Source organism: Brassica napus, unplaced genomic scaffold (genome assembly GCF_020379485.1).
Source record: "Brassica napus cultivar Da-Ae unplaced genomic scaffold, Da-Ae ScsIHWf_773;HRSCAF=1112, whole genome shotgun sequence".
In the NCBI taxonomy this organism is placed as follows: domain Eukaryota; kingdom Viridiplantae; phylum Streptophyta; class Magnoliopsida; order Brassicales; family Brassicaceae; genus Brassica; species Brassica napus.
Window position 1 is genome coordinate 37,714 of NW_026016819.1, and position 58,724 is coordinate 96,437.

The window sequence follows — 58,724 nt, forward strand, 5'->3', positions numbered from 1 at the left end:
ACCCATTCCTCCTAAATTCTGAATCCCCAAAATATCTCGCAATTCCTGACGGCTTGATTCCTCAATCTTATGTCCAAATTGAATTGAAGATTTTTGAAAATTAATTTGTTGTCCTGACACAGCCTCATAATCCTTTAGTATCCTAAGAATAGTATGACACTCTTCTTTATTGGCCTTGCAAAAGAACAAACTATCATCCGCAAATAGCAGATGAGAAACAGCTGGACACGCTCGGGCTACCTTCATACCGGTTAATTGTTTCATCCGCTCTGCCTTTTTGATATTCATAATTAGAGCCTCTGTGCACATAATAAATAAATAAGGAGATAATGGATCTCCCTGCCGTAAACCCCTCTTAGGGATAATGAGACCTCGGGGCTGCCCATTGAGTAAAACTCTATATTGAACTGAAGATATACATTCTTGCATTAATTTAACCAATGCGGGTCAAATCCCATTTTAGTAAGTAAGGCCTCGATAAAACTCCACTCTATCCGATCATATGCCTTACTCATATCCGTTTTAATTGCCATAAACTTATTTTGACAGGATTTGTTGGTTCGCAACCCATGAAACATTTCCTGCGCAATAAGAATATTGTCCGATATTAACCTTCCTGCCACAAAAGCCGATTGCGTCTCCGAAATTAAATGGGGAAGGCAAATCTTCAATCTCTGACACAAAACTTTCGAAATGATCTTATAACCAACGTTACATAGGCTTATCGGTCTTAGTTCCGCCATCCTGGTAGGTCTCTCGACTTTTGGGATCATACAGATGTTTGTTATGTTTAAACGTGAATCCATATCTCCTGAGACCAAAAAATTATTAACCAAATCAACCACATCCTTCTTAACAACACTCCAGGAATGTTGGAAAAAGAGGGCCGTCATTCCATCTGGGCCAGGCGCTTTCTCTGGATGCATCATGAATAGTGCTTGTCTAACTTCTTCCTCCGTAGCTCTTCGTAATAACAATTGATTCATCTGGGGGGAAATTGAAGGACCTATTTCCTCCAAGAAACTATCAAACTCCCGTGGGTTGGATGAACTAAACAAGCCAGTAAAATAATCCACTGCCACTTTCTCAACACCATTTTCTTCTGAGATCCAATTACCTTCTTCATCATGGAGACCCACTATTTTGTTTCGGATCCGTCGTTTCTTTGTCAAAGCATGATAAAACTTAGTATTTAGGTCCCCAGATGAATACCACATATTCCTACTCTTTTGGTGCCAATATTCCTCTTCATCCCTATATGCCTCTTGTAATTTCCTGGAAATCTCAATAATTTTCTCTTGTGACCTATTGTTATCAGTTTGTACTTCTTCCAACTCATTTTGAAGATTAAGAATTTTGTCCTTCCCATATGGTTGATTATTCTTCCGCCATGTTGATATTTCATGACGACAATTATTGATCTTTGTCGTAAAATCATCAGAAATGCCTTCCTGATTTTCTGTCCATCCCGATACAATTGATTCCATGAGTCCTTCTTGGCCAATCCATCGCTTGTCAAACCTAAATTGTCCTCTTTTCCGTCCTGGGACCTTATCGTCCAAAAAAGCTACCACTGGTCTATGATCCGATCCCACCATTCTCAAATATTCTGTATAAGAATATGGGAAAAGTGTATGCCATTCCTCGTTAGCCAAGGCTCTATCCAGACGACATCTAACCGTAAATGCTCCTTTCCCTTTACCCCTTCGTCCTTGCCATGACATTTTATTACCTCGAGCCGGAAATTCAAGCAAACCACTATTTCTAATCATATTATTAAAGGGAATAAAAGAAGCTGCATTGCGTAAAGCCCCCCCCATCCTTTTCATGATTCCCAGTAATTTCATTTAGATCCCCAATAATAAACCAAGGTTCCGATCGTGCTAGCCCATACCGAGTTAATCTTTCCCATACTTGTTCTCTAAGCTGTTGAACCGGATCTCCATAAACAAAAGTAAGAAAGACTTGTTTCCCCTTACTCACCGCTTCAACATCAATCATTCGATTACTAGAATATAAGATCTTTACTTGGTACTCGTTGTTATAAAAGAGAGTTAAACCACCACTCCTCCCGTTCGGATCCACCGTGACCAGATTATCATACCCATAATGAGATTGAAATTTTTGAACAAAATCAAACTCCTGTTTAGTCTCAGAAAGAAATAAAAAGTCTGGTTTATGTTTATGCCGTATTTCCTTAAGATAACTTATGGTCCAATGACTTCCAAGTCCTCTGCAATTCCAACTTAATATTTTCATAAATAAAAACGTTTGTATTGCTCATACGAGCGAGAAGATTCAGGTCCAATGCCACCCAAAAACCCATCCAGTCCAGAATTCCATGAAAACCACCTCCTGATGATTAAAACACATGCCGTACCCATAAATAAATCCGTCACACCTTTACCGAAGACCACACTCCGAGAGTATTTAATAAAGCACTGTTTCCACCGCTCACGAAACCAAACCTGTGGCATTTGTATCGTTGTTAAACCGGCTAGATGAATTCTACAACCCGAAAACCATAATCTCCCAAACAACCAAAAGAATCGACAATTAAAAACTAATGCCCTAATATTACTTTGAACTTGCAAACGAAAAATATTCACACTTCCAAACCAGCACAAAATAATATGTTTTCTTTTACATGTCCCCCAACCAAGCCATTCCTCGCCATTCTGATAATAACTCTCCAATACAAACGTCACTTTATCCAACAGAACCAGCAAAACTAGCATTTGTACAAACCACTCTATTACCAACATCTTATTATCCATCGGCAATATTATCACCATGAAAACAATCCTGTGAAGCCCCTTCTTCCTTTCATTCCCACTGATACCACCAGACAAGATACTTAACATTATGATGCATAAAAGGATCCGTAAAAAACCTGTTAGATACCTTAGCAGAGAAACTAAATACCCAAACCATAAAAGAGTCTTTTTATTCCCTTGAATCACCATGATATCAAACCAAAAAGACCACCTTTGAAACAAACCACAAACTGACACCAAACTAACAATTAGACCAGAATACCAATACTTGCTCAACGAGCTTATTTGAAAAGAAGAAAAAACAGAACAAGAATAAAAGACCCTCAAACGTAACTCAATAAAAGACACTTGATTCATAAAACTAGGGCTTTGGCATTCCACTCTTCGGGTTTGAAGGACCCTTGCTTTCCTGCTGCTTGCCAGTATCGCCATTACGTGCTCCATGCTTAGCCGGGACCCGTTTGCGGGGTGATGCGAGCGCACTAGCTATCCTCAGTTTCATACTCGCTGCGTTGCTCATTGGGGCTTTAAACAGCCTTTTGCGAGACACATGCTTCCTCCCCGTAGCTCCATCAACCACCTCTTTCTCCCCCTCACCAGTTCCATTCTCCAATTCGCGCTGAGCAGTGTCATCTTCCTCCTGCTCCTTCATCATATCCTCTATCTCGCCATCAGAAACATCAGGTAAGCCATCCGCTGCATCCATATCAATCCCATGTTCCAAAAAGGCAGCTCTAAACTCATCCATGTTCATCACCTTATCATCCTCCAACACAGGTTGTTTCTCCACCAAGCCCTGAATTATATGAAGCCCCTTCTCCACCTCCATAGGATCTGAGATTGCCTTTGTACCTACCGTCTGAGTCTCAATGAGTTCTGCTTGAAATTCTTGAATTTAATTTAATATTATTTTATTTTTATGACATGACGCTTATTTAAACTTTAAATATTTAGTGATACATGTTTAACATGCACATTATTGGTATCCAAACCAAATATCAGATTTTTTAAATCGATCCTGAAAATTACGGTGATATGTATTATTGAGTTTTATTCGAGTTTTCTGCATAGTAAAATGTCCAAACATTATACTACAAAAATAAAGATTTGTTCCTTCGTATTGAATGCGCTTATACTTAAGCCAAAATTTTTAAAATTAGACTTTTTAATATTAAAAAAACTTAGGATTTAATTTCTAGATAAAAAAATCATGTATAAACATTAAGAAAAATATTTCCACACAATAAACAATTGAGATTTGGCTAATAAAGACCAAAAAACACAAAAAATGTTATTTATATCTAATTAAATACATTAGTATAAAATAAATATAATAGTAAAAAAATTATTAAGAATATATATTAGCTCGCACTAGCCCGCACCTAGTTTACATTAAGTAAAGACAATATAGATTTAAAGAAATAATATATATATATATATTAAAAAAACATTTGATTATAATTACTTTTCTAATTAAAATGATTTTAAAATATAGAGAAAAAGACCAAAATAGCACTAAATCAAGTTTTTGTTCCAAAACTAGCATTCAAGGCCAAAAGTCACAAAATAGCACTCAAGAGGTGGGGTTTAGGGTTTAGAATTTAGGGTTTAGGGTTTAGAGTTTAGGTTTTAGGGTTTAGAGTTGAGAAGTGAGGTTTTGGGGATAAGCTTTCAAATTTTGAAAAATAAAAAAATTTAAATTTTTCAAAAGATAAATGCTATTTTGGTCATTTTAATTTTTGAGTGCTATTTTTGTGATATAAACTTAGAAATGTGCTATTTTGGAGATTTGCCCTAAAATATATCTGTTTTTTGAGAAAATAGAAGAACGAGCAACAACAAATTCAAAGGAAGAGCAATATTATACTACCGTGGACCCGCATACATGAGATTAACCTCGTAAACTCCAAAGGAACCCAACGGCTACTTTCTCCAAACGGCTACTTTTCTGCTTTCAAATTTCCTTATATAATCTGAGAGAGAAGTTCAATCCACACCACAAAGTAGCGACCAATGAAATTTAGATCTTTCCCTCTCCTAGCCGCAGCTTGGCGACGGGTTAGTGAAGTAAACGGCGGGTCTGATGAAGGTCGTTCTCTCGAGCGGTGATGTTAAAACCGAGCCGGATCCAAACGTGGAGAGATGATGAAGATGTCTTTTAGTCAGGTACATTCTCCACCTCTTCTTTTTTTTTTTTTACAGAATTTATAAAACCATAATTTTGTTATAAAAAGTATATACAAACTGTTTTTTTTTTGTCAAAGTCTTATTTTCGAAAAATTTAAAAGTTTTAAGGGGAAACTATTGATTACTTGACTGATAATGGAAGAAGCTTATGTGTAATTAGTGGAAACAAAATAGAACATGTCTCCAGTCGTTGAGATCGTTAGAGATGATAATGTTTCATTTGCCTCTTGACACTTACCATCACTTTGTTATTCTAAATCAAATCTTGTAATAAATTGTTTCCCCTTCCGTATATATATTTAAAAAAAAATTTATAATCGATCTTGAAATAAAGAATTTTTCCCTCTCGTATTTTCCCCTTCTTACTGTTATTTTTTTGTTCGTTGATTATTTTGCTTGCTTTAATTTATTGTTGTGTTTTTTGCCATTGACAATTGGTGGAGGGGATGAGAAGTCTGCTAGTGGGGGAAAGATGCAACAGAGAGATACGGCAACCATCTTCCACGGACGTTCTATATGCCAGACAGACAGTATGATCCGAAAAGAAATTGTAGAGGGAGTGACTCAGATTGTACAGATGCTTGACACAGAAAAAGAGTGATGGAACTCTTCTTCTTTTTGTAGTGTGTCTGCTTTAGTGTCTTGAGAATGTTTTATCAGTTTATATGTAATCCGTTTGTTCCCAAACTTGTAGACCATTTTCTCAAATTGATTTTGTTTAGATTATGCTTGTATCCTTATTTTGATACTTGTTGTGTTCTTGAGTTTCTTGAAAGATGACATTTTTTTTTGGTGTGTTATATAACGCAAGTGTAGAACCATATCTAGAAATAGTTTTATATATTTCACAAAACTAAAGAAAGTTACACCGGTGTGATAAGATAAATTAACAAATTTCATATAAAATTATAATTAGTAATCGTTATATGTAATTATATAATAAGCATGAGCCTTAATTAATTATATAGAGAGAGAGGCATTCGGATTCACACACGTTTGAGGATGGATCTTTAGGTGTTTGTATTTTGAGGCCAAGAGTAGAAGGAACATGGAGAAGAAGAGGCATTCATTGAAGCTATTGTTGCTTGCTCTCCAGAGAGATGATGATGGAAGGTTTCATTGGAAGAATTATCAGATGGATCTTTGTTAACTTCTTCCTCTTCTTGGCTCATGATTAGCTGAGAAGCAACTAACTTGTCAAGAGTTTGCCAATCCATCATATGGTCATTATGATCATCACTGAGCAGTAATCCTGATTGATGATGATGATGATGATGATGATGATCAGTATTTGTATTCATCATAATCATATTATCATTAGTAATAAAATGACCATGATCATCATCATTAGTAATAATGTGACCATCATCATCATTAGTAATAATATTTCCATGATCTTCTTCATCATCTCCTTGCACTAGTGTAGTTGGTGTTGCGTTGATTGTGCTGAGTACAACACCATATGGGTCATTATCATTATGATGTGATGATGATGAGCCTTGGAACATTCTTGGACTCTCTAAGTCAGGAAGATGGTAGTAACTACCATTAGCTACATGCATTTGATGTGTGAACCAATTTGATTCTTGTCCTGATGGTCCCATCATTGTTCTTGGATTGTTGTAACTCATTGTGGTTAGTTTCTTCTTAAAAGCACGACAAACCACCCATCCTTCCTCATGAGGTGGTCCATTTTCATCGGTCTCAAGGCGATACTCGTGCATTATCCAATCGGATTTCTGACCATTTGGAGCTCGACCTTTGTAAAACACAAGAGTCTTCCGCATCCCGACTAGCTCTTGCTTCGAGTATATGGCCTTGTCTCGACCCGTTGCTTTCCAAAATCCTGAGCCCGTTGCTCTATTGGTTCGTGTCCCTGTTGGATACTTCTTGTCTTTGTGGCTAAAGAAATACCATTCCCTCTCTTCTCTTGTCCCTCTTCCACATAACTCTGTATATTAAAAAACATTATCGCCTATAAGGTGTGACTTACTAAACAACTAGTATATAGTGACTTACTATCTAATGACTAGTATATATAAAGTGATTTAGCTAGTGACATCGAAATTAAATTTTGGAATGTATACAAACCTTGGATGTCCCATGGCTCGATTTTGTATAGATCAACATCTTTGATAACATCAACTTGCATTCCTGGAAATGCAACTTTCTTCTTTAGATAATAGTCAACGAGTTCTTCATCGGTCGGATGGAATCGATAACCCGGAGGAATGTGTGTGAGACTTTCCATTTGATCCTTTTATTATTATATTTTCTGCAATTTGTAATCTATCATCAGTGGTAGATAGAAAGATATGCATGTAACGAATGTAAAATACAAGTAAGACTACATTGAGATGTATCTTTAATTTTCCATACACATATCATTAAACTATTTGATCCATTTCATTATGAATTTTCTTTGTAATTATGACAAGTTTACAACGTTACGTTTGAATACTCATATAATTTCTCGACTGAACAAATTTATATGCATAAATGTTTTTTTGAAAAAAACAAGAATCATGATATGCATGGTTTTAAACTCGTAGTTAACTTTCCATAATCTAAGTGAATGAACGTATTATTACTTCCCAACTTTTTCATTTGTGCACTATATTTGATTATATTGTTATTATAAAGGAGAAAAGAATATAGTGAACAACATTGTAAAAAAGTTTAATGTGTGAATTAAGTATACAGATACTTTCCGACAGCAAAAAGAGAGAAATACAATGTAATCGTCTCGTCCTTTAAATATGAAAAAAAAGAAGATAGTTGTACTTATCTAACATATTGTAACATCACGAAATCTAGAACTTACAGATGGTTCTAGGTACTGAAACAAACTTACTTGAATCTTCTTCCTGAACATGCAATTTTTTTTAAAAAAATATGAGATTTTTCTTTTCTTCTCTTGGTTTGTCGTAGATTTTAGACAAAGAGACAAAAGCGTTTTGTCTTGTTTATGTTGAGATCATGAGAGACTTGAGAGTATTCCGATAATGGCGGATTCTCTAGACTTGTATGTATACATATTTATAGGCATATAAATGTAAACAGAGACAAAAACTCTAATGATGCAAAAGGAAATGTCCTTTTAATTTTAGTTTATGTGTTTTTTTCCCACACTTTATTAACAGAAGATTCTATTCAGATTTTGGGGGTCTTTTAATCATAACAAATCTATCACTGTCTTCCTCTCATCTACCTGAAGTGTTGCATAAGTTTTCACTTTTGTGTGTGTAATAGAGAAGTAATGTGATCTTTTAAAACTATCTCTACCAACTATTGAATGCGACGTTTTTCAAATAAACTAGTTCCATTTAATTGTATGAACAAATTAATTACTCGAGGCTCAGCGTTTAGTGGTGGTACATTCATCGCGATCGCAATACACTTTTCATGGTTCAAGTGATGGGGAGATCATCACACTTTTTGTGTTAACATCCATCCGCTTCTTCTCCCGTGATGTTGCTCAAGTATCACACTACACTCTTGGATTGAACTAAACAATCTCTACTTTTTGTGTTGACGTTGATCGTCACATATATAACACAATATAATATTTGTCGCTCATGAAGGTTGATAGATTCGTTTGGTGAAATTTATGCGCATGTTCTTCTGAACCTGTAAGACAATGTGCATGTTGTTTTGAGTATATTCTCCTCTTAGTTAGGCAGCTCGTGCTCATCCTGAACCCCTTTCTCTCCTTTGTGTTGAGACTCCTGTTTGGCTGGCACATGTGGCTGGCTTGTTGGAGTGATTTAGTTTTTCATAATAGTTATTCGATGTTAAAAAAAAAAAAAGGTTAGTCTTGATGAATAGCAATGTTTTTTATGAACATACCTCGGTACGAACCCTTTTAAGACTTTACATTCTTTACTAAAACTCAAAAATACTTAATCAACTATCTAGAAAAGTCGATTAACCAAATTTCAGAAGTTAGTAGGATATTCTTTTTTTTAAGTCAATTTATAGTTTTTGGTAAGCTTGAACTTAAATTAGATGATATTTTTACAATACTGTATTTTACATAAATATTTTAATATCTGAAATTATAAAGGGGGAAAGTGGAAAAAATATTGTTTGACACCAAAAGAAAACAGTAAGATAAATAAAGAAATTCAGTAATAAAATAACGTGGCGTGACATGAGTGGTTGGTTACGTAATAACACAGGGAACATCATCGCGGTGAAAAAGCTGCTTATCGCCTTCGGTGCTGGCCCCACTTTACTTACATTGGTCCCCACAAAAGTTCTCGTTTTTTCTCGTTAACTTACATCCAAATTCCTGATTTAGTTTACATTTTAAAATTAGTGCATTACACACGACATGCAACATTTTTTTGTTAACATGCAACTTTCAACATAAGTTACGATGATAAATCCTCAGATTTACGACATACACTTTCAGTATGCCTAACTAAACTTAAGGGGGCCTATTGAAAATAGAATTTGTGTGAAGTTTTTTTTTTTTTTTGATAACTCTGGTATCTGGGCAGCCACATTCCCAACTATCCCCCGAAAGGGGTCCAGCGCCCCAATGGAATGGATGTTAAATCCGTTGTGGCCAAGACTCGAACCCGGGTGGCGGGCAGTACAGCTGTACCTCCTTTACCACCAAGCTACAAACGCTTGGTTAATTTGTGTGGAGTTTGAAAATTTTAAGAGTTAATAGATTTTAAAAGTTAAATAGATTTGATGAATTCTTACCCAATGTATTGTATAAATTGTCATTGATTATTATAGATTTTCATATATACTTTTCTTTCCAAAATTATCTTTCTATTATTATTATTTTTTAAATTCTTTCATAAAATAGAACTATTTGAAAATTAAATAAAAATTTTGGTTTTTTAATATTTTGACATTTTGATTTGTCTTGTTTGATTTTTGTTTTTAAGTTTTTAAGATCAATCTATGAATTTTCTCATGATTTTATTTTAATATCAAATAGTTATATTTCATGAAAGATTTTTTTTTTAAATTGTTATTATTAATAATTTATTTTATCTTTAGTTTTTTTTTTACAATTATCTTTCCCTTGACAATAAAAATGTAAAAAAATCTTGTTGTGTTTGTGTATTTGTGTTTTTATGTTTTTGGTGCATAGATTTTGAGAATTCTATGACTATATGTGATATTTGTAAAGTTGAGTGTTATGAATAAAACTAGAGAGAATTTATGTCCCAATAACAAGAGAGTTTAATAGAATTACAAAGTCAATAAATACTAAACTTTTTGAATAATATAGGATTTTCATAGAATTTAAAAGTTCACAAACCAATAACAAAAGATTATAATAAGATTTTAAGAATTCATTAACCAATAACAATGAAATCTCCAAATTTTAAAATTCCTTCAAAATTTAACTCCCAATAACTTAACTCCGTTTTTTTTGTAGTATATCAAAGAGGTTATACGTTCAGAGATTAATACATTATGCTCTAATAAAGCAAGGATAGAGCAATTAAAGGACCATATTGATCATTAGATTCTATAGTGAAATATATTATGACCTAATGCTAGACCTTATGTTTATGTCCCTTTTCTCATTTTATTTTTGACATTTTTCCTTTTCTCCTAGGCCTGTGAAATAGCTACTATTAATATATGAAAATAAAGTAAGAGATTTGTTCTTAAGCAGGACGCTTCTATCTCCAACTCTCCACTTGCAGACACTATGATTATTCCTGCAAATTCTATATCATTTAGTATTGTCTACATATATAAATAAACACTTTATGTTCGTGAGTAATACGTACGTATTAATATGGGTGGTATTTTTATACTGCACAGCAGCATATCTTTGAACGTGCACCTCTTTAACAATCTTTTATAAGCCCTCATACAGATAGATATTTTTCTATAGTGCAAACGAAGTTAAGATAATATAGCTTAAATTATATATAAATGAGCGACATGAATTTGTAATTCATTGGTTTATATAAGTAATCTTTTGGACTGTGTCAATGTTCATATTCAAAGAGTGTGTGATATAATGTTGATAGAATTTCCGTATGGAACATACATCTGATTATGATAGAAATAATCTCAAACGTTCACTTTCCAGTAGTTTTTACTAGCATACCATTTCTCACTCGAGAAAGAACATTTCATTGCACACGATCAACCAGTACGGTTGATTGTATTTGTCCAAAATCAACATTTACATTTTCAAAATCAAAATTTAATATTCTGATTTATATCATTGGAGATGGGACCCACAAACCGACTGTAGTGAGTACTTTGGTAAGTTTTACATTCAGGAAACTGAGAAAGTGACAGTTATATACAAACCAAACCATCATATCACACGTTTTCTTTTCCCTAAACCGAACTTGAAGATCAATCGGTTAAACTGGTCTGATCCTAGTATATCTTGTGCTTGAAGCCGCTGGGCTGGTCCCACTTGCAAGTATATGATTGGACTGGTGAATCGGGCGTGGTCCTAACCACTGTCAAGTCAGGCATCGCCAACTAACCACCGTGCTTTCCGGTCTAATAAGTGGGCCTTAGTGGACCCGCTATCATTTTATGGGGATCAAAGTAATGGACTACACGTGATACTCGTGGGAGAGAGTGTGTACTAATTTTTCTGTATATACACTGATCCATATTTCATTGGACGATACCTCACATAGATGTACATGACACATGTATGAATTTGCATTTGTTAAGATAACTATAATGCAACTATTTGCTTTATTTTCTCCTTTCATTTCATCATGTGTTTCTCTAGTGGTAGAAGTGTAGACAACAAAAAAAAAATAGAACATGTTTTAATTTGTTAAGGATCAAAGCGATATTATGTTTGAAAATGGTTATTTAACTTGTTATTTTGAAAAAGGATTTGATTATATTGTTTGGTGAACTCGTTTGAACAATCTAACGAGTATAATAAGACCAGGACAGTGGAAAGTAGGTTGATTTCCACTTGGTTTGGACTTTGGAATAAACTCGTTGAATTAGAAAAATGCTTGAAAGTCTAATTAATTAGTGTAAACAGTTATAAGCACACACTCGAAAGAAAATCAAAAGATTAAGAGAAAAGATCATGAGGTGCGAATTTGTATAATTTCTTGAAAAATGATTGGTTGATTGTGGAGCTGCAGAATTCATTCATTCACCAAAATGTATTCATGGTCATATAAGCCTATAAGGGTATGCCGAAAAAAAGTACAAAGCATAGGGCACTTATAGTTTAATTTCATCTTATTAAAGAAAATGTTAATATATCTTATTATATAACAGAAAATAGATCTTCAAGAGTGTGTTAGAGTACGCATGATTGACCCTTTATTCTACTGTATTGATTAACTCTTTTGTTGCAATGCAATGTTGGCATGATATTACTTACTGATTTTTATTCGATAATCATGTTATTGTCATGCATCAAATAACATAAATGAAGAAATTATTGCAGCATTTTCGTAAACGGTGAAATGTTCTTCTTTTATTTGCAACCATTAAACCAATCAAAGTTTCTGTCTTGAAGTACAAGAGAGTTAGATCCTACACTAAAAGTATAAAAGAATCACCCGTGCGCAAGAGTGGTAAACAATATAATTATCCCTTAAAATAAGCTCAAGTGTAAATAATTACCAAAAATAATGATACCTTATTTTAGTGCTAAATATATTTGCACTTTGTAAATACGTTTCCTCCACAACTTGTCAACGTTCCCACCTAATGCTAAATTATTATTGACTCTTGTTTTAGAGTAACCTCAAATGCTTTAAATAATGATAATTATAGCTATTAATCATATGACTACGAAATTATAACAAATAAAGGGCATGAAGGAATATGATTGTACTTCATATAATATGAAATCGATTGTATTACATTTTTAAAACTAGACAGTTTATATAATATTCACACAGATTTGATAATACGTAGAAACTAGTAACATAAATTTGTAGGGAAATTTTGAAAAAGTATAGTTAGGCAACTTGGGCCTATTTGTAATGTCATGGTTTATTGGTTTAGTGTTGTAAAGAGATTGTTTAAAGGGTTATGCGGTCATGTTCACTTGGATGAAGCAGTCTCCACCTATTAAAACCATATAAGTCCTGAAGCAGAGTCTCTGTTTGATCATATGGAAGCTGGCGGTTACTTTGTAGATAAGGTCATGTACACTTGTTTCATAAAAGAATATTGCAAGGACAAAAATGTGACAATGGCATGCGGCTCTGATGAGTTTGCTTACATGATTATTATTTATGTTTATGCGAGAACGCAAGAATTGATGAAGCAAATGAGTTAGTTGAACAAATAGTCAAACATTATGTCCGGCCTAGCTCTTTCAATACGCGGTATCGATCAAGCAAATGGGTTTGTGAAGACCGGTATGATCGAGGAAGGATGTCAAATGTTGTATTCTTCCCTCATCGGTCATTTCTTGAAGAAGGGAGATCTCAAATTTTCTTTTTCATTGTTCGGTTTAATATATGGGAGAAAACGAGAGATGATCATGTCGCTGGTACAAAAAAAAAAGATGATCATGTCGCGTACATCACACTGCTTAGCAGTTTATATGGAAAGCTATGGCACGTAAGAGGAAGAGACAAGAATTTGTTGATAAGCTTCTTCATCGTCTTCTTCAGATATGCATCCTATATATAGTATCAGTCCACTCTTAAAATAATTAAAATATGTTGATGTTGATGCTTTGGCTATGATGTTTTATATGCAGAAGAGTAAGATTTACCCGAATAGAGACTCTTATGAAACTAGGCTTCAATGTCTCTGTTACTCTCTAAATTGACCATGGAAGCGGTTAAAATGGTTAGAGCGGTTAAAGATATGGCTGCTCTTAGGTTCTTGGCCTTGTTCAAGTAGTCCCACTTGGTTGATTTATGTTTTGTGTGAAGAGAATAATTTAGAGAAGCTCGTGCGTTGTTTGATATTATGGTTCAGTCTGAAAAACCTTTGTTGAATTGTTCTAAACCGGGTTTGCCGAAATTGCTTAACCAGAATCAGCAACTTCGGTTTTTTTTTTTTTGCTCTTTTTACAGTAATACAGTATGTTGTAAATTGCTTGTAAATGTGATGTAGTACTACTAATGAATTACAATTATCCTTTAAAACAACTTGTAAACCTTAAAAAGAGAGTTTTAACTGTGAAGTGTGTAAAAGATAGATAGATTCCAAGTGTAAAAGGAAACCTAACCACTGAAGCAGTTGGTCTGCCATTATTCATCATAAATGAGAGAAAAAGACAGTTTTTCTTCACGCGAGATTTTTTTCAGTTTAAGCATAACTATTTTTCTCGTTACTTTTTTTCTTGGGGTTTGGAAAAAAGCTGATGTAAAACATGAAAATGTGTGCCCAACTTGCCTCAAGAAAAGTAATGTGTGTGAAAGGGAGAAAGATTGTATGGGTACCTTGTCCTTTTTAATAATCAACTGTAATTTTAGTACCAATTTTCTTTACGGCAATAAAAAGCACATCTTCTTCAACTTTTATAGCTCAAAATACACTTGAACACATAACATAAGAAAATAATCTAACAAAATCGACATATATATATCACATCAAACTCTTAGCCAGACATTACTATTCTATATATATTTGAGATACATAAAATAAAACATTTCTTAAGTACTAAATTTTAATTAGTACTTTTTACCATATGCATTAATCAAGGACAGTGCGTTGCTGGTTTCCTGGCCCATGTTAACGATTCTAGCCCGAACCGAGTTCTTGATCCGTCCATCCATAAACCGACCCGAGAACCCATCGGAGCAAGTGTTCTCATCAGTCAAAGCAGCACTAGTCCAAGTCTGAGCATTACTCATGTGGAACGCAAACTGTTCTTGATTCTTGGCACTACCACATAGCTTCATCTCCTGGACCGACTTGGTCAAACGTTCGATGGTATCGTTGATCTCCTCGACGCAGTCCTTGATGGCTTCGACCTCGCGCTTCTTGAGGGTCTTGAAACGCGTCAGACGCGAGACAAAGAGCTTCGTGGATTGAACTCGGCTTAGGGTAACGGCTAGTGCGGTCTCGGCTAAGCGTTGAGGGCTTGTCTGGATGGCGTTTGCGTAGGCGGAGAGTGAACGGAAGCACACGGCTGGGTATGTTGTGGTTTTGCAAGAGGATTGGATGAAGTTTACGGCTTTTTGGGAAGCTCCAGCCGGTGAGGCTGCGATGAGCTCCGGTGAGAAGAAGTAGGAGATTGAGATGATTAGAAAGAGAGTTTGGTATAGTTTTGCCATTGTTGTTTCTTGTGAGATAAGAGAGAAGGTGAGATAGTTAGTTTTGAGTGTGTGGAGAAGAGAGAGCTGGGGTAGAATATTTATAGTGCGTACAAGTTTGTTTAGGGTTTATTTATGGTATCAGAAACAGTGAAAAGCAATGTTTTTAAACCCGACCCGGACACTGAACCGGACGACTTACCAGGTTGTTGGATCACTGGGTCGACCATAGGTGAACCGCGGATTAAAAAATAAATTAATTTTTTTATTTAATAATATATTATCTATGAAAATAAATACATAAAAACTAAAGTTTAATTTTCTAAATGTTTTTTAAAACATAAAATAATAGTTTGGATATGTATATATTTTATGTTTAAAAAGTATTTTGAAAACACTTAACTTTAGTTTTTATATTTTTATTTTCATTTGATATACAAAATATAAAAAAAATTGTTTATACTATTTAAAATTTTATGTAACAAAGTAAGAGTTATGACATCTGAAAAAATCAAGATATAAAAATTATAAATATTTAAATGTCTAATGTAAATAATAAACTAAACTTCAAATTCAAAATAAACTAGAAGTTAAAGATCATTGTAATAAATTGTCAATAACAAAATTAAACTAACACCAAATCACACAAACTAATTTTGGTTATCTCTACCATTGTTCACTTCATTTTCTTCAAGTGGTATAGTGAAATCTTCATCAAAATCTAAAAATCACAATATAAAACTGGAAAAGGAAAACATAACTTTTTTTTGACAGCATCTAACTTCTTAATTGGAAACTTAGAATATAAACATAATCTAAAAACTAAAAAAATTATTTATTGGTTCAACCGGTGGTTCAACCGGTATCGGGTTCTGGTTTTTAGTGGGTTTTTGCGGGTTTCTAAATATTGGTTTTTCACAAAATCTAAACCAGATTTTTTCTGGATCACCGGGTTTACCGGTTCAACCGCGGGTCCGGGTCAGGTTTCAAAACACTGGTGAAAAGTAGTGAAAACGGGGAAACAAACAGTGGATTAGACTTTTACAATCTAGGAATATATGTTCAGATTGGTGAAATTAAATAATCAAGAAGTAATCAATTTTAAAACTGCGAACACAATCAATTTGAACTGAATAGAAGAAAAGTCTACCCACTAACCCACGTATATCTAAATTATAAATAATATATTTTACCTTTTCTACCATTTTTTTTTAATCTTTGTTACTACCATTCATATAACATTAACGAATAATTGAGCCTAAATTAGGAATCAATATATACTTGTTGGCATCTATTAATTAAATAAACAATTGATGTAGTTGAAAACTAAATTGATGTTAGTTGAAAACTTAAAGCCTTTCTTACAAAACTCATAAATTACTAGGTGTTTATAATTTATGATTTATCTGTTAGTGAATATGTGTAAAATTGCATTATAACAAACATGAATAATTGAATATAATTAATTAGTTGAAATCATGAAGTTATTGTCAATCTGCCGACTTACCGTTACATGCCAGACCAATCAGAGCGACAGGCTAGACGATGTTACATAACACAGGGGAGCAGGCTCAGGTTGAAACCAACCGCGTAGACTGCATAGTTACTTTTTCTTTTTTTGGTCAAAAAAGACTGCATAATTACTTAAGGTTGAAATTGTAGAGTTATTGTCAAATCTACCGACCAACGTTACATGTGAAACCAATCAGAGCCAGAGGCCTACATGATGTCGTTACATAAACAGAGGAAGCAGAGAAAGGGGCACGGTCAGGGCTCAATTATTAGCTGGAATTGGAAATGACCCGAATACTTTTGATACTCTGGTTAGCGTTTATTCTCTCATATAAAAAATCATGGCAGGGTCCACTTTAACGTCGGTCCATATCATAACGTGAAATATCAAATATCATAGCATAACTATATGCTATTAAACATAATTGGAAACGAGTAGAGATAAATATTTGTCGTTTTGTTCACATCAAGAAGGGAACAAAATAGAGCGATAAAGGAATCGCACCAATCAAGCCGTAATAAAATACAAGAAAAATATTGTTTATTGGGTTTGCAAATTGTCAACATCGAACAAAAACAGATACGCTCATAAATAACTCTCCCAATCAAATGATCACACTACTGTTTTAACGTTCATAAATGTTAGATAATAAAATTAGGCCACTAATTTATCCGATGACGGCAATAAACAAAGTTATCTCCAACAAAAAATCCCACTAAATTAGTTTTTGGCCAATCACACCAAATATAACAATATAATCACTGATAATCGTACTTAATTTATTATCTCTAGATATCCCACAAAGTTCCTACAGAAAGGTTTCCAGTAATTTATGAATTATATAACAATATGAGAAGCTAGGTTTCAAATATGTGGTTAATGAATTATGATCAATATATTTCAGCCTATCTAAAATGAAAACGGTAATTTATGATATATTTTCGTATTATGTAAACTGAAATGACACTAATCTCTTAGATATAGCCTACCGACATAATCGCATTGTTATTTCTCGTGCATTACCATAATTTATAATCTTTGTTATCTTCCGTACCCCCTAATATAAATATTCACTCTTGAAATATATTTATTGTTTTGGGTGGGTCATTCATTGTCGTGTAGAACAAAAGTTTAATTCAATTTGAAATTTAAAAAAATAATTGAGGGAAGAGGAGGACACGACGATAACGAAAATAAGAAGAATCCCACAAAATAAGGCATAATAAAATGCAAATAAAACAAGTGAACAATAATTCTCGCCTCAGCATGTGATCTATGAACGTGAGCAAGAGTGATCACTGGGTCAAATGCACCGTCGTACCATCCTCTCTGCGTAAGACCATAATAAAATCTTATTTTATGGTTACGTTTTCAATTGTTGGATATTTAAAAATCGACTCTTCTTTTTAAATATACGTATCTTTGATGATGTATTGACAAAAAGTGGTGCCGTTCATCACAGTGCGATACATGAAATTTTTTACTATTTTGGATTTCTATTGACTGAGTTGAATTTTTAGTTACATGTAAATTTTAGTAAAATTGTAATATTTCAGAAGATAGAAGAAAAAACAGATGCAGTATTAGTTTTGGAATAAATGAAAAAGTGGAAGTGGAAACGATTGTAACAAGTTAAGAATTCAGAGACTTCACTCGATAAAGGCCCATGAATCTTTATACGACCCAAGATCACTCCGTGAAGCCTGTAATTCTCTTGTTTGGTTCGTAATACTGTCTCTCGTCTTCTAGTATGCAAATGTTGTCATGTTCTGGTTGTTGAGTAATAGTTGGCAAGGTCGTAAAATGATGATTTAGACGAGGAACCTATTAATTCTACTTCTTCACTACAGTCACTTTCTGTCCAATCTAGAGAAACCTGAAAGATTTTATCGGCTTTTATGCATGCCAGTGACACATTTTCGATTTGTTGACGGACGTAATGTAATACAGTTTAACTATTCAAATAAAATGATTGAGAGAAAACTTCTGATATTACTTGAACATTATTAAAGAATTTTCTTGTCACTTCCTATTTTTATTTTTGGTCGACGTCACTTCCCATTTATTTTTAACATAGGTTTACATAGGTAGAAAAGTTCTCAAAGACAAAGCTAGATCTGCACATACTCCAATGCATCGTTATTGTTGGTCTGCAAATTTTTTGGAGATTATATATATAGATATAATTTTTTAATTAAAATTCTTACTAAATGTTTATAGTTCCTAAATTTTTAGATCCGGCCTTGTCCAAAAACATGTAAAAGTTGAATATAAGTATGCATGTTGTGTACACATTTTAAAGAGTACTTTATTATTATTATTTTCTCATGCCAAATCAGCATCTGTTGAGGATGTTTTCCCGCAAAACATACAAAAAAAGAAGAAGTCGTAACCACTACTCCTTAGCAAATGCATTAAACAAAGACAAGACATTGCATGTGTCCTTGCGCAAGTTAACTAGCCGGGCCTGGACTGACTTCGTCGTGCTCGAGAACCGGTCTGAGCAAGTGTTCTCCACCTCCCAGTCATCCGAAGCGGAAGTGAACAACGCTTGCGCCTTGCTCACGTGAAACAAAAACTGGCTTTGAACACTCTCACTGTCATCAGAAAGCTTCAGCTCTCGGACCGCTTCGGTCAGTGGTGAAAACGTACGGGCTCGGTGCACAGTCCTGGAGGGTTCGGTACTGGCTATTCTTTAGGTGCGAGACTAAGAGCTTGGTGGACTGGGCATGTTTCATGGTCACTGCTAAAGCGTTTTTTATGAGGCGTTGAGGGTTTGACTGGATCGTATTGGCATAAGTGGAGAGAGAGTGGACGCACAAGGATCGGTACGTTGTGGTTTTCCAAGAGGATTTGATGAAGCTTAGGGCCTTTTTGGTGGTGGTAGTCGCTGTGGCAGCGGCAGTGAGCTCCCCTGGGAAGAGGTAGGAGATGGAGAGGCCTAGAAATAGAATTTTGTAGTGTTTTGGCATTGGTATTGAGTCTATTGACGTTATTATATACTCCATCTCCAAAGATTCATGCAGCTGTACAACATGTCAACAACGGAAAGAAAGAGTTGTAACTTTTGTTGTATACATCACATGTGAGTATAGATAGTAAGTAGTAACCTTCAAGAATCTTGAGGGGCTTCAGATCTCAGGCTTGAGATATGAATAAATCTCTATAGCTCTTTTGCCTCCTATCTAATGCTATGCTTTCCAAATTATTATTACATTTTTTGCCTGAAAGAGAAGAGAACAACGGCCTGAACCAGAATCAATCACCTAACTCCAGGTAGATTCTCAATACATAATCATCATCATGTTGGGTTTGTTGATGGGGCTGATTGGTTTGAAGCTTCTGTAGATTCCTTAGCGTTCTTTTGGACAAGATCGTAGTTGATCGAAGCCAGTTGTGAGAGGTTCTGACACAAAAGAATTGCCAAATGAATAAGCATTCAAAGGTAGAGAGAGCGCAGGAATTTAACTGACCTTGAAAGAAAAGTTGCTGAAGGTATACTTCACAGCAAGATTCGGTCCACTTCCAAATTCTGCTAAGTTACCACACTCATCCCCCTGTTTTTACAATATTAAAACATTTATTATGGAAGCAATCAAGAGAAATGGAAGTGAAAAAAAAGAGAGAGTCATACATCTTCCTCATGTGTATTGAAGGAGCTGCTGCTGCTGCATGTGTCAGTAAGGTCATCAAAATCACTACCTCCATGAACATTTTCGTCTTCCGGGTTCCATATATATTTGCTCATGAAATAGCTAGTGTCTTGTGGTTCCGCTGATGGTACAAACATAGCCTGTAACAAAAGATAAAAAACTGAGATTATTAAGAAGTTATATTTTCTTCTTCTCAAGGCACCTTAATAGAATATAGAAAAACACCTTTTGCCTGGCAAGCGTGTCCCAGTTAATATCTTTGAAAAAATTATGCCGTTTCACCTGTAAATAGATTTTTCAGAAAATCGATATCCACCTTTAAAAAAAATGTTAGGTATGGGATGAACTAATAGACCTTTACCTAGCTCCCGTTGCCCCTAGTCTTTGGACAGGATTTTCTGTTAACAGCCTGTAACAAGAACATAAGTAGACAATGTTACCACAATTAACATGTTCTTGTTTCACTTTTGATCGATTTTCTGAGATTTATTGCAGAAAGTATATGTGATCTTACTTGTTGATCAGATCATATGCTTCATAAGATATCTCCTCTGGCACATTAGGCCATGGTATATCTCTGTTGATTATATTTTCAAAAATTTGCTGCAAACACATGAATAAAAGAAATGTTAAACACATTGATACCTAATGAGTTCAGCTTTTAAAAAAAAACATTTACCTGTGGGGTTTCTGCGTTGAAAGGAGGTATACCCACCAGAACCTCAAAGAGAATAACACCTACTGACCACCAATCAGCTGTTTGATACAGTAAAACGTAACAGGGAAAGTAGAAGAAGATGAACAGTAACTCGTATTTGATTCGATCCAATGTTACACAAAGAATCGACTCTCACTCGCCAAGAGATACATGTAGAAACACTCTAGAGCTGAGATGAGGAATCAATGGTGATTTTCCTAGAAAATCACCAAGAAAATATAGAGAATATAGATGAAGAAGATAACAAACTTTCTTGACTATTTTCGATGATTCTAACTTCTGTTTTCTCAAGCTATATATCAACTCTAATTGCACCATCTTGATGACGTGTCCAGCTGACGTGTCACCATTAGCACCACCACTTTTCCTTTAGCAAATCCTCCCTCTTTGAAAAACCTTGACCACAAGGTTTATCAACAACTTCCATGTCCACAATTGCAGCATAAAATATGTGAAACGTTTGACAATCAGTGGCTCTAAGTCTTTTAAAATCGTTGTGCACTCTAATAACCCTCCTGAATCAAAGGGCATGCTTGTACTAACCCCCACATCTCCAGTTACTAGCAGGAACCACAAAACGTTTTGTGTTCTATTTAGCAGCAGTAAACTCCTTATCGCAAATGACTTCTGTATTAGGCTGTTCTCCCTCCACTGCTTTTCAAGTCTCATACAAGCAGCCTCCATTACATCTCGTCTAATAACAGAAACACACTTCTTGTGCACCAAAACTGTATTCTCAGCTTCATCAATGCTGCCATTTTCCATCACCAAAACCGAAACCCCAAAAGCTGAGATTGTGGTTCTTCTGGCCAATCTATTTTTGAACTTAAAAATCCAGTCCTTGCAAAGCAGTCTCTTCCATAACACTGAAAGACATTGCTTCTCCTCAAGTTTCTCATTAAGCTGAAGACTTTTTCCCTCTACTTCATGAAGATAGCGAGCATTTTCACTGTCGTTAACTGACCTCCGTAAGCCAAACACCAAGCTTGCTCTCCAAATATTTTTCAAAACAGATCCTTCTTCATTCTGAAACTCAACAATATAAACTGAAACAGATTCGTGTTGATACGTGATGAGCCACAACACAACGTCAACGTGAGCCACAAGACTGAGCATCTCTAGCAAGCCTAACGTAGCCAATCCCCAGTATGGGACCTTACTTCTTAGATGATTCATCATCAAAGACTCAAAACTCTGGTCTTTATTTTTTACCATCAGAACGTACCAGACCTTATGCTGTAGAGTGCTAAACTTCTCTCCCCTGAAACAGAGAAATCCCAGTGTGATCAGGTCACTCTTGATCCCCATGAACTCACACATAAATTTTCCATTGTAACTCAGCTTTATCCCTACAACATCTCTCCAAAACGCCTTGATGTTGTTCCTAAGTGAGCCAAGCCACCACCTCAGTTTGTACACGAACCATGACTGTTGTTGACTTCTCCAACGACCACAAGTGGTCCTTTTCTCCAATGATCCCACATGATCAATAACACATAGACTGTTGGAAGTTTGGTGCTTTACTCTCATAGATGTATAACGACCATTTTCTGGCAGGCATCTCCACAGATCCTTCATTTTATACTTAAATTTCCAGCTCTTGTGACACTTCAGTTGCTTCCTTTTACGAACAACCCTTTGAAGCAAAAGATCAAACAAGTGATGTGCAACTATCTCAGCCTTAGCATCTTCTAATTTTTGAATCAATTCTTCCACCATGTCAACATCCAAAACGTATGTGTGTTCTACCCTTGGAGATTTCCACTCATCAATTCTCAGTTTGCCAAAATCTCCATGTAATTGCAAGCTTTTGTTCTCAAGAAACACATATTCCAATCCTCCTATCCTATGGCATGGTTCCAAAAGAGAGATTGGTACCTCGTTTCCTAGCGATTCAATCTGCTCTGGATCCTCTGAATTCACATCTACATCAAGAGTCAAACCAGTCGACTCCATCTTGGTAGTTAAATCACTTTCATCTCGTATGTGAATCGCTGAAACTGATAAGGACTGAACTTGCGACTCTGAAACAGCAGGATTAGGCATCGTCATCTCTTGAATCACATCGGCCTTCCTGACCTTAAGTGCCACTAACCAATTATGCGTTGATACGTCCCTCTCCGTCTGCAATCTGATCCGTTCCAGATCATCTCGTTCACCAAACATACGTATCAAGCTAATCTTTAGTTCGTCCCAAGTTTCAAAATACTTGATTTCTTCTCGTTGATGAACAAAAGATTCTGCTTTACCGCCAAGAAGATACACAGCTAACGCCAATTTGTTCATATCCGAGTAGTCATCACAAGCAAATTGATCTTCCAACTTTGAAATCCAAGGACGCAAATCGCAGGAAACACCTTCGAAGACTTGGAACTCAACGCCTGCCATTGATTCCGAGGTTCGACTGGCTCTGATACCTTTGATACAGTAAAACGTAACAGGGAAAGTAGAAGAAGATGAACAGTAACTCGTATTTGATTCGATCCAATGTTACACAAAGAATCGACTCTCACTCGCCAAGAGATACATGTAGAAACACTCTAGAGCTGAGATGAGGAATCAATGTCACCAAGAAAATATAGAGAATATAGATGAAGAAGATAACAAACTTTCTTGACTATTTTCGATGATTCTAACTTCTATTTTCTCAAGCTATATATCAACTCTAATTGCACCATCTTGATGACGTGTCCAGCTGACGTGTCACCATTAGCACCACCACTTTTCCTATAGCACTGTTTTACCTGTAGTGAATGATTTATATAAGTCCATGAACAGATTCATGCTTGGTGCATATCCCCTAATGAAAATACTAACCATGACCCATTCCAAGAAGTATTTCAGGCGCAAGATAATCAGGTGTTCCAACAACTTCATGTTTTTTACGACTATCTTTTCCTTGTGAATGTTGAGGTCTTCCATCCTCTGCGAAAAATTCACTGTTTCCTAGTGATGCATCAACTGATAAGTCATCTGTGCTGTTGATAAGACCAACCTTGGAAAGCCCAAAATCCGTCAACTGTATCACAAGGGAGCAGATTCTGTGAGAAAATGTGGCATCTAACCAAATCTGAATGGTACGAAATGTATCGTCAGATATTCAATATGATTCTATAAAATCTAGTCTCGTTAACGGATTCTAGTCAATTGAACGGATCTTCTGATTGTAATGCAAAGCTTTAAAATCAATAAATATCAACCTTGATATGACCATCCTGATTGATCAACAGATTGTCTGGCTTTAAGTCTATGAATAATATTTACAGAATGCAAATACTCCAATGCAAGAACCTGACAAAAGCATTTGATTAAAGTTCAACTTCTATCATGTGGAGAGAAAATTTGAGGTGTTAGAAAAGGCCTTACAACTTCTGCAATGTAAATGCGAGCCATGTCTTTGTCTAAGCAACCAAGATTTCTCAACAAGGAAAAGAGATCTCCACCATTCAAGTACTCCATGACCAGATAAAGATTCTCACGGCATGTGAAAGAATAAAAAAACCGGACCTGCACAGCTAATAGTAGAAGCATTAGAGAAACCACAATAGTTTTTTCATAACAGTAACTATATCATTTCTGACATTACATACCACGAACGGGTTACGAATTGAGATAAGGATGTTACGCTCAGCTAAAATACTCTCAACAGCATTTTTACGGATCATATCAGCCTTCTTTAAAACCTGCATCATAGTTTAGACAAGAGTTGCAGACCTCAAAATTTTAAGAGAAAATTACAAATATAGGCTCTCAAATTTGTGGAATTTGTTTTTACATATATAGGCTCTCAAATTTGTAGGAAAAATTTTCTTTATATAAATCATTACTAAATTGTTTATAGCTCCCAAAATCTCAAGACCGGTCTGGTGGTTACGGTAAGAACAAGTTCAAAGAGTAAAGTCGGAAGAGAGAGTATAATGTTTAGTAACACCAACCTTAATGGCAAACAAATCACCAGTTGCTCTTTTTCTTGCAAGAAACACTCTTCCAAATGCACCTCGGCTGATTGGTTTTATAATTTCAAAATCTTCTATCGATGTTCGATCTTTAGCTCGTGGATTAAGTGGACTTGTACGTAAGATACGCACTGCATCCTCGTCTGCTGAGCTTTCTTCCTCCGCCACGGTGTTTGGTGAGTCTACTTTTTCATCATCTATTAGTCCACAAAGTTTAATGTACTTCTCCCTGGATTTTGAGAAACAGTAAATTAAATTTGCTACTAAACAGTAAGTGATGATTAAAAAAACATAGGTTAAGTAGAAATGATTACTGCAATAGCTTCTCTATTCGTCTTCCAAACTTTTCTACAACAAGGGCATCTGCTTTCCTATCTTGAATAACGTAGTTTAGCTCATCCAACTGCTCAATCATGAAGTCCAATGAGCTGTATCCACAAAAATTCACATTTGCCACAGAGCGAGCAATCTCTAGCAACTTGTTTATCTGTCAACTCAAAGCAGAAAAATAAGAATGTGAAGCAGAATCTGAAGGAAACAGGGAAAAAAAAAGGCTAATAGAATGTAAACATTTTGTCAAAAGTCCACAGTTCGAGTGCTGATGGGACGAAACTAATATTACATATGATGTGATTTCGGGCCTGAGGTTTCGGCCCCGAAACTCCTGGTTTTCAAAAAAAGAAAAAGAATATAAGCATGTTACCTGTTGACAATTCTCTAGCTCTGTTATTGTTCTTCGACCACTTAGTAGCAAATCTACTTGGCTTATCCTTGGTGTTCCTGGTGATGGTTGTGTCAAGTATTTTCCTTCATTGGTCATAGACACTTCATCCAAAGAAAGTGTCCATGACTCAAGAATTTTCTCAAGGCTTTCAGCAACTCTTTCAAGTCTTAGGTTGACATCAACACCCTTCAAGTCACATCTATCAGCGATGGTGCATATTCGAGAGTGCTATTCTACATGTACAACTGGTATTTCGACTTCGCAGATACGGCAAATCATAGAGTTGTCGTATGTCATACACTGACGATCCGCCCAGAAACCCCACATATCATTTCCAGGCTGGCCTGATGGGCTATGCAAGGCTTCAGCATTTTCATCAACGTACACTGTTGGTTGGATTTGGCTCTCACCTTTCGCGGCCTTGGGAGTGGTATTAGCACTATGGTTTTTCGCAGCAGCAGATGGAAGCTTCTTCCATGATGACATCCGGAAGTTGCTCGAAGCTGTATCATTACTTTTTGCAGTATTTACTTCATTCTCATCAAATCCACTGCTCGCGTTCTGATCAAGACTTTTCATTTGGATCTCTCGAAGAAGGTCTTGTTTTCGCGAGATTTCTACCATCTGTTCGGGATAAACACCCACATCACTTAGCTGGTGCATCTTGAGAATATGTTCTTCGACATAACCGCTCTCTTTACGAAATTGCACAAGCCTATTGCAGCGAGTAAGTATGAAAAGAAGACGGTTATGAGCTTGCTTGAGACCTCCCATGGGTAGCTCCTGACGTTTATCGTCAAGTTTCTGAACAATACCTTCACATTTCACCCAAAACTCACCAGCTAGCATGGTTGCACATAGCCGAGCCTCGATCAACAGATCCACGAGACCCATTCTTAACTCTTTGTTAGTTTCAGGGGTGGTCTCTAGAGTGGTCACCAAGTATCCAGAAAAGACTCCTAAATCAGCATCAACATCTTCCTTTTGTCTTTCAAACTTGGTTCTAATCGCCGCCATAACCTCCTAAACAGTATCATTTAATTCAAACTCAACTCATCAGAAGTACAGACCAAACCAATAAATAAATTTTGGTTGACTTCAGTTAAAGTTTTCTTAGACCCAAACAAACCGAATTTAGACCGAAATGTCTACCCCTAGAAATACTAACCTCCATGTGACCAACTGCTTGAGACCTCCACACGGGGAAAGGCCGTACACCTTTGGAGTTGAGTTCATGAGAGAAGCTTTTGACGTCATGAGGTTTCTTCTTGCGTCCACCACCGGTGACACGCAAGACGGCTTCAAAACGTGGAGAATGAGATTCCTTTGCAAGAGAAGTCGTTTGCATTGATGAACAAATTAAATTCATCAAATGAGCTTAGGAATGTGAATTTGAGAACCATACAAAGAAGAAGATTACTCACCTCTATCCCTGGATTGGGACTTACAGGCACACGTAGAGATTTTGATTGGCTCCATTGAACTTTTTTTCCTACAAGCAACAAAAACAAAGTCAATGCCATTAGGATCATCTGTTAATCTTTTACCAACTGTTTGTATTACACAACAATCACAGTGTGTTACACACGAGTACGAGAGAAAAAATAAAATCTTATTTCAGAAAGTTCCGATTTACTTTAACTTGTCTTAAAATACTTTGATATTATTGAAATGAATGTGTTTACAACTTATGATTGATCTTTATATAGAGATCGAATCATTGCAAGTATAAGAGACACAATTCTTCATAATAAAAGACATAACATGAAGACTTACAATTCTTTGTGTAATAACTAACTTATGTAAATGTATTAAGAAGATATTAGATTATATAATTTAGGGAAATTTGGAAAAAAGGAACAAAAGAACTAAGCTATTGTCCCCTTGGAATGATTTTACTAATTCATGTCCCCTTAGTACAAACTATATGGAAAACCCACTTTAGTCCTTCGTATTTAGATTTATAAAAATAATTAAAATGTAAAAACATAATAATAGTTAAATAGAGTTATAATATGGTATAATCAATGTAAATAAAGTTTTAAAAAATCCTAAACCCAACCGTCTCCAACGCTTCTCCATCGAAAGTCAACGATTCCGGTGTTCCCATCAACGTGTTCTCTCCGGCGTTTTTGGTTCGCCTGCAAACTCTAAGTTGTCGTGCCATCTTTCCTTCCTCCTTCATCTTTGGTATTTTTTTGTTTCCTCTTCCCTTATTTTTTCCAACCTTGTTTTTTCTATGAATCCTAAGTGACCTTGTTTTCTCCGACAGCGTAAATCAGCGTTGACACGAGGCGGACGAAGCTTTCATCACTGATTAAAAACAAGTAGGTGTTCGATTTTCATCTCGGTTCCTTTTTTCTCAAAATTGAAGGTTAGGTTTTGAGATCCCCTTTTCGATTATGAATTTTTTTTAAAGATTTTGTTGATGTGCATGTATTAGTAAAATACTGAATGGCTTAGAAACTCAAATTGATTCAAGTTTATTGTTGGAACAATCCTTTGATTGTCTCTAATAATTTTCAATTTCATAGTTCGTACCAGCAACTGCAGTTTTTGGTGCATCGTGGACTGATTGGCATCGTGCATTCGCTTCGATAAAGTAGGTTATATATTTCTGTAACTTATTTTCTTCTTCTTTTAAACCAAATTGAAATACATAATATATGATTGTTATTCCAGCATATGCAGCAATTGTTCGAGGATGGTTTGGAGCTTGGCCTATGCCACTCGGCTGGGAAAGGCCGTGGCAGGTAATACATCTTTCTCCAGAACTATATATTCGAGAGCTTGGTTCTTGTTCTTGGTCATGGTTATTGAGTATAACTAATGCTTATACCATTATTCTTTTAACAGGAGTGGCCTATATGCGTGTGTTATGGAGCTATAGGAGGCTGCATTGTTGGACATATTCTCTCATTGAGTCTGATGGTTTTGCTCAGTAAACACAAGAATTTGAAGGTAGCCTAGAAAGATTGATGTGTCTGGATCTGCAGAATGAGTTTCATGTATTTTTTTTTTGACTTGATTGCTAGGTAGATTGAGAGGCAACAATAGGGCATTGTTATTGTTGGCTTGAACAAAAGAGTTGAGCGATTTCCCACACAATGTGAATCAAGCGTTTGAGAATTGCAAAATTCTAAAGTCGACGATCCGCAGACTTTAAATTCGACCATGTTTTGGTAAACGCAAATGATAAAAAGCCCACCACCGTCTTTACCATATAAAATGGGAGTTTTCACACATCGGAATTAAGCAGAGAAACTGACTTATAAAATAATACGCCCACGAAGGGGATTCGAACCGACGACCACAAGATTAAGAGCCTTGCGCTTTACCAACTGAGCTTGGCGGGCTTGGTGCTTATAAATTCTGTTAACACAAACTTAGTATATCTAGACGCAAGAAACTATTAGCACACAGATACTTTCGAACAGATTTCTGGTTTATCACCATGTAACGGGAACAATTAGAGTTGAGGATTATAGAATCACTGAATCAATAAATGAAAAAAGAACGCAGTAGTACAAGAACAATTTATTAAAACAATTTGAGTTTCCCTTTAGAGATGGCTTTGACAGATAGCCTTGTCGTTCCCAGTCAAGCCATAACAGTGCAGAGGAAGGCCAAATGAAGCAATGCTGTTAAGAGATATCGATTTAAGAAGATTCAAATTTAGGGAACAATATTTAAAAAGGAAATAAAAAAAGATTTAATAAATTTAGGGAATATTTTGTAACCATTTTTTTCCTAAATTTTCGGATTTTGTTTACAAATCCAGTAGAACTTATATTCTACCAATGTTAGAAAAGAGATGAACTCTTAGATAGAGAATACTGAGTTTATAGGTAAAAGAAAACCACGTAGAATGTATAATCTGTCAAGACAGATATGAGAATGTTTAGTATGTCTTGTGATCTACCAAAAATACAGAACATAGAATGAATTGTAGATTTGTTATTCTTCCGAACTAGATGGATATGTTTTCGGTGTATTGCGCATTCTACGTATGGTAGATAATTGTGTTTTCGGTGTATTGTGCGTTCTACGTATGGTAGATCATTGTGTCTTACCTAGACTGCATTTTCTAAGTCTTCGTAGATGGTAGATTTGATATTCTAACACTTTTAGTCCATTTTTAAACTTACTATTCCAATTTTTTTTAATCCAAAAATACTTTTCATATATGCACATGCTTGACTACTTCATGTTTTATATTTTTCTTAATTTTTTTGTACTGTAAATATAATTATATGAATTTTTAGTTACATAAAGGGTAGTGAAAGTCTAAAAGTGGAAAAAATTGATTTTGTACTAAGGGGACAATAGCATAAATTAGTTGTTCCTTTTTTCCAAATTTCCCTATAATTTATCATCATCGTCGTCTCTCCGATTCAATGCGTGTATAGTTACAATCAAGTGGAAATTTCGAATTTCATACGATGATCCGGTTGATGAGGAGCATCGGCGCGAGCATCAGCAGCCTCAACCTGAATTGGCGGCGTGGAGGAGGAAACTCTCAAAGGAGACGGAGGAGCTGGAGATGATGATTTAGTTCTGATGTGGTTTAGACCTAAGGAAGAAGGAGCAAGCATTTCCGGAGAATCGTGGCTCGTTGAGCCTTGGTCAGCTGCTGATTGACGACGATCATCTTCCTTCAGGAGTTTCGCGCTGGTGGAGGTCTGTTGCTGATCCCGATCATTCTCAGGCGAGTGTTCCGTCGTTGACATGGGTGACAGTTGTGATAGAATCTTGAGTACTTTTTTAAAATTTTGAAGATAATTAATTGAATTTTCATTTTTACATTTATGATTTTTCTTTGTTGAGAGTTTAGCAAACTGAGGTTTTTTCGCGGGAAGTGGTGGACTAAAAGTTGTTTACTAGTTGCAACTTGCATTGCAAGTCTTCTCAAGCGTGTGATCTTATATACAGTACTAGTGTGTCTCCCGTGCTGCGCACCGGGCAAATCTCTTATGTTTTTATTTATTTTTATTTAAAGGTATTAAAAACAGAATTTGATTAACAAACTGAAATTAGATTAAATACTCACACAAGACCATTTTACCTTCTCAGCATCCTTAAGCTTTGACTTTGTCCTTTCAGACCCTGAAGTTAGATTAAATACTCACATGTAATTTACAAATAAGACTAAGTCTAACTTATATACAGCTAAAACTACATTTATAAAATAACTTTGATGATTAATCATAAGAATATGAGTATACTTAAACAAACCATTAAACTTATCATGCATCTCTGATTAACCGCAACATATAGACTTATGTTATTAGCTCACTGAATACAAATATTAGTTTGGAGCTTTTGTCTTACTTCTTTATGTCTTGCTGTTCATGTGTTTTTCCTAATTTAACTTGCAATCTATGACTGATTTCTCTTATTACATTCATAGCTACTATACCCACCGTAGTACTTTAATGGTGTTTTCAATTTATATTTTGTTTTAAAATCTATTGTAGAATAGAAAAACAATTAAAACAGAAATACTTTACCTTTTATAAGAGTTTGTTCCTCGTAGACTTCCATGTCTGCATGTTCTATCTTTCTCCTTTTTAGCCGGATCTTACTCTAGATCTCTTTTCACTATTGAATTAATCTCCGGTAATTCAAAGCCATCATATCCACTTTTTTTTAATTTTCATAGCCACAAAGAAGAAAGATAACAACTGGATAATACAGTTTAATGGAACTCGGCTGACTCGTACCACACTATATACGGGTCCAATTATGTATTATAGTATTGAAATTGAAAAGGAATTAGGAGTGTATTTTTTTCCTAATCTATTTACTTTTGATCGAGACTTTGCTTCTATTTGTCTACCGAATTTTACAAATATATAGGAGCAGGAAAAAAAGCTTGTGGAAGGAGGAGGATTATGGGTAGTGGGATACGTGGGATACAGTTTTTGACATTTTAATTATTTTTAAATTTTGTAAATATAAATTATGTGGCAAATTTTGATTGGTGAAGTGACTTGCAATTTAGTATATAAAGGATACTTTTTAAATTGTTGATTATGTAATAGTAGTTGTTGGAATATTTGTGGAAAATGTTGTTATAATACAACGTGCTTCCAACAAATTGCATGTCTTCTCCATTTCTACAAACGAAAAATTATCCAATCTTTGTGTTTTTGAATTTAAAATTAGCATTTCCTGATGTTTTCTTCAGGGTTGACTAAAAGCACGGTTCTAATATTTTTTGGTTAACCTTCTAGAAAGATGGATTTTCTTTTAATTAAAAACACGTTGATACTTTGATTATTAATACAATAAAACAGAATTAACAAAGTTTATTACTAGTTAAAAATGATGAACATCCAAGTGACTAGGCTGGAAAGAAACACTGAGGCCCATATAAGTTTGTTTTCAAATGTTCAATTCAACGATAAGTCTCACTTGACCTTAAACGAGTATGATGGGCTCGCCTCCCTTACCCTTAATGTACATGACGTTAAAGAACGCATTTGCGAATGAGGTGACTGCGATTAGTGGAAAGGATAAAAGACTATACGTTATCCAGACCTCTCTCGAGAGATTTGGAGACTGGGCAAGTAAGAAGCGGAAACAACGTAACCCACGAGTTGTTTCAGGAACTCTGTTCTTGATTTTAGTAGGCACATGCTACGTTCTGGTTCCTAAATGAATCAATGAGAGAGTTACCAAGATGAGCAAAAACCTTCTAAGTCTTAAGTTCTTAACGCATATGAACTTTCAAGAACACAGATACAACATTGTTTAACATACGAAACAACTCTGGTTTTAGAGTACATTGTTTAACAAATTAGTGATCTTTGGTCTCGTTTTTATGAACCATCTCTTCAGCATCATCAAACCTCTGATCATTGATCTGGAGCTGCAGTGTGCGTCAATTAAACTAGCTTATTAACATAAACAAACAAGCCAATAAATTAAGAAAATAAGTTCTCTTTTTGTTTTACCTCGAGCATAGGCTGAGCAATACTTTCATCTCCATTGGAATGACCAATTACACTCGTCGGGCTCTGAGATATTTGCCATTCTGCATCTTCTTCCCCTATACAACACAGAAACATATATCACATTTCTTACATACAACTCAAGATGAACATTAAACTCTTGAGTTTGGTCTCAAACATTACCTCCTCCACCAACAACCATCTGATCAGCACTAAACACCCAGTTATGTCCACTTTCTTCTTCTTCTTCTGAAAATTGAAAAAGATACAATCAAACGAACATGTAAAATGACTGGTGAACCAAACATTGCATTAAACTATAATAGTAAAGGTTGTATCTCTAAGCTTACCTTCAACTGGTTCTGGATTGAGCTCAGCACACTCACAGAACACATCAAACAGAGTATCCACTGTCAAAGAGTCAAGAACAAAAGTTAACATCTGTGAGACTCTTGTAATGATGAAAAAACGAATTACATTTTAAGAAAAACACTCACACTGAGTAGAGTCTGAAGGAACAAGCCTCATCTCTCTGATCTTCGATAAGTCCAAAACGCCATTGGATTCTGTCTCATCCTCATCATCATCCTCATCTTCTACAACTTCAATCTTCAAAACACAGAACCACAAACTTAGACAAAGAAAATTAAAGAACACAAAGCACAGAGACACAAAAACAACACAAATCACTGAAGCATTCCGCTTTGGATTCCAAATATTTTTTAGAGATTATATACATAGAAATAAGTCTCTAAATTATGATTTTTTATTTCAAAATGTTACATACTTTAATAAAAGATATTAAATTTGCATAATTTTTGTAATTATCTTTTTTCATAATTTTAAGCCAATAAAAATCTCACAAATGCAATTTAGTTTTTTGAAAATTTTAATTAGTTAATAAAACATGCATTAAAAATACAATAAAAAAATAGATTTTTTTGAAACAATTTTTTTCTTTCTAGAATATGTAACTTTATGAAATGGAGGAAGTATTTATAAACTCCAAAATCTAAGAGCACTATCAGAACTAATCACAGCACCATGCCTGAGTATATACATAGAAATAAACTTTCAAATTATTATTATCTTTTATTTAAAACTCTTAATAAATGTTTATAACCCCCAAAATCTAAGATCTGGCCCTATCAGAACTAATCACAACACCATACCTGAGTATATACATATAAATAAACTTACAAATTATGATTTTTTATTTATTTAAAACTCCTAATAAATGTTTTAAACTCCCCCAAAATCTAAGATCCGGCCCTATCAGTGAACTAATCACAAACTCTTAATAAATGTTTTAACCTGAGTATATATACAAGGAGATGAATAAGTCTGTGGATCTCTCGAAACCGCGTGAAGCGATATCGACAAGAAATCAACGGCGTAGCCTTTCGCCACGTCAGCATCACTCAGCCAAATCAATTTCCTAAACCAAACGAAAACACTATTATTACTAACCTCCGCAAGCTTATCAATCTACAAGTGATGTAGTTAATGTTTCCACCTGGAAGTGATGTAGAGAGTTCCGGGAGACTCGACGGAGCGGTCACTGAGAGCTACGGCGACGGAGGGCTGCACGTGCATAAGCTCCTCGCCGTTGGATTCGTCTAGAGCTGGTGAGCCGTCTCCGGTTCTGAGCGCGAACTCTCTTAGACCAACCACCATGGCAAAGGGTTTTTCTTAGGGTTTCTTTTCTTTTTCTCGGAGAATCATCGTTCGTGTTCTGTTGGTTGATGAAGAACATTAGTGGGCTTTTGAGAATATGGGCTTTTTTATAAACAGCCCAGCCCATGACACATGGCTCATTTTAACGGGGTGTCTCTTAATCTTCATTTAAACAATTGTTTTTGTTTAAAATGACTGAAGCTGGTTTTGAACTTTGATGTTTGGTTAATTGATAATGTTTTGATTAAACGTTGATACAATATAGTACCCATCCGTTTAAAGTATTGTTTTTATGTTTTTTTGCAAAAATATTGGGAACTTTTTTTATCAAAATTATGTAATAAATCGTCATTTAAATAAGGGTAATTTTCAATTTTACCACTTGGTGATACCATTGTTCATGTCTACTGGAACGGAAGTAATATGTGTGTGTATGTGTGTGAAATGTCGTTTTTGTTTTTGGGTAGAATGATCGATAATGGATAAGGGAGATGGGGGTGGTCATGGGGATAGGGCAAGGTCATGGGTCGTTCGTGACTGATCAGTTTTCTTGGAGATTGTGACAATGCATGCATTTATGAATGATTCATTGTCAATGTATATTTTTAGTGCAATGTCTAATTCAAAGAAAATATCTTGAGCGTCTCTCAGTTTGTAGTACAAGGCTTATTTTAATATCCATGAGATATACTCCCTCCGTTCCCCCATTTAATGAGATATACTCACAAAGACATATTTTCTATATGTTTAAGACATTTTTTATATTTTTAAAAAACATTAAATGAAAATATTTGAATTGATTAAATTTCATTGGTGAAAATTTATTGAAAAGTATATAATAAAGTAAAAAAAAAATTAAATTATAAATATTTATTGAATTCTCATTGTGAACAATTTAGAAAATTTTACTTTCGGGAACAGAATGATTAAAATGTAGATTGATGAAAATTTAAATCATTTATCATAAAATATACTATCATTTTAAGCTTTGAGCTCATATATTTTGAGTCAACTGAGCTGGGAACCAAAAGTCGAGTAATGCACATACATATATATGGTATCTACATCTATTTTAAAGACATTGTATAAGAAAGACATAACTTGCATAGCTGTAGAAGTAGACCTTAACTAATTAACATTCTAATTTTATTATTACTCTCTCAGATGCCATCTCCTCGTGCAAGTGCATTTTTGAATAGTTTATTTACTAAGCATCCAAAATCTGACGAATCATAATGTGTGTGTACATATGCTCACGGAAAGACAAACGTAAAATCCAAAATGAAAAAGAAATTAAAAACGAAACACACATCACTTTATATTCACACTTACAAAAAGGAAAAAGGTCTTTAAATAAATAAAAAAGACTTCACACAAACATAGCACTCCAATACCAAACAAAACTCTTTCTAATTACTTTTTTTTTGCTAAACTCTTTCTAATTACTTATACAAAATAACTAATCTTCTTACTACTCTCACTCGTCTGAACCATCACAGAGGTGATTTTTTCTCTAAAGTACCGAATCATTTATAAGATTTTAGTTAAGCTTCAATAGTTTTTTTTTTTTGTTTTAAGCTTCAATAGTTGCTTCTCCTCGTGGAACTCTAACCCTAAACACATGCTCCTCTCCTGTGCACTTATCAACTTTCACCACCCAATTACTCTTTCTCACGTGGTCATGGTGCTGATGATAATCATCATCGTTCTTTTTCATCATCTTCTGGTTATAGCTACCGTCATCGTTGACCCTTGTCACCAGCAACCCTTCACCTATAGGCAAAAACTGTGTTTTCCTCCCATCGCTAAACCTCCAAGATCCTCTCGAAAACGCGTTATAACCCACCACAACCGCCACACCGCTTCCACCTCCGGTTCTTGCATTTTCTTCATGTTGACTAACGATCTTTCTAACGATATCTTGGTGGTTCTTGATCTTACAATCAACGAGGACGAAATCAGCTTCTCCAAAATGATCATTAATAAGAGCGTTGTCGTTAGGTTCTCCGACTACGAATTGTATATGATGAATCTCTGATGGTTCCAACATTTTCTTGGATATGATTAGTTCCTCGATGCCACGTAAAACGCATACCACTTGACCTCGCGTTTGGTTAGCCGCAGCGATTAGGGCAACGAGGATGTCAGCGTTTGCTGCCCCGGCACAAGCCACGGTGATCTTTCTTGCGTTATTTCCGGCGGCTAGGGCCGATATGAATTCAGCCACGTTTGGTTCTTTTGTTCTTTGATCCTGCAAAATGGATATATATGTAAATGGGACACTGATTCAAGAAAAAGTAGATAAATATTGATTATCTTTTTAACATCGATCCATATCCTTTTCAAAAAAAAAAACATCGATCCATATCCTATTTTAAACAGAAACAGATTAAATGCATTATAAGATATCTTATACCTCATAAATAAATAAAAAGAAATAAATTCTTACCGTTTTCAATGTAGTGAGGTAGGCTTTAGTAGCATTCTCAGCAGACCAAAAAGCCATTTTTATTTAATTGATTTGAGTTGTAGTAAGAAAATCGTATTTCTCTCAAACTCTTGCTTAGAAGGTTTTAAAGTGGTTGATAATGGGTTTCCAGTTTAGAGATGAAAGGTCTTTATTTATATATTGGGACATTTGTGAATGGGACAAGATTCAACAGGCTGGTCCAGTTTCATGAATCTTTTCTTTATATATATATATATTATATATATATAGGTCGACGGAGAATGAAAAATTTATCTTGGTCAAGTTGTAATACTATTCAACATGCGTGTATACAATATGATACACATATGCATATATATATAGATCTATTTATTAAAAAGCAGATTGTCTCATTGTCGAATGTCGAGAGACTAATCAGCTACTGTCATTGTTAATGTTCCTTTTCCTTATGATCCCTAAATTGAATTAGACTATGTTCAAGGGTTGTTCTTATAGTGTCATCTTATATATTAAAACAGAAGTCACAACCATGATTCATGTGTGATTTTTTTAAAATGGACCTAATGGACCTATTACTAGAAATTCATTTTACATCTTTCATATTAATTTTGGACTATCTATTAGAAATTTATCACATTTAATTCATGTCCACATCTTAATATTTACTCTTCCTAAACACACGATTAACTAACCTAAACCATCTACTTTCAAAACCCAAACCTCTCTGCAAACGAAACATGAAAGGAATGCTTGAGGTTTGTTTCATAGTGTATCTCCATACGAAACTGGAAATGAATTGTTGCTAAGTAGTTAGATGCAGTCATATACGTCAATCAAAAGTAGCAGAAATTAATTGACCACCATGATATTACGCTATCAAATGCTTTTGTGTGAGAATTCACACACAACATTCCAACCATAGATTTTAAATTGACAATCGAATAAGCTTATATTGTTTAAAATGAAAATATGAGCACTTGAACATGTTTCTTCCATTATCTGTTACGTTATTTGATTGTTAGTCTTGAACATGAACATTTGTTCATAATCTTATTACTTAATAACCTAAACACAGTGAGCATTTGGAGAAGATGAACATGGTATAACTATTAATTTAAATATTAAGATATAATAAAAATAATTCATGTAAATTAAATCTTATATATTAAAACAGAAGTCATGACTTCTTTTCATGTGTGATTTTTTTAGTTTGGACTATTCCTAGAATATATCATATTTTACATAAGTTCATTATTATATCTTTTAATATCTTTATCTTTTTATTTGAAATACAAATGAATATATTTAAAATGTTCTAACAAAATCTTTTTAAAATCTTCGTAGAATCTTTTTAAAATTACTTTCAAAAATTAGTTAATTTTAATTTAAATTATCATAAAATATAATTAGAAATTAAAATTGAATATAGTTTTGGTTTATAAACGAAAATTTAAATAAAATAAAATTAATTAATTTCACAAATACATTTACTAATAATTTTTAAAGATTTTGTTAGAAATAAATATTTATTTTTATTTTAATTTTTTCAAATTTGTTTTCTAATAAAATAAAAATCCTGATTTTTTTGATGAGTGATATTTTTATTTGCACCATGATTTAAATATTTTTAACTACTTTATTCATAATATCTTTTATATCTTTTAATTTTTTTAAAAAAAATTAAAATTCTAACAAATCTCTTGAAAAAGATTATAATAAGATCTTAATTGTCATAAATTGAATATAAATATTTTCAACTAATTTTGTAATTAGTAATGAAATGTTACTAAAAGAATAAAATTATATCCTATTTTATCAATTTTATGATAATATCTATCATTTTAAAATAAAAATGTTATATTGAACAAAATATGATAAAATTATTTTAAATTGATAAGTTAACATATTTTATTTTCATAAATATAAAATATTTATGCTAAAAATATAATATGTTGGTAGAACGGGTTAATATTAGTAAACTATATAATACATGTATAAAAATTTAACTTATCTTAAACTTTTTAATATACAGTAATTTATTATATAAAATTAATAAACATTAAAAAATCACTAAAAAAATCTAGCGATTTGAATTACGGATCATGATTATAATAAATTAAATACAAAATTGTTTTCATATATGTTGTTTCATGCATTAAAAATTTTAGTTTAGTAATCAAACGCAAATTCAATAAGACAAATATATAATAAGCAACATATATATGTGATGATTTTAATTTACAGCATGAAAGCTATAAAATTATTATATTTGGCATAATTATACAAACATTTAAATATGTGAGTAACATTAAAAATATATAATAATTATGCAAATTAAAATCATCACATACATATGTTGCTTATTATATATTTTCATATAAATGTGAAAATATATACCCGCACGGTTGTGCGGGTGGAAATCTAGTTAATAATTAATACCCACTATGTGCCTCCTAATTCTTAGTCATAACTCGAAATGTTTTTATGACTCTTATTTTTATTGACAACATATACGTAAAGGAAAAAAAACCACATGTAACTGTACTAATGATTTTGCAAATTTTGTTGTTTATGTTTCAAATACGCATAGTTTATGGTAATGTTGTTCTAATTAAGTACAAACAAGAAAGCTCTAAAAGCAATCATGGCTTAAGTGTTAGGTAATTAGTCTGGATGTTTGAACATGATACACGCATCTTTACTTTTTTTTTTTAACGCTGATTTATTATGATCTTACAATTATGATATAGGAAAGATTACATAGACGATTCGACAACCGACAATACTACCTGTCTTATGAAGACTTACGCCTAACTGCATCATCTGAGTCGTCTTATGAAGATCTACGCCTGACCAAATTTACTTGCACCATGTTGAAGATCCCTTGCAAGTTTTTCCTCTGTAGTCTGCATAATTGTTTAATAAACCGCTCTTTCCGAGACTTGAAACCTGGATTTCCTGTAATCTGCAATAAATTGCATAGTCTAGGATTCGAACCCCAGATCTGAGTGTAGAACCCTTTAAACCTTAAGCAATAGGATACGGTGCTTCCACAACATCTTTACTCTTTAGAAACACAAACATTAACAATTATATATATAATCTCATTTAAGTTTATATGCATATACAATTTCAACGCTTATTACCCAAATATGATTAGATTTAACTAATTAATTAGAAAGAAAAACAGAGTTTGAATTTTAAGGACCAATGAGCTGTAGTGTCTAGTGTAGCAGGGGCAATGGAGATCTCAATGAGATTAAAAATAAAAATCTATAAAATAAAAGATTTTAAAATATAGTGCAACAAAGAAGTAAATGAGATTGATACACATCTTAGGGACATAGAGAACATGGGTCCATGTTTGTTCTGACAACAAGAATACAGTTTTTCTTACAAGATTAGATTCTTGATTTCACAAAACTAGTTAGAACGTACGGTTTAGATTAATTGATATGTATATATACTAATTTCTTAATTGTACGATCTAGTGACCGTCCTCTCTCGTACGGGTTTCCATGAAGCTTCATATACACTTAATCTAATTATGCATTGATCATTGTGCTAACGAAGACAGGAAATAAATAACGCTGAAACATATATCTAATCTATAATATCATATAGTAGATATCAAATGGCTACTATTCATATTGTTGTAGAAAGCATCCCTTATCGACTTTTAGTGGATATATATTTGATAAAACAAATTTAAATGTACCTTTAAATTGATATATTAAAGTACGATAGGTACTAATGAGATGCAGGTACAAAAGGGATCGTAAATGATGGGTTGAATCCGAATGCACAAAGAGCTATATATAGTGCCCCATGCCGATAGATATGATTCAGAAGAAAAAAATGCTAGAATAGTTTTGGTTTTACTGAGACATGTTCTTGCAATTTGACGAAGACATTTCAATGACCTTCGTTTTGTGATGAAAGACTTTTCAATGTATAATGTGTTTTCTTCCACTTGAACTAGTTTCATGCATCTGTCATTATAATTGCTTTATATACCTTATCAATATAAGGATATTGGAGACGGTTTTGCCAGACTGAACTAGTTCAAAAGATTTTGATCTGGTTTAAATTTAATTTACCGCAAACTATTGTGGTCCAAGTCCAACTCGAACTGTTTATATTGATAATTAGAAGTTGTAGATCATGAACAAATAGAAGAAAAATAAAGGAAATTTACCAAAACAGTGTGGATCACTCAGGGTGTAACTGGAATGCTATTTTGTGGAATAAAACTCTTTGGAATGGGTCATTCCACATGTTTCCATAAAATGTTTACCAGTTACCATGAAAACTTTTTAAAAACAATTCCATATATTCCATTTTTGGAATGGAACAAAAAAGTAAATCCTTTGTAAATGTTGTTCCTTTTATTCAGGATCATAATCCTTCGTGAATGAGTGGAAAGCCATTCCAAAAATATTTTCAGTTTTTATTCCATTTAATCTATCATTCCATTTTTTCTTATTCCAAAAATAATCATTCCTTTAATTCATAATATTCCTTCTATGAATAACCAGTTACACCCTCAAATGTGTAAATCCATTTTTTTCTTAAACGTAATGCAGCATTTGCAGAAATGATCTGATATAGTACACTCTATTCATATATCTTTCTGGTCCCACGTTCAAAGTACCATGGAAATATAAAGCTATTAAAATACTAAGTATTAAAAGTAAACCAAGGGGTAGTAGCGTAGTAGAGGGTTTGGTGTATACCCACATCAGTTTCGGATTCGATTCCCCGAAAATTAAATTATCACTATTTGGTCAGTCTGGGCTTGAGCTTCGGTCCAAGTAGTTTACATAGTGGGCCATAACAAATGATTGGTCCACCCCATGACATTAGTCGAAAGGTATTCTAAACTTGGGTTAGATAGTGTGTTACGCTTTCGGGTTAGTCCACTTTGTAGCACTAAGTGCGTTTTTCCCGGAGCCGGCCGAATCAGCCCATAGAGCTTATCAAAAACACAAAAAAATGTTTAACTATTGTAATGTGTAAATAAGTGTTTCTCAAAAAAATGTGTACGTATAAAGTTCGTTGCATGCACTACAATTATTGTAGAGGATTCTAAAACAGTAGACATAGACATTAATCATGAATGATCAATTGTCTTAGACTAATTTCGCGACATATCTCAGAAAAGTCTTAGATAGATTTTTCTCCGACCAAGATGAAAATCACCGGATACATATAGATATATATATATATATATATAACGTTGGAATTATATGAAATCTTGAATCTTATAACCAATTAAAAGATAGGGATTAGAAAATATGAATCATAAACAATTAATGTTTGATAAAAACTACACACAAACTTCTTTTAAAAAGAGAACGTGGGATTGGGATAACGTTGAGGAGACAACAATAGAGAACAGAGAGTGGCTACAGATTCTGCTTCGACCATTCAAGGAGACATCATCTTTTAATATTATGGATTGATATTTTATTTTATTAAGTGAACGTAAATGTTGAAAGATTCTTGGAGCGCGCGGTGGATAGACGAGGAATGATTCTACTAAGGTTAAACATATCTAGTGATTCTCTAGTAAGATCAATCGGTCGAACGCTGAAACAAAATGAAGATCGGAGACCTAGTGACTATCAAATAAACAAAGCTTAAAGCAACATACAGAAAGGGGCAAAGAGTTCTAGCAACCTGAGGATGGTTGAAGACGAACGATGAATCGGAATCAATGGCGTTAGGGAGTCACGACGGAGGGCCAATAGCGACGGCGATAAAGGAACAGGAAGGGTTTTAGAGGATTCAGGGGAGAGATCAGTTTTCTTTTTGTTTATTTATGCTTTAGTCATTGTATTTCGTTGATTGTTACAAATGTAAGCAAACTAATTTTTGTTTAGATTTACTCCAATTCCTACATAGATAAGATTACAGATTTAAGCAAATATGTCATACCTCATATATACGTATTTCTTTTTTTGTTTATTTATGATTTTGTTCATGTATTCTGTTGGTTGTTACCATTGTAAGAAAATAATATTTTTGTTAGATTTACTCCAATATCTAAACAGATTAGAAATGCAAGCAAAAATGCCATACTCATCTAGGTGATCATATTCCCGTATCCGTGAAAGGTCGTTGTGAAGTTATTCATAGCTGAATCGTCATTGTGGAGAGAAGATGACATCTTAGCCATCGGCCTCACTCATGCATATAGTCGGTCCTAGACAAAAATTTAATGAAACATTGGCATTAGTTCCTAAATTTTCTCTAAAACATAGATGTTTTATTGTTTCTATATCGTCAAAATACAGTTTTATTTATATTTGTTTTAAAATGTTTCTAACTTTTAAAATTGTCCGGCTGTGCTAATCGCTGCACTTGGGTCTTAGGAGATGGCATGGTGTGTTCCACTAGTATTTAAGTAAACGTATATATACAACATACTAGGAGTATTTTGGTAAAGGTTGTAAAAGTAGGAGAGACTCCAAAAACGCCAAAACCATTCTCTCAAATCATGTATTCGCCTTTTCATCATCAATATCGTCTTGTGACCTTCTTTTCAAGGGCAGTACAACCCTATGAAATGTTGGCTTTAATTCCCAAAATTTTAAGAAGTAAAATATATAGGTATAGATCTCTAAATTGTTTAAAAAATATTTATTATTTTTTTTAATTAAATGTCTATGGTGGCACATTCTTCTTCCATATCTTAAAGAAGTACTTCCTAGCTTGTGTGCAAGGATACTTCTCTTTTCTTTTTGTAATATACTTCCTTGCTTTGCAGGCTTTTGATACAGTTCCTTTGGAACATGCCAGGATCTTGCGGCGACGACGCGGGGTTTCTCGCTTAACGTAAACCTTCTCCATTTCGTTGAGAGGCCGGCTCGATCCATCTGGAAGACTCACAAACTTCCAGCCACCTCCGGCTCCACGTTTTCCTCTAGGTCCCAATTTCTCAATCGTGATTTTCCATCCATCTGTTGAACGTCTTCTGCTATACTTGTGACACTTCACTTCTCCTCTCCACTGGTTTAATTAAGATACCAAAAGAGAATGCATATTTTACTATCACCAATGAGAAAATGAAACGTGTAACAACTTTATCAATAGAACTAATGTAGTATATGGTTGGCTAATATTCAAGGGCCGCAAAAGAAGGGACTTACTTTCATTTTGTTGAACTCAAACCTTTGCACGAATTCTTCATAAAGCATGTCATCTTCTTTCTTTGAGATCTCATAATGGACTTCATCTATATCTTTGATTGTACCCTCCCATCCTTCTGGCATGACCTTGAAACCAGGGTTGTACTTGAGTGAGGCCACATGAAACTCCCGGTCATGCGAAACAAAGAACCTGCAATGAGGTATAAATATCACCAACCTATCCCCTAGTAATTGTATTTAGATCTTTTAACTAACAATATTACTAGAATACAAATAATCTATTTATCTTGATCAATCTCTTTTAGCAAATCATCATACTCATTCATCTCGTTGACCATAGCCACTTCTCTCGGACCCAACTTGCTCATTACGTCACCAGTATCATCAGAACCGGTGTTGTCGGAAGTAGAAGGGTTTGTGTTTTTCTTACGACCAACGGAGACACCATCGAAATGTTCTGTGGTGAAACCAGTTGACCACATTGACTTATTGTCCCAACCAAGATCGTCTGATCCTGTACCACCACCTAACGAGTCTCCTCCCGTTGGGATGTCCCAACCGTTGTCGTCGTCTCCGAATCCATCGAACCCTGAGCTCCCGGAGAAGGCTCGAGTTCTTAAAGGTTGGATGAGCTTTGGAGCGTTCTGAACAAGAAACCTAGTCGCTCTCGTGCTAGGGTTAAGAGAAAGCGAAGATAGAGATGATATTAACTTACTAAGGAACATATAAGATCAGTTGAACGTTGAACCGCACAAACGCTGAAACAAGAGAATCGAAGATTCCGTGATCCGCGGAGGCCACTAGGGTTTTAAGGGTTTTAGGAGCAAGGACATATCAGTTGTTTTTATATTTTATGATTTAGCCCCTCTATTTCCTTAGTTATTGCAAATATAACCACAATAGTTTTTTTTTATAGTTTTCTACTCCACTTCATTTTGTACACAACATTGAACCTTTGATTGATTTTGTGGATGATTGGTTGAACTATAGGTTTAAAAATTCACTTTAGAATTTAGTAGGACTTCTTATAATTATATCTAATATAGATGTAAAAATTGAATGAGAAAAAAAAATATCCCTGTAGCAAAAAGTATTTTTTAAATATTATTTATAACTTTAAAATTACATAAAACATAATTGGTATTGGTAAGTTTTATGGTTATAAACAAAAACTAAGATTAAAAATACTTTGAATCAGTATAGCTATACTCTTCTGACACAATAACGCAATTTGAATTAATATAGAAATGAAGTGTACGTTAGATAACCACTCTAACCAACCACCCACATGTCTTTTTATTGTCTAAAAAAATTATGTAGAGATTTTTGCAATTGCGCTACATCTTTAACTTCATAAGAACCAACCACAAAGGATTTTTCATTTTTGTGATTAGTTATGAAACCAGGTCATATGTAAAACAGTAAATCTTCAGCCAAATAACCACAACCATAAAACAATATCAATCGATAATTTCAACATAACGAAGTTAAAACCGATCACAAAAACAAATACAGAGCAATTAAAAAATAGCTAAATCAATTTTTGGCCATAAAGGTTCCTTACTTTCTACACAAGAAAATCCGAGAATAGCTCAATCACCATTAGACAGGCTCCTCGTATCGCAGGAATCATCATCAGGCTGATCATCATCACCACCATCGGCATAGTCAGCTTCTTCTTTGTTAGTACTAGTGTTCACATTCCCGTATCCATGATTGGTCGTTGTGAAATTGTTCATAGCTGAATTGTCGTTGTGAAAAGGAGTTTGAGCCACTGGTCTCATCATACCACCACCACCGTCAGTTTGTTGTTTTGGATCATCTATGGTGGCTACCACCGGAGAAGTAGAATTCACGTTGGTTATGTTGAAAGTAGGATGTTGTTGTGGTTGTGGTGGTGGTTGTGGTGGAGGAGAAGCCTCCATGATTCGAGGTTTCTTATTCTGCGTTTGTTCAGCTTGATTCATCACAATGAAACTTCCCATTATCACCTATCACATATTATAATACTTGTTAGGAAATTTGTGCGACTTTTCTATACTTTGAACCTGTAGATATGTTTGCTTATTTTAAACAAAAATAATCAAGATTGTATTACCTGGACAGGACTGGCTGCTATAAGCATACCAGCAAGACCACCGCCGATGATTTTGCCATTTGGTCCGGCTAGAGAAATGCTCATACCGCCAGACCAACCTTTAGTTCCTCCTTGTTCAGTAGGCATAAAAGAACCCGATAGAGAAAGTATCTCAAACCAACCCTAAAACAAGAAAAATATATATAAAATTTCAAGAACCGCCAAAAAACCAATCAAGAATCAATTAAAATAGAGAAAATTTGATTCCATGTTCATTAGGTTTACCTCATATGTAAGCGTGCCGCCTGAAGTGGTAGCTTGACGAAGTGTGACATTGGAGATGGAACCAGTTGCAGAAAGAATGCATATAGCTTGAGATCCTTGCGAATACGGCATAGCTTTCATCATTACATCCTGATTAAAATAAAACAATATTCTCAAAACAAAGTTCATTATCAAAGCTTTGACTACAAGAACGGCGAAAAAAAGAAGAAAAAAACATCACGTTTTAGAGAATTTATATTACCTCACCGGCATTGACAGTAAACTGATGTGTTGTAAAATTTGCACCCACATAGCATGAGAGTCCAGGAGGAGGAAAAGCTGCAATAGATAAAATAGATCTTTGATGCCATTGACTTTGACCAATGATGTAATTAAGAAACTCTAATCCTCAAGCAAGATCAACCATAACAATCAGTGTTTAAACTTTCAAGAACATAAATAAAACAGAATTAGCCAAGCTAATTAGATATCTTAGAGTTATGCGATAACAATTAACAACTAGACTCTCTTTATCTTCTTAATATAAAAAACAGAGATTATTATTCTCTACTTTTTATTTTTCTGTTTTGTACGGTCAGCATCATCAGATTCTGTCTCTGACTGGTCTGTTTGTATAACTCCTTCAGACAAAAGGTACACAGTTATGTTGGTCCCACTTCCGAACATCTCAAAAATCCAAATAAAAATCACATCAACAGATAAATAACCAGATCACATCAGATCTATCTCACTCAAACCTATGCAACACACACAAAAAGAGACTGCAAGAGTTACCTGGGCTGCTTCCATACTCAAACATGTGAGGTTTCTTGATGAGTTCAACAGGTAGATACTGCTGAGCTTTTCCTTGTTTCCAGTGACTATAATCTCCAGAGAATGGAATCGAAGTTGAGATTGGAGTCGGAGAGAGTGTTGGTCTCAAGTACCTAGGGTTCAGACTTCCATCTGGAGCGTATTTCCTCGGCCTTCCTCTCTTCTTCTTCGTCAGATCTAACCCTGCGCTGGAGATCAACGGTGGTGGAGCTGCGGCAGCTGAGACAGGAGTCACGGAGGTTGGAGGTGGAGGCGGAGGCGGAGGCGGGGAAGGTGACACCACAGTCGTAGGTCCCACGGGTTGAAGAAGGCTAGGGTTTTGTTGAAACTCTGTTGCTTCTTCATCTCCCTTGACTGTGATGACCCCACTTGGACTGACTCCACCTTTCTCTTCCATTTTTACAGCCACAAATCCCCCCAAAAATTTAGCAATAGATTCTGCTTTGAAACAGCTCAAATGGATCAAAGATTGAAGCTTGCTAAAATATTTTTCAACCGCAGAAAACAACAGTGAAGAAGAAAAATGCAAAAGTGGGTGGAGATTAACCTCACAATCTCACCGAAATTGTAAAAAAATTACATGCAAATATCCCCCAAATTTTTTTATTAGAGAAAGAAGATAATTTACCTCTTGGAAGACTGAATTTTGTGGGGTTTGCAAAGAAAAATGGAACCTATAAATAAAATGAGGAAATTCAGAAAATAAATAAAATATTATGTTGCCAGTTGTATGACTTAATATGAATATTAAACATTAATTTAATTAATTAATTTGATATAATAATTAGGGAAAGATAATATTCGTCTCCTAGAAACTTAATATCTATTACTATAAAAAAGAGATTTCATCTCATCTTATCCCTTATATATTAATTGGGGAACATTTGAAAAGATGTAACCTCAATTTTGTATTAATTAAAAGAGGTCCCAATGCATAGGTGTCACTCAATTAGGTAGTCAATTACATTCAATTGAAAAATAAGTAGGTCCACATTCGATTTTTATATGTTGTTAGATACATAAGTTGGTCAAACTATATGATATAATGATATGATATGATATGATATTTTCTTTCCTTAAATAAAACCTACGGAATTACCATAAATGACTAATATATATATGACAATTAATGAGTTTAATAATAAAGATTTGATAACAATGTATATCTCCTCCATCATTTTTTGTTTAATTTTATATTATTAAAATAAATTAAACAATCAAATTAGCTATAAAAATAAAATTTAGATTTTTTCGTATATGTTATATTTTGAATTTTTAAAAACGACAATAAATGACTAAAACTATTAAAATTATTATGTTAAAAATTAATGATCAATGGTTTAACATTTTTATTATAAGAAGATACACATGATTTTAAAACCATATGAGTAAAAAATATCATTTAATAATAAAATAAATAAATATATATATATATATATATATATATATTAAACACTATATACCATAAGATTACATAAATATTTTAATATTAAAACTTTCAATGAATTTTCAAGAACATTTATAAATTATAAACTTATTAAAGATTTCAGATTGAAAATTTTGTTATCGATGATTTAAATATTTTGTTATAAAACGATACGAACATAGAACCGTATGATTATAAATTCTTATTTAATAAATAACTATACAAAATATACTATTCCTAGAAAAATAGGTTGGTCCATCTTAACTTATATTACACTTTTTATTAAACTAACTATCGAATTGATAAATAACGTACCAAAAAATGTTTTGCACTTTCCTTAAATAAAAGCTACGAAATTACCTAATATGATTAACGTATATGTGAAAATTAATTATAATGAATAATAAATATTTGATAACAATTTTTGTATCTTAGTTCTTTTTTTAATTTTATATTATTAAAATATATTTAAAAATCACATTAAATATATAATAAAAACATTTATAATTTTTCTTATATGTTATATTTTGAATTTTTCAAAACGTCTATAAATTATTAGAAATTTGAAGATCCCCACTCTGAAAATTTTGTGATCAATAGATTATTTTTTTTGTCATAATAAGTTACAAATGATCATAAAATTGTATTAATATGAACTTTTATTTAATATTATAAGAAGATACACATTATTTTAAAACCATATGAGTAAAAAATATCATTTAATAATAAAACATATATATTATATATATATATAGATTATACTATATACCATAAGATTACATAAATATTTTAATATTAAAACTTTCAATGAATTTTCAAAAACATTTATAAATTATAAACTTATTAAAGATTTCACATTGAAAATTTTGTTATCGATGATTTAAATATTCAGTTATAAAATGATATGAATGATCATAGAACTGTATGATTATAAATTCTCATTTAATAAATGACTATATAAAATATACTATTCTTAGAAAAATAGGTTGGTCCATCTTGACTTACATTATATTTTTTATTAAACTAACTATCGAATTGATAAATAATCTACCAAAATTTTTTTGCACTTTCCTTAATTAGAAGCTACGAAATTACCTAATATGATTAACGTATATATGAAAATTAATTATTATGAATAATAAATATTTGATAACAATTTTGGTATCTTAGTTCTTTTTTTTAATTTTATATTATTGAAAGATATTAAAAAATCACATTAAATATATAATAAAAACATTTATATTTTTTCTTATATGTTATATTTGAATTTTTCAAAACGTCTGTATATTATTAGAAATTTGAATATTCCCACTCTGAAAATTTTGTGATCAATAGATTATTTTTTTGTTATAATAAGTTACAAATGATCATAAAATATAACGCATATGAATTTTTATAAAATAAATATTCAAACTAAATAATATATATATAAAAAAACACTAATGATTTAAAGTAACAAGATTGGCTGATCAATTTAGTCGTCCAGTTGAAATCTTTCAAAAGTATGTGAAAGACTAAAGTCAAAGTAAATATGTATTTAGAATAGTAGTTACATTTTACTAACCAAATACCGAAAAAAACCGAAACGAACCGAAACCAACCCGATATCCGGGTTGAACACCCGTAATCCAAATGAAGCCAAACTATTGTTTCATTCTCCAAAATATAATAAAAATAATAACTTAATCCCGCGCAAGGCGCGGGTCTTATCCTAGTCAAATAGTGTAAGGAGAAGTTCACACGTGTCTAAATTTTAAAAAATCTTCAATTGCCTTCGTTTTGTTTTAATGGACTCAAAATAAAATGCGTCCCAAACCGAAATATCACAAGTACCATTTCGTCCCGGACCATCACACCACATAAAAACATTCCTCCTAGAGTAGCTGTTAATACGAATAAACGAATGAATATTATGTGGGCTTCAAATCACTTGATTTGGACTGAAAACAAACAAAAATTTGGTCCATTGGTCGCCTTCATCTTCTTAACGAGAAGCTACCATTCATTTGTACGGTTTAATCTAACGAAGTAAACAAGAAACAGAAGAACCCTCTCTCACAATTCAAAATCCAGTTTTAATATGAACGGATTTGGAGCATCTCTCATTAGTTTGGAACTTCAGCTCAATCGATTTCTACTAATAATCACTCTTGATTTCAGTTTAGAAAATATTCATGTATATCAAGGATTTTAAGTGGTTAGAGAAAATTATCAGCTTGGGGATCTCCTAAAAAGATTACAATTTTGAAGGCTATTGCAAATTAGTAAGACATTAATTGACTAGAAAAAAAAAATCAGATGTATTTGAGAATAGGTCCTACTGACAGATGTAATTGAGTTTTTGGAAGATGCTTTGTAAGAGGAGCTCAGGTTTGGAAGAAATGAAGGGAGAGCAACGTTAGTGATATGATGGAAACGGAATGTTCGATCTGCAAGGCATTGTTTTAATTAAATTATAATTTAGTCTTTGTCTGCGGGTTACTAATAATGTTTAGAATGTTCACTGAAGGTTAGGAGGAGCACAACACAAACCATAAACATTCTAGGAAACTACAACGACAATTTAAATGATTCTCACTTATGTTAATGTACAAGACACTCAAGAGAAACCTTATAATTCATACATGCACCCAAACAGAAAAACCTAACACCGTTTAGAATGATCACTGAGGCCTGAGGGTAAGAGCATAACACAAAACAAAAACATTCATCAAGCTTCGAAAACTTACTAAAACAACCTGCTGGTAAAGTGTCTCAGCTACGTTGACCCACTCAAAACTCCAAGATACATAACACATACAACTAATACAAAAAAAAACAAAAAATGAGATTATAAGACCGTTTTGAGTGATCACTGTGGGTTAAAAATATGACACAAACAGAAACATTCAAGATTCAAACAAAATCACAATCTGTAGGAAACTCTAACCAAAGTTGATCTACAAAAGACTCCAAGATACAACCCATTTCATAAAATAAAAGACTTAATTTATAATATATACAAGCACAAAACTAAGGAATAATAGAGATGACAAACACTATAAACACAAAATGTAATGATCCAAATTAAACAAATACTCTATATGTTCATCAATTAATATATTAGCAATCAGCTTCTAGAATCTCAGAAAAGATGTTAAGCCAATAAGAGAAATGTTATTTTAATCTACTAATAATAGCAATCCCAATTAATTCCAAAGGTTGTGAGTCTACTTATGTTGAAAGGTTGTGTCTTTTGAAAAAGAAGTGTAAAGGGTTGTGTCTTTTCTAAAAGTTCTATGTTGGAAGGTTGTGTCTTTTACAATTAATTTCTAAGGTTGTGAATCCACTTATGTTGAAAGGTTGTGTCTTTTGAAAAAGTAGTGTAAATGGTTGTGTTTTTTCTAAAAGTTCTATGTAGTAAGGTTGTGTCTTTTCCAATTAATTCATAAGGTTGTGAACTTCAATTATGTTGAAAGGTTGTGTCTTTTGAAAAATATGTGTAGAGAGTTGTGTCTTTTCTAAAAGTTATATGTTGTAAGGTTGTGTCCTTCTAAAAATAGTCTAAAAGTTGTGACTATTCACTAGTATCTTTTAAAAAATGAGAAGTTGTGAGTATTAGAAGAATGCAACTATTCATATTGAAGGGTTGTGACTATTCAAATAGGCTTTAAACCAACATACAAATTATAATTGTTTAAAATTATAAACTAATAATTTTAATATTATGTCTTAAATAGGAAAAAAAATTATATATCATGCAATAAAAAAAATTACATTTTGTTCAAAAAGTGGTTAAAGATAACTATCATGTGAAAAATGTATGAAAAAACTTAAAAAGGATGAAGACACAATTATATGCAATATGTGTTTTGATAAAAAATTAAAGGGAACATTAAGGTTTATAAAATATATATATATATATATATATTTGAATACTTTGTAAATCATATTTTAATCATCAAAATTAAATTTAATTATTTATATGATTTAATTTTTTTATCAGGCATATAAAATTATAAATTATAGATTATAATATATTTTTTATAAAATGAGTTCCCGTGCGATATCGCACGGGCTCTTTGCCTAGTTATAAAAGGAGAAAAACTCAGAAAATAAAAAAAAATTTAAAAACTATTAGTGTTTGGGTTGGAGCAGAAGGAAGAGTGACCTATCGAAAAGTGATTCGCGATACCGTGTGAGTGAGACAAAACCCGAAAAGATTAGGTGGTGATTGCAGGGTTAGTAAACAAAAATTTTGGACCTTGGAAAAATTAACGGACCGACCGTTGGAACGGGATGGAGCCCACAAACCGAGAGAGCGAGTGTGGGTGGCCCATTAACCATGGGCAGTCGGAGCGTTATACATTTATATATTCAAAATTCAACAGTATAGTGTGGAGTAAGTGTATCGAATGAAGATAAATACAATGGTAATGATTGAATTGAATCCTTTGGTTTTTCTGCATCAGTTCATTTCTAAGACCTGATTTCGATTGTTTGTGTAGGGTTCATATATAATATATTCTAACCAAACGGTTAAAGATGTCTCCAAATCAAAAACCAAATCAAGAAGTAAGTCAGCTTTAATTAACAAGACCTACGGCTTCTCTGCTTGCAAGACAAAACAAACCATTAGACATTTACTTTGTTCAACTTCTTACAATACACCAATGATGAAACTGTTTGCTTTTCTTCTCTTTTGAGGTCATTAGCAAAGTTTGGTGATAACTTATCTCCGGTCTTAGTCTCTAAGTTGCAAAACCAAGACACCAAAAAGCAAAAACTAGAAGCTAAGGTGTGTGTTACATATTGGAGATTTAGAATTTGTTAATACTATAAACCTTTACGTTGATAGGTTCAATGAGTTTGTTATTGAATCTAGGTGGCTGATCAAGTTAACTCCAGCAGAAGATCTAAACTCACTATCCCAAAGGAACCGAATCTTAGAACTTCAGAAAGGTCTGAAAGACACAGGTACTAGTCAACATCATGACAAGTGTTTTGGCTTCCTTACAAACATGTTTATTGTTATCCTCAAGTGCCTTTTTCTGTGGAGGGTTCCAGGATAACAATAAACATGTTAGTAAGGAAGGCAACACTTGTCATGATGTTGACATCATTCTCAGAAGCTCTCGTTAGAAGACTAGACTATTGTATTAGATTCCTTTGCAGAATCTTGAACCTTCTTCAACGCCTTTGTCTAAAAGTAATACTCCACGGTCTCAAGATCTTCAGGTATAACTAATCTCCCGATAACTACAAGTCCAATTTTTTTATCATCCCACATGAGTTAAAACAGAGTTTACTGCATTAGGTATTTCGTTTAAGAACATCAGTGCGAGCAAAGGAACGCTCTCAAATGTAAGTCTCAAATCCAACTTATAGAACCCATCTTTTCAAATGTTCATATGTCTCACATAGCAGGCTAAGATTGATGCCGGGCAAGTTAATGATGCTACCTACTAACTCCAGAACGTTAAGTACTCCATGAATCTACTTTTCTTTTACAGTCTAGTTTAGATCCTTGAGTGTCTTTACTTATGACGCACATTCTCTACAGGCTAAAACCCGTTGATTCCTCAAAGGCTCAAAAGATAGGATAGTCCAAGGAAACCACAGCAGAAAAATAAATTGCCTAGCGTATGAATCTAATATTTACCCTCTAGACTCAAAGGTGATAATGCAGATTTATTCTAAAGACTTATGAAAAGTATACATACTACACAATTCTAAAATTCACTTTCTTGACAGAGATCAAGCAAAGAAGAACTCAAGGAAGCAATTAGCATCATGTATACTCTATGATAGAGTGGATACCCAATTTGGTATAGGTGAATTCTCAAAATGTATTAGAGACTTCCAAAGATGCATTTGATGTGGCTATAGATGAAGTTTTTAGGAGATTCAAGGAGCAAGAGAATTGGTACAATGGAGATGAGGATGAAGATTATTCGATAAATTATTACCTAATTATTTCCTTATTTATTAATAAGGGATTTTTGGATGTTTTAGCTCTAGTAAAGTTATGATTAGACTGTAAATTTAAGATTTTTATTGAGAGATTAATAAGTTGGTTAGTTAAGTTTTGTTATTACATATTTCATGGAGTAGTCAAGAAAGTTGTTATATGTATGGAGTTCCCATTAATATATTTTCTTTTGGAGGAAATGAGTATGAATTTAAAACTATTTATTTAAATGTTAGATGTTGATATTTTGTATATATTTTTGAACATACAAAAAAAGTAACTAATTAGGAAGGTGGGAAATGAAAATGGACCAAGAGGCTCACATTTTGGCACGTAGAGAGATTAATTTAATAAGATTGTACTATGATAGAAACTGAGGAGGTAGGTAGAAGTAGAATCTGATTTTGGGGTTAGGTTTGGTGATAGCGTAAGACTCGTGACACTTTGATGATTGTTCGTTTATGCTATAGTTTTTTGCCAATGTTTTTTTTTGTAACTTATTTTTTGCCAATGTTGAGACGACACTATAACAATCAGTTTCACTTGCCTTTTATGTGGAGAGATACTAAAAGTATAGAACAAGAAAAATAATATTGGTTTATGGATCACTCTAAAATAGTAGGTGAAAAATGTATATATGTAACGAAAAAATGGCTAAAATGAACGGGAGAGAAGCTCACTCAGAGAACATGACCTTAACAAATAATTAATGGAGAGTTGGTGTATAGAAAAAATTTAGTTATTTCAAAAAAAAAAAAAATTAGTTATATTATAAATCCCCCTCCCCCTTATATATAATTTATTATATTTAAAATTTTTAAAATGAATAATATCTTGTTTTTATTCGTAACAATATGTATTAAATTTAGTTAAAAGATATATCAGAATTCTGTTAATTATATTCTCAAGATATTTATACCAACACTTGAACTATTCGTGATGCTGAACAAGTCCACCAACACAACTACCACTTTCTGAGGAAATCGTTTTTTTTTGCTCCAGGCTTGTTTGTTAGTGTGGTTGTATTGTGTGCCAAGTGTACTCAAGAAGGTTACACCAGTCTCTTTTATATAACACAACTTCTCAAGCCCTCTTCTAACACATCTCTCTGATGAAGACCATGGAGCTCTTCTCTCTCTCATCCATCCTCCTTCTCCTTGTGCTCTCCTTCACTAGTCCCATTCTCTCCATCTCTGATCAGCCATTATTAATCTCTTCTGTTGTTCCTGATGAAGAAGAAGAAAGCTGCCCTTACACTGTGATTGTCACCACGAGCTGGTTTCTCCCCTGATTTGTCAAGGGATCAGATCACATTCGCTTTGGGTGACGCTGACGGCAACAAGGTTTTGATTATAACACTCAGCTTATTTTATATTTCTTTTGTGTTGTGTGGGCTCTAATCTTGTTGTCTGTTTGTATCAAATTCAAAAACTTGATATATTCCATTTGTCTGATGCCATGGATGCATGTAATTTTTTTTTTTAATCCATTCGCACAGAAATGAGAAAATTTAATATACTATTTGATTTCATTGTGTAGATACAACAAATATGAAATCAAATATGTTCTAAACCCATAGTATATAGCTTCTTTTCTTTTGAAAATTAAAAATTCTAGGTATATTTGATTAAAACAGAATTTCTAATGCGATGATATAGTCTATATACGCTATACTAGTTTACGTTTTTACGTACATTTAAAAAGAACTAAACACTTGTACGTTCGAGCTATATGGCTACTACATGTGTGCACTTTTACATATAAATATCGACGTTTTTTTACATATAAGGTGGTCGCACGGAGACTAGATGAACCGTTAACTGGTGGAGGGGGTTTCGAGAAATGTTCATCAGACACATTCCAAGTCAAAGGTCAGTGTCTCGACACCATCTGCTCTCTCTACATCTATCGTTCCGGTCTAGACGGTTGGATCCCCGAGACAGTCGAGATCTACGAGGAGGTTCCAAGTCTGTGAAATTCGATTTCAACAAAAACGTCCCTGACAACACTTGGTACGGCCACAACTATTGCAACAAAAACTGGTTTGCCACCACCTTCACCGGGATTTCCTCCGTTTTCACCCACCGTCCCACCGCCACATCCACCTCATTTTCCTCCCCCCAAGCCCTCTATCCCACCACCGCCACCGCCACCGCATGCACCCCCATCTGCTGCCTCTGGACTTGGAGGTGGTGAGAGTTTGGTTGTTGCGTCTGCAGCGATTCTGATTACTTTAGCGGCTGTGGTGGTTTGAGTTTCTAGTTAAGAGTTGCTTTAGTGACTAATAAAGTATGGAGTAATGACTTTGTTTTTTTTGTTTGTAGTAGTTGGAAATTCTGGAGACCTTGATTAGCTATATAATGTATTGAGTTCTGAAGTAGTAGTAATCGATATAAATGAAACATGCACTAGTGTTTTGCATGTGATTCATAATACCTTTCTTGTTGAATACTATGCAAATACATAACATGATATATCACAATAAAACATGTAAACAACTATCTAACAATGACACGAAAGTGGTACGTAGTTTATTAACTTTTGTTTTGATATGTATAAGTTAAGCTTGATTAAGAATCTAAAATGGTTACAGTGTTGCACCAAATGTAAGAGTGTTGTTGCAAGGTTTGCATCAATCCGAAGCTTAAACTGAAGATTTACAATAAAAAAGACGATTGAACTGAAGACTCGCAAGCTCAAGAACATAACATAGAAGAACATAAGAAAAGAAAATGACACATCCAGTTAAATGAAGTCTCTCTTAAACCAAATCCAGTTAAATAATTGTCGGTTTAACGTTTTAAACTAGTGCTTAGCCAATAATTGTCGGTTTAACGATTTAAACCAACCCACAAAACAGCGAAACACATTCATCATACCTTTTTTTTCTTTGTTTCAAATCAAAACATAGACATCACAATCAATTCATAAGACCCACACGTCACATGTATAGTAGATGCGTGTGCGTGATCTTCTAGAGAAGCACTGCCAGAGACATAAATACATATAGATATTTATCTTAAAATATCCAATCATTTTCTTACAAGAAATAAATAATTATTTTATCAGAATTTTTTCATCTACCATATGAGCCGTGATAATAAATAAATAAATAAAATATCACATCATAACATGAGACGTGGCTCGTGATAATATGAGCCACGGAACGCTACCAATCAAACCCGGTTCTTATACTCGCGTTGGAGCGGAAAAATTCAAACCGAAATTGAATTTCACCCGGTTTAATCCGGTTTTCTCCGATTACTGTTTCACTTTCCCTTACTTTCGTCTCTCTCTCTCTCTCTCTCTCTCTCTGCAAGCGATTTCGAGAAGAAGCTAAAGAAAATGGCGTCAACACGTCTCTTCGTTCTCTACTGCTTCTTCTTCGTCTTCTCAATCATCTTCTCCGTTTCCGAATCTAAAGCCTTGCAGCCTCACGCCGCCGAGTCCTTTAACGTCAGCCTCATCCAGGTCCTCTCTCTCTCCTCTCTCTCTTTCTCGTGTGCGATTTTACCGAGAATCTTATGGTTTTCTTTTGTGTGGATTGCAGAAACTGAGGAGTAGTTGCTCGTACACAGTGATCATCTCGACGAGCTGTTCGTCGTCGAGGTACACGCGCGACCAAATCAGCGGGCTTTCGGCGATGCATACGGTAACCAGGTTGGTTTCCCGCCTCAATTAGATTTTGATTTGATTTTGTGAATTAGGGTAAAGACTTGGTTAATCAATTAGGGTTTGGGTTCCCACTTTGAATGTTGCTTGAAGAAGATTGCATCTGATTCTTTTAGATTGAGCTTACAGTGGATGTTCATAGATTGTGTGTGTTTGTAGCATGGCCAAGTCAGTTCTTTGTGCTAAACTGCTAGTTAGCTAATTGAATTGGCATAACATTGTCACGGTATGGTATGGTAGAGTTATCAGTTAACGTTGTTCTCATTATCTATGTTTTAGCTTTATGTGTAAAGTTATGTTCTTTTAACATTGAGTTTGAGATGTTATGAAAGCTTTGTTGATGCTAGTTAGATATTGAGTACGCATAACATTGTCACTGGTATTAAAGGAGTCTGTTAGTTACAGTGTTCTCAGTACCTACGGTTTAGCTTTGGTGTTTAAATTACTACGTCTTTAAACATTTGAGTTTGAGGTGAAAAGAACACATCTTTGGTGTTTTCAGTGTTCACGGTATCAACGGTGTAGCTTG

General features: G+C 33.9%; 6 protein-coding genes, 1 long non-coding RNA gene and 2 pseudogenes across 7 annotated transcripts; 2 read left to right on the forward strand and 7 right to left on the reverse strand.

Moving 5' to 3' along the window:
- Positions 1 to 4,668: 4,668 nt before the first annotated feature.
- Positions 4,669 to 5,764, forward strand: LOC111212524. Its single transcript, XR_002663005.2, has 2 exons — positions 4,669 to 4,943; positions 5,408 to 5,764. It is a non-coding gene; the product is annotated as an uncharacterized LOC111212524 (long non-coding RNA).
- A 23-nt stretch (positions 5,765 to 5,787) lies between these two features.
- Positions 5,788 to 7,974, reverse strand: LOC111212523 (NAC domain-containing protein 101). The gene is made up of 3 exons (XM_022714082.2): positions 7,819 to 7,974; positions 7,056 to 7,239; positions 5,788 to 6,915 (listed from the first exon to the last, which is right to left on the reverse strand). The coding sequence occupies exons 2-3, from the start codon at positions 7,213 to 7,215 to the stop codon at positions 5,975 to 5,977; spliced, it is 1,101 nt and encodes a 366-aa protein (XP_022569803.2). The 5' UTR covers positions 7,216 to 7,239; positions 7,819 to 7,974; the 3' UTR covers positions 5,788 to 5,974.
- A 6,426-nt stretch (positions 7,975 to 14,400) lies between these two features.
- Positions 14,401 to 15,314, reverse strand: LOC106422079 (pectinesterase inhibitor 11). Its single transcript, XM_048775232.1, has one exon. It carries the CDS (start codon positions 15,191 to 15,193, stop codon positions 14,588 to 14,590), a length of 606 nt encoding a protein of 201 aa, XP_048631189.1. The 5' UTR covers positions 15,194 to 15,314; the 3' UTR covers positions 14,401 to 14,587.
- A 4,402-nt stretch (positions 15,315 to 19,716) lies between these two features.
- On the reverse strand, positions 19,717 to 30,596 carry LOC106383888 (annotated as a pseudogene).
- Positions 30,597 to 32,422: 1,826 nt separating this feature from the next.
- Positions 32,423 to 34,744, reverse strand: LOC106388071 (chloride conductance regulatory protein ICln). The gene is made up of 7 exons (XM_013828049.3): positions 34,209 to 34,744; positions 34,007 to 34,130; positions 33,190 to 33,301; positions 33,043 to 33,102; positions 32,876 to 32,941; positions 32,696 to 32,790; positions 32,423 to 32,610 (listed from the first exon to the last, which is right to left on the reverse strand). Exons 1-7 carry the CDS (start codon positions 34,367 to 34,369, stop codon positions 32,539 to 32,541), a joined length of 690 nt encoding a protein of 229 aa, XP_013683503.1. The 5' UTR covers positions 34,370 to 34,744; the 3' UTR covers positions 32,423 to 32,538.
- Positions 34,745 to 35,787: 1,043 nt separating this feature from the next.
- LOC125605564 lies at positions 35,788 to 36,973 on the reverse strand. Its single transcript, XM_048775233.1, has 2 exons — positions 36,819 to 36,973; positions 35,788 to 36,620 (listed from the first exon to the last, which is right to left on the reverse strand). The coding sequence occupies exons 1-2, from the start codon at positions 36,873 to 36,875 to the stop codon at positions 35,943 to 35,945; spliced, it is 735 nt and encodes a 244-aa protein (XP_048631190.1). The 5' UTR covers positions 36,876 to 36,973; the 3' UTR covers positions 35,788 to 35,942.
- A 7,005-nt stretch (positions 36,974 to 43,978) lies between these two features.
- LOC125605571 (protein GAMETE CELL DEFECTIVE 1, mitochondrial-like) lies at positions 43,979 to 44,898 on the reverse strand. Its single transcript, XM_048775239.1, has one exon. It carries the CDS (start codon positions 44,695 to 44,697, stop codon positions 44,251 to 44,253), a length of 447 nt encoding a protein of 148 aa, XP_048631196.1. The 5' UTR covers positions 44,698 to 44,898; the 3' UTR covers positions 43,979 to 44,250.
- Positions 44,899 to 45,400: 502 nt separating this feature from the next.
- On the reverse strand, positions 45,401 to 47,757 carry LOC106386278 (AT-hook motif nuclear-localized protein 6-like). Its single transcript, XM_013826144.3, has 5 exons — positions 47,109 to 47,757; positions 46,576 to 46,652; positions 46,335 to 46,463; positions 46,071 to 46,232; positions 45,401 to 45,963 (listed from the first exon to the last, which is right to left on the reverse strand). The coding sequence occupies exons 1-5, from the start codon at positions 47,542 to 47,544 to the stop codon at positions 45,565 to 45,567; spliced, it is 1,203 nt and encodes a 400-aa protein (XP_013681598.1). The 5' UTR covers positions 47,545 to 47,757; the 3' UTR covers positions 45,401 to 45,564.
- Positions 47,758 to 55,463: 7,706 nt separating this feature from the next.
- LOC125605563 lies at positions 55,464 to 56,958 on the forward strand (annotated as a pseudogene).
- Positions 56,959 to 58,724: the final 1,766 nt, after the last annotated feature.

Excerpts from the sequence above, each read along its gene's own strand:
- LOC125605571 (XM_048775239.1), bottom strand. The coding sequence starts at position 44,697 with ATGTTCCTTAGTAAGTTAATATCATCTCTATCTTCGCTTTCTCTTAAC.
- LOC106386278 (XM_013826144.3), bottom strand. The coding sequence starts at position 47,544 with ATGGAAGAGAAAGGTGGAGTCAGTCCAAGTGGGGTCATCACAGTCAAG. Across the intron at positions 46,653-47,108 it reads TGAGTATGGAAGCAGCCCAG|CTTTTCCTCCTCCTGGACTC; the intron begins GTAACTCTTGCA and ends TATCTATTGCAG. Across the intron at positions 46,233-46,334 it reads GCGGCACGCTTACATATGAG|GGTTGGTTTGAGATACTTTC; the intron begins GTAAACCTAATG and ends TTCTTGTTTTAG.
- LOC125605564 (XM_048775233.1), bottom strand. The coding sequence starts at position 36,875 with ATGGCTTTTTGGTCTGCTGAGAATGCTACTAAAGCCTACCTCACTACA. Across the intron at positions 36,621-36,818 it reads ACCTCACTACATTGAAAACG|GATCAAAGAACAAAAGAACC; the intron begins GTAAGAATTTAT and ends TCCATTTTGCAG.
- LOC106422079 (XM_048775232.1), bottom strand. The coding sequence starts at position 15,193 with ATGGCAAAACTATACCAAACTCTCTTTCTAATCATCTCAATCTCCTAC.
- LOC111212523 (XM_022714082.2), bottom strand. The coding sequence starts at position 7,215 with ATGGAAAGTCTCACACACATTCCTCCGGGTTATCGATTCCATCCGACC. Across the intron at positions 6,916-7,055 it reads CGAGCCATGGGACATCCAAG|AGTTATGTGGAAGAGGGACA; the intron begins GTTTGTATACAT and ends TTTAATATACAG.
- LOC106388071 (XM_013828049.3), bottom strand. The coding sequence starts at position 34,369 with ATGGTGGTTGGTCTAAGAGAGTTCGCGCTCAGAACCGGAGACGGCTCA. Across the intron at positions 33,103-33,189 it reads TCCTTCAGACTCTACTCAGT|TGGATACTCTGTTTGATGTG; the intron begins GTGAGTGTTTTT and ends ACTCTTTGACAG. Across the intron at positions 32,942-33,042 it reads CAATCCAGAACCAGTTGAAG|AAGAAGAAGAAGAAAGTGGA; the intron begins GTAAGCTTAGAG and ends TTCAATTTTCAG.